The sequence below is a fragment of the Sphaeramia orbicularis genome, chromosome 19 (assembly GCF_902148855.1).
Source record: "Sphaeramia orbicularis chromosome 19, fSphaOr1.1, whole genome shotgun sequence".
Lineage (NCBI taxonomy): Eukaryota > Metazoa > Chordata > Actinopteri > Kurtiformes > Apogonidae > Sphaeramia > Sphaeramia orbicularis.
The window spans coordinates 38,520,547-38,592,635 of NC_043975.1; the positions used below are offsets into that span (position 1 = coordinate 38,520,547).

The 72,089-nt window shown below is 38.4% G+C and overlaps 2 protein-coding genes and 1 long non-coding RNA gene across 3 annotated transcripts in view; 2 read left to right on the forward strand and 1 right to left on the reverse strand.

The window, feature by feature from the left end:
• The window catches only part of LOC115439431 (protein shisa-9A-like), a 78,306-nt gene extending 78,255 nt beyond the window's left edge, over positions 1–51 (forward strand). The window contains exon 6 of the mRNA XM_030163268.1: positions 1–51. This exon is cut by the window's left edge and continues 256 nt beyond it. Coding sequence (XP_030019128.1) covers positions 1–51 — 51 coding nt within the window.
• Positions 52–12,970: 12,919 nt separating this feature from the next.
• LOC115410461 (protein shisa-9B-like) lies at positions 12,971–54,144 on the forward strand. The gene is made up of 3 exons (XM_030122116.1): positions 12,971–13,017; positions 40,362–40,535; positions 51,294–54,144. Exons 2-3 carry the CDS (start codon positions 40,403–40,405, stop codon positions 52,187–52,189), a joined length of 1,029 nt encoding a protein of 342 aa, XP_029977976.1. The 5' UTR covers positions 12,971–13,017; positions 40,362–40,402; the 3' UTR covers positions 52,190–54,144.
• Positions 54,145–71,735: 17,591 nt separating this feature from the next.
• Positions 71,736–72,089, reverse strand: part of LOC115410238 (uncharacterized) — a 14,443-nt gene continuing 14,089 nt past the window's right edge. The window contains exon 3 of the long non-coding RNA XR_003934075.1: positions 71,736–71,746. This is a non-coding gene — a long non-coding RNA (uncharacterized LOC115410238). The remainder of the gene's footprint in view (positions 71,747–72,089) is intronic.

Here is a 72,089-nt window from a genome sequence, read left to right on the forward strand (position 1 = left end):
TCCCGCCTGCGGGCTTCAATATGGCTTGGCTTGCTCACCACCCTGCCCTGAGGAGGTAGGGACACATTGGCAGACTTCCCGCTACTCGTCACCCTCCCACCCTCATACATACATATGGACAAACACACAAACACTGAAACACACACAAACTCATGGACAGGCTTACAGCCCCCGCTCCCACCAACCCTCATCCTGCTGGGTGCTGGCCCATGGATAGGGGACATGTGGCTGGGCGAAATGCGTCACGATGCTGGGCTCTCACTCCACAGATCTTGTGCCTGTGTCCCTGCCTGCAAATTACCAGCTTGGAACAACTCACAAAAACAGAGAAGGAGTTTTGTTTTCCGCCCTTCTGATTGCAGCAAGCGCCCTGCTCTCGGCTGCTCTCGGCTGCTCTCGGCTGCTCTCGGCTGCTCTCGGCTGCTCTCGGCTGCTCTCGGCTGCTCTCGGCTGCTCTCGGCTTCTGGAAACTGTTGCTTTTTCTGTTGGCATTCCTCGATTCTTATGGCAAATAGCTGCTTCTCTTTTTGTTATTGTGGTTTTTAAATTAGATTTTCCCATTTTCCCAACATAGAAGTTTGTTCTGTCTCTATCTGTAGCTATTTACACTATGTGTATGCTAAACATGTAGTCTCGCATAGGCAGACCTGTCTTCACACTTGGTTAGTACCGTGCCATCACTATCAATTTGGAATAGGAAAAAAACTCTTTTGGTTATTTGGCTAGTTTGTATTTCTTCAAATGAATCACTCTCATCTTGGGCGTTACTAAATGCAGGAAGCAGTGACAGTGTCTTTGCAAAACTGTCTCAGGGGAGAGGTTGTTTTGATGAAACATTTGCACATGAGAAAGTGAGCCAAAGTATGAAAATGACTCAATTCCCACTAAAGAAAATGCCAAAAAAAAAAAGACGTGCCTTTGTCAAAATTTGCAATTTTTGTTTAGTTTCTACCTCTGAGGTTGTTAGCACTTTTTCACATTGTGAGGGGAGCTTTCTTGGTGAAAGATAAGGGGTAACGGGTGGGAAGAGAATACAGACTTAAATAGTTGCCCATTGGCCAGATATTCCAGCTGAATACATTCTTTGCGTGAAACTAGTATACATGAAAAAGATGCTGACTAAAAAGGTTTTTGTTTTTATTAATCATTTATTTTGGGCTGTTTAAAGTCCCCAACTGAACAGCAGATGCTCTTGGATGGATTTACAACAGGAGATCAAACTGAATTCTTTAGGAGCATTTTTCAGTGAAGCTTGGGTGCTATCTTTGTGTATTTTATGCACATATATAACCTGACAGTGTTAGTGAAAACCCTGCACAGCCAGAATCACCTGTGTGTCAAAGCAGAGACTCAAGGACAGCACAGAGATTGAATACTTAACATCATCAGTCAGACTTTGAGGGTCATTTCTTCTGATCTTCTAAATATTTATGATAAAACCATTGATGGGGCAGTTGGTTTGGGCTCTATAGGTAAAGAGACCTTTTTCTCAGCTGGCAGTCTGTTTTATTTAGTCCTAAAACACACAGGTGTAATTGACATTTAGGACAATGGTTGTGTTCCACTTGTGCATCAGTTTCAGGGTCTTGGTTCTTGTAGACGATAACTTAAATGGAGCAGAACCATGGTTAATCTTATCAGTTATACATAGGGCTTTTCTTGCTGGAACAAGCAAAACTATTTAGAGTGAAAAACATCTATTGTTTGTTCTTGTTTGTGCTGCTAAAGCTCAAAATCAACTGTATGTACATTACATCTCCAATCTGAATCAAAATCAAGAATTTAATTTGGCATTGCTAATGAGGTTACATGGCACAGGATAGAATGTGTGAACCAAAAATCATTAGAGCTACGGACGAAGCAATAAAAGAATCATCTGAGTTAGGAAAACTGAATGTGAAAATACACTTTTTGTTATTAATAATTCCTATTGAAGCGCATTTGAGAAGCGATAATAATATTCATAAAACAGTATGTGCAGCTGTTAGAGTAAAAGAGTACAGGCCTTTTGGGAAATTCTTTATGTCACTGTTTTGGTTTCTAAAAAATGCCTCAGTTGTCCCTAGATATGCAATATAAATGCATTTAGACAATTTCTCAACAAACTCTTAATGGTACTCAGGACCTGTTGATTTATGCTAAATGTGTGCATGGTTTTCTTGCCCTTTCATTGGCTCCTGTGTTTAGCCTCATGCATCCAGTATATGCAAATGCACCATTTCAGTTCATTCTCATCACATCACAGGCAGCAGGCCCGTACTGTGTCTGTGCACAAAGCAACTTAATGAGGTTCATAATCCCAATGGGCATTACCTTATTGGAAAATCAGAGAGCTCATTAATATGGGTTGCCGCCCAGTAATGTACAGTATAATATGGTGCACTTGCCCTGTGATGACACATTCAACTTCTACTCCGGGATGTTATCATGTGGAGAAGTCCTTCATTCACATTTAATGCTCCCTCGAGGGTCTATAATCATACAACTCTATACGTCTTGCACACATGATAACCATCTCCAATCATTCAAGAAAAGCACTTTTTGCTGCTAAGGAGAGATGGCAGTTCCATGGAGTGGGCTGAGTAGACGGATAGGAAGTGGAGGGGAAAAGAGACAGATATGTGGTGGTACCTTCAGATGTCACTGTCAGCTTCAGCAGCAGGCAGCGATTGAATCAGTCCCCCTCAGGAATCAAGGGAAATGGAAGCAGAAGGGGCTCTGAAGCTACCTTTATTTCTGATATTCTGCTAGAGACGGAGAGCAGTCATACTTACCAAGACAGAAAGATAGGGACCCAAAGAGACAAATAAAGAGGGGGGGACAAAAATGTAGACGACAGAATAGGAAAGGAAGGAAAGATTGTGGTTAAAAAAAAACAGACAGAGGAGTGACCGATAAGAGGGAATCTATACAGACCACTGATCCTCCAGATATTAAAGTGTGGAGGTGCATAACAGAGGATTCAGACGATGCTCTGCACTGCGTTTCCACTCCTAAAAAAAGGGCGTCATTCCTCTGTTGCATCAATGAGGCTTCGGCACTTTGACATTCATTTAGTCCTGAATCGTTTGGAAGCACCTTTGTATGTGCACAGTCCTCTGTTTGCAGCAGCATCTGCAAGTCTGTTACATGTCAAGTTCGAATAAACAGTATTGATGCGAATGTGGCAGGTGCATCGGTCTTGCATAGTTTACTCGCAGAAGATTAGGGGACATTGATTTTACCTTTCTGCTTGTAAAACAGATTTGACAGTGAGAAAGCTGTGGATTGGTAGATAGGGAAGCAGAGGATGATAGCAGCGAGGATGATGTTTGGTTATATGTACATGAATGGAACTGATGTGACCACACATGCATTGCAAATGAAGTAGAGGTGCTAGTAGAGATAAACTAGCTGTGAACTATTAACATTATCACTTTGGGGGAAAATAGTGTCTCTGGTTGGAGTCTGGTAAATGTGAGCCATCTGAGAATGACATCTTAGACTTTGGAATTAGAATTTTACAGACTAAAAATCAATAAAAAATAATCAGTTGATTAATGGACAGTGAATGAATTACAATTGAACTGGTTAAAATGTAATTAATGAATTAGGTTTAATTAAATTAAATATTGATTAAAAGTAACTTTAGCCTATTTTATGAAGTCACAGTTGCTTTTACCACGTGTTAATTCACCCCAGTCTCAGGTTTTTTTTTAGTGTCTATTCACATTATTGCACTGGAAAACAGTCAGAGCTGATATCAAGTCTTTGCCTCTAATCTTGTAAATAGAAAAGTGACTTTTTCAAACAGCTACATATGATACAAGTGGAGGAGAAAATTGCAGGTGTCATTGTCTAAATGAGCCATGTGTCATCATGAGCTGATCCCAACCATAACTTAATATATAATTTACAACTCATCCTGTATGTAGATTTTGTACAATGCGGAAGTCAAATCACTGGTAAAGGAGTATTTATTAACTGTAGTAATTCTACTTTTATTGTGTTACAGAATCTAAGTACCTTTTCCACTTCTACATAATTTAAGTCAACAAAAGTCTAATGCAAAATTCAGTAAAAGAGAGATGTTAGAGAAATTCATAGTTTTTTTTTTTGTATATTTGCATTCTGAGCTAAAAACTTTGGGAATCCAAAAGTTTCACAAGTTTCTAAATTATTTACTTTCAGTTATTTTATGCTACTAATGTTTTACTTATACCTGGCTTGAAACAATGCACAGGCCTTTGTAAATTAGAAAATTATTTAAGAAGTGTGGCTATGCAAAGTCTTCCTCCTTTAAATTTTTCATTATTTCAGGAATTTTATAGGTCAAAATCCAATTCAAGTAATGTTTAAGCAGCACAGGCTCAAGTAAAATAAATGTCATCCTTTTGCTACATATCTGTGTCAAGTAGTGTAGTACTATTTTGCATGCATGGGCTTGAGCGTGAGCGCTTTATTCAAAGCTCAGTGTTTCTGCTCTCCACATTATTTCAGCATCCTATCAGATTTCATCCCACCATATCTGACTCATTTAGTCTAGCTGCTGTGTTTGTATTGATTTTAATCTGCACCCTCAATACATTCCCTCTGTCACCCGTTTCCTTTCCGCCCATCACATCCTCTTTCTCTCTGCCAGTTGTAGACATTGTTTCGTTCAGATCTGCGTCATCCATAGATCAACAGTTTAAAGCTTTAAATGATGTGTAATTCATTCAACACAGAACTGTCCATTCAACACATTAGATTCATGTGTGACTATCTAACCTGACCTGTGATATCTGCCAGCTGGAACATAGCTACACACCTATGCAACTCACACCATCTCAGTCTCTTTATTGGATGTGAAAATACACTACATTGTCATTTCTTAGCTAAAACATCTCCCTGGCCACGTACAGCATTGAGCATATTTCGGTATTAAAATATCTGCTTTTCCTGATGATGTAACTATGAGGATTAATTAAAGCGGATCAACATTTTTGGAGAATATGCTTATTTGTCAGTCAAATATTGAGATACAAGAAGCAAAAATACTAAGAGCACGGGGAGGTAGCAGATCTACCCATGTTATCATCCTGAAATCAGCCACGTAATGCCACCCTGAGTACGTCAAACAGATCCATTTGCCATTTGACCATTTCACATATGATGATAAAGAACTGAGAAAGTTGATGAAGTTGAACCAAAGTTACGAGTCTTAAACAAACTGAGAAAGACAAAGTTTGGTGCTTGCTGATGTTAGCTTGTTAGCCCACTGCATCCACCCAACCAGTTCTTTATGGTTCAGCTCAAACAGAATAAGGAAACAAAAGAGCACCATTTGAAGCGATGCACTACTGTAAAAGGATCAGTAGCTCAAACAGTATTTATTAATTATTTATTAATTTGTGAAAATTTAAGACACTTTATATTCCAATCTACTGCACCACCCCTGCCTTACAGCATAGTAAACTGAGTTGAACTTTAACAAAAACCGAATTAAGTGAAATTCCATGAATGTGTTCTTGGTGCATTTGGGGGTTTCTGATTCTAAAATGTTTGTAGAAATTATATAATGAACATTTAACTCCCATGAGTGAATGTGACTATTCCCATAAAGAGCACGAAATAGCTTAAACTGTAGGTTCAGTGTGTAAGACTTAAGGGCATTTATGGGGATGTAACTGCAGAAATGGGATATGATATTTCTAATCATGTTTTCAATCATGTGTAACACAAAAATGAGAACTATTGTGCCTTTTGTTACCTTAAGATGAGCTGTTTGTACTGACAGATGAAGCGTTTGCCGATGAAGCTACTGCCTCTTCATCTAATGGAAAAAAGATAAACTTGTAGACTATTTTTCCAAAATCATGCTCAGGATATTGCCATTAAATTAGTCTTTATGGATCATTAAAGCTAACTTTAACTGCTTTTAATCAACTAAAGTAAATAGCCTTTTGTATGTGGATGTTAAACGAGTGACTTGTTTGTCTTTCATTCCATCTACATTTTAGCACAGCAATTAAATTTGCAAACTGATGTCTTGGAAAGCAATCTCCATTTGTCATAAAGCATGACAGCAGAAATCCATGGAAGTAGCAAATAAGGCAGAGTGCCCAGCAAAGGCTGCCAGCATTCTTAGTAATAATTACTTTGATTATGTTTGTCTGTTAATGGTTTATTGATGTAAAAAAAAAAAATGCAGTATCTTTAACAAGACAGTTTGCCAGAAATTGAATGATTTGCAGCTTTTATGCAAGCCAGTGTTTGGTAGGGAGATTATCCTCATTATCTTCAGAAACATGTGTTTATATTGCACATCTGCGACCAGCTAGACATGTATCAGTATCAGTTCTGTGGAGAAAATCAATGTAACCACTATAGCTGCAACCGTCCCGAAGTGAGGGCTTTATTATCAAATGGTAGACTTATTAAATTTACAGCACATATAAAATTTTATAGAATACTATTGGTTTGAATATCAAAATACAGTCAAGAAACTGCAGCACTACTACCTTCGCCTACCACCGCTCAGGCCAGAACCCTCATTACCTGACTCCTAAATTATGTATTGTTTGCATCGCCAACTGCATCTCCAGCGCCACGTTCACACTCCTACACTGTCTACCCATCTGTGTGAAACATACTACTCTGCACCTGATGGAATTCCATGACCGCTTCATCCCCCAAGCATGGCCATTGCTGCAGCATTTGTTAGAGCAGTGTGCTATTTATTTTCCAGGATGATTTGCTAACAGCAGGTATAGGGCGCACAGGTTTACAGAGATATAAGCAAGGGAGAGAGAAAGGATGAAGGGACCAAGTCAGAGAGCGATGGTTGCTAAACTCTGTTTTTATGGAGGATAATTTTCTTCCCCAGAAGGCAGTGATTGGCATTAATTACCTAACAGGTGCTAACAGCGATGAATCTCATAATTAACCAGTTTAGATTTTGTTCATTTGGGAAGACACAGGGATGAAACAGTGGGTGCAGAAATGTGTGTATGCCGTGTGTGTGTGTGTGTGTGTGTGTGTGCGCGTGCACATGCAAATGAGAAAATGAGTAAGGCATAAGGTTTGGGAACTACAACTACTACTGTGCATATATCATCCATATACAGTTAGTATGCATGCAAATGTGTCTGTGTTTGTGTGTAATCTGTGCATTCATTCTGTTCAGGGGTAGACACTGAGATCTGTCACAGTGAGGTCTTTCACTATATATATATATATATATATATATATATATATATATATATATATATATATATATATATATATATATACATATATATACAGGGTGGGAAGCAAAATCTACAATGAACATTTAGTTTTTTTCTCAGCAGGCACTACGTCAGTTGTTTTGAAACCAAACATATATTGATGTCATAATCATACCTAACACTATTATCCATACCTTTTCAAAAACTTTTGCCCATATGAGTAATCAGGAAAGCAAACGTCAAAGAGTGTGTGATTTGCTGAATGCACTCATCACATCAAAGGAGATTTCAAAAATAGTTGGAGTGTCCATAAAGACTGTTTATAATGGAAAGAAGAGAATGACTATGAGCAAAACTATTACGAGAAAGTCTGGAAGATACTATTAAAGAAGAATGGGAGAAGTTGTCACACGAATATTTGAGGAACACTTGCGCAACTTTCAGGAAGCGTGTGAAGGCAGTTATTGAGAAAGAAGGAGGACACATAGAATAAAAACATTTTGTATATGTAAATTTTCTTGTGGCAAATAAATTCTCATGACTTTTAATCAACTAATCGGTCATACACTGTCTTTCAATCCCTTTCAATCAAAATATTGTAAATTTTGCTTCCCCACCCTGTATATATATATATATATATGTGTGTATGTGTGTGTGTGTGTGTGTGTGTGTGTGGTGTGTGTGTGTGTGTGTGTGTTGTAAATCATTAACACCAGAATACAGCAGTGTTACTGAACTGCATAAATAAATGTCTTTACACACTGAGGGTGTGACACAAAAGTGTGAAATACTGGCCCACTAATATTTTACATCAAAACTATTCACACCAGTGATGATGAAAGTTTGTAAAAAATTGCAACACTTGCTCAGTGAAAGACTTGAATATATTTGCATTAGACTGTTTAAGAGAAACAATAATGGATTCAACTTCTAGTGTAGTATGCAGTCTCTGCAATATGAGTCTGATCCAGAGTCCTCTGTCCAGTGGCCTGATTAAAAGACACACAGGCTGTACTCCATTCAAAGACTGCAGTCCATTCATATGACATTCATGTTACAAAAACTTCTAACTATCCTGATGGTCTAGCTGTTTGGTGGTGTTGCGCCACACATTTTTTTTACTTACCAGCAATGTCTTTACCATTTGTGTGTCTCATATTAAATAATAATTGTTGTTGATACCTGACATCTGTTTCACACAAATGACTGGTTGGTGCCTTTATTCCTTTCCTTATTCCAAAAGCTGAAACATTTTGCCTTGTAATATTCACATTCTGCATGGAAGCACTTATACTATGTAGTCTGACTTAAGAAGCAGAGACACAAGATTCCATTCTATAGATGTAAATATGTCCCAGTCTTGGAATCTATGAAGGGAAACTAGAGTCTGATCTGTTTGGATTCTTGTGCATGTGTGCAATCAGTCATGATCTTCAACATCTTATCCATAGACTAGCAAATTATGACAACACTTGATAAGATCTAATATTTACTAAGTGTTAATTTTGTGAGACAAGTGACAGTTTGAGGTGTTGCAACAGGAGAGGTCCATTAACAGCAGCTTCACAGTCTGTCATGAAGCCAGACCACGGGCACATATTTTTAATCTCTTTTCTGTTTATTTTGTCAAAACCAAAGGACAAAATCACCATAGTCTTTGAACACATCACTAACATCTCATGTCATGGCCAAGAAATCCACAAGGCAAACTGTTATAAACATTATGAGAACATCTGATGACATCACAGAACTGACGCAAGTGGTTCATAGTGTTACAGGGAATTGGAGCATTTGGTAACTAGCGGCAGGTTAGCCATTACATTTCCAACTTCACTGAAAACAGAGTCAATGACAAATGTTCCATTTTTAGTCATCTAGCATCTTTCCCATCCCTTAATCACGAGCATGCAAATGTCTAACTAAGTATCTAACCATTCACCTTCAACTGTGATGCTACATGCACTTTAATACTGTGAGCTGCAAGTCTGAATACATGTTTTGAGTAATAAAACATTCAGATTATGATTAAATGGCAGTAAATTATTACTAAATCTCAGATGAAGCTGACAGGAGACAAGGACATTTATTTAACAATTAGAGCTGAGATTTAATAAATGGCATGTGGGATCACTACATAGCCAGACCAATGACACTTTATTATGTGTTTGCACCCTAATAAATAACCCACCAATAGGACATTAGTAACTCCTTTATGAGGGTCCCTTTATTGTTACATGGTACCAGTTTACTTAAGAAAAAGTGTGGTAAAATTAGATCAGTAAATCAGTTTTCCATCTAATACAAACATTTAAAAGCAGTTATGTTTATCATAGTTTTCCCCAATACTCAACAGGTACAGCAAATCAGTTCAATAATCTCATTACTGTGAATTTCAATGTAGAGTTGTGACTCCACTGCCACTAGAAATACACAACAAGAACATGGAAAATATTTGGAAGAAGCTTTGTCCTGCTCAGTTATGTTGCTACAAACAGTTGAAATTACATAGTTCTCAGTGGGTATCGGTGGCTCTAATGTGTTCCAGGAAAGCTACGCCCACATAATCACAATGTCAACACAAGCTGGGGGACCAAACTGAATTACTCCATGCATGATGCAAGAAAAATCTTACATTTGTCTGTATAACCAGTCCAGTTCTGAGTCAAGTTTCTTTTTCTTTTTTTTTCTTTTTTTTTTTTTTACTGCAGCCAAATTGAGACAATGATAATGTCGGGCAGGTTAATTTAGACTTTGAATTTCAGAGGCTTACGCCATTCTTTGTGGAACTTGAGATGCTAGAGCCAGTACTCCAACAGCTAATCAACCCACATCAAAAATCACAGACTGTCTCCTAACATTTAATCACCCATCGACTTGCTAAAAATACTCATATACCAGACTTACATCCAAAATCATGCAGCGTATGACTTGTTTGAACGTGTCAAAAGCATAAGTTTATTATGCATGATTCTTCTCTTGAATATAATCTGCCTTTCTAACCCTAAAACGTGCATTATTGCATTATATCAACATTTCTTAATATATGTAAGTATATTCATATTAAAGTATAGTACTACAGCCAGTACTATGTCTTTCCTCGACAGGCAGGAGGTGGCTGTGCAGGATGGTGGCTACGCAAAATCCAGGGCTGGTTTGGGTGTAAAATCCACACTAAATGATGCATTTCAAACCCTACTTTCCAGAATACCTCAAATCTACTGCAGCCCTACTATATTTATATATACAGTTGCGGAAAAAAATATTAGACCATCAAAAGTCATCAAAAACAATGGTTATGTAATCAAGTACTAACTCCTGTGTGTATCATGTGACTAAAACAGACAGAAAAGAAAACATGGAATGCCTAAAACCACTGTTTTTGGCACTACAATACCATAGATATTGATGTAAGAACTGAAGTGATTTTGTTTATTCTCAAGAAAACTACTGAAAATGGACAGATATCACCTCTGAAATTAAACTCTTATGAGCTATTTTTGGTGTTATCATTATATTTGTCCAAACAAATGTACCTTTAGTTGTACCAGGCATTAAAATGAACAAGAAATTGAAGAAAAAAAGGGTGGTCTAATAATTTTTTCCACAACTGTATATCAATGATTGTTTGAGACTACAAAAAATATCTTTTGTCTTCTCAGATCTATTCACACTACATGGCTATTTCTCTTTGCACAAAATCCAAATAAATTAAAAAAGCTATATATAAGCAGCACTTCTTAACTTTCCAGTAGACACTAACCTGTTTTTTTTGTAAAAATGATTCTCCAAACTGTTAATCAATTATCAAGATAGTTGGGGATTTATTTTAAATAGAGGCACATTATTGATTCAGAACCATTGAGATTATGTAAATGGGTGCTTCTTTGAAACTGGTGCCTAAAAACAGGACAGAGGGGCTAAACTCTGAGAAACTATTTTTCAGATAAAATACATTTTTATATTATACTTTATACAAATATCTGCATGTAACATGGTAAAAACAACACAAAAATTATGTGCTACTATTTTTTCAAATATCTTTTTATTCTCTTGCAGGTGCATTTTGGGAATCGAGCTAATTATGCAAGGCAAAGTGTTTGACAAAAATGATTGCTGTTGCAAAATCACTCCAGATTTATTTGTGTTTAAATGGGCAGGTTCCGCATGTATTGCCAGTGGACACAATAGGTTACACATGAAACCTGGAATGAGACTGAGATTAAAAAAAAATGAAAAACCTGCATGTCTGGATTAGAAAAACCACTAGGATCGTCAAATTTAACACAGTGTCTTTATTTATAGCACTATATAAGACCATTTACAGCCATGGGTTCCAGATCAAATGCAGTGACACCTAGGTCCTGTTTTTGGTCCCAGTAGTTTATTAAAAAATCATTAATTTGTGGATGGCTCAGAGGAAGAGTATAATTTTTTTGCATTTATCTGAGGTCATTATTAGGTACATCCTGGGGGGAATATGTCTAAATTTCTCTTTTATTATTGGGTCTAAAAAGCTGGTACCAAAATGAACCCACTTTCATAGAAGCACCCATATATGTGGAACATTTTATTCTTTCCGTTGGGTTGTAACTCAGCACAGTACATGTGTGTCCCCTCTATGCTTTTGGCTCAGGGCTGTAGGTTAGGTTTTGAGGGCTACTGGCAGTGCATACATACCTAGCGGCATAGGGTGGTGGGGTCGTCCATATGGGGATTTCCTTATGACCCGCTTCTTACCCCCATGCTGTTACACACAAGCCTTTTCTCGCCTGCCTGCCTTCTTTCTCCACTCTGCAGCATCCATCAAGCAGAAGGAGGTGTCTTTGTCTGCTTGCACTGGTTCCTTCACACTCCCTGTTGCCAAGACACGGAGTAGCACAGAAAACGAACAGTTACGCTGCCACTCTGCAGGACAATTGCCTTGCACGGACACATGAACGCTACGCCATAATATTCTGATGATACAGATTCATGTGGCTCAAACAACAGTGCACAGAGGAACAAATGAAGTCAAATGGAAAGCAGCTCCTGACTGTTGCACAAATGGGTGCATGATTTGCAAACATACGAGAATGATAACGCGTTTGCACATGCACTCAGTGAGCACATAGTGATACTCACATGCATCAGTGCATACGTGCAACCAATTCTGTTGTTCTTTGCACAATTTCTTTGGAGCCACTGTCTTTCTCACAGGCACATTCACACACTCAACACAATGACGCACACTCACGCTGTACACACTCAGTTTTCCTGCTTACAAATGGAGGGAGGCAGCTGGTCTTTCTTCACTAACCTACTTTTTTCTTTTCCCTCTCCTTTTTTGTTCGCTCGCATCTTTAACTCTCAAAGGGAGTATGGATGTCTTGCTTGAGTCGATTCCTGCAGCACCGACCATCAATAAGCACCCCGTTTAGTTTATATTGCTAATAAAAGAATGTCACTGAGGCATCTTTGGAGATGAATAGACAGGTCCTGGGGTGGATTGTGGGCTAGCAGGCTAATCTGTCCCTCTTAGTGCAGATATCCCTCTGGGCCACTCTGAAGTTCCTGAAATAATATTCCTTCTCTTCGAAATTCTACATCTTTCATGACAAGGAGAAAAAGCAGGGTAAAGGTATCAGATGTCCTTGTGGATATTTGTGTGTTTTGTGTATAGTGGTGCAGTGAAAGTGTGCTGACCTGCTCCCTCCCTCTCTCTTTAAGCTAAGGCAGAGAGAAGCAGACAGATAAATACTCTTCTGCTTTTGACAACAGATGGACTGAGGGAGCAGAGGATAGAGAGAGAAGAGGGGGAGGCACAGAGAAAGAGACGACAGATAAACAGGTACACAAATAAACAGGCAAACGGATAAGTGTGTGTTGCCTACCATGTGCTTCTATCAGACAGGCATATGGCAGCGACGCAGAGACAGAGCTAGAGGAGAGAAGAGCTCACTCCAAACACCTCTCAATCTGACTGTGTGATAGCCTTTCTCCCTCCTTAGTGTTCTGTTCCTGCATAAAAGCACGAGCCACATCTACAATAAAGCACCCAGTCACATTCAGTTTAGGCTAATTATACTTTCGCAGCCCCCCCCCACACACACTGAAAACAGATCTAAGCGACACATTCTGATTCTGGAAACCAGCAGCCTTGGGGAAGAGAAAAAACCTTCAGTCAGATTACCCCCAGTGAGCGAACAGAAGGCAAAATCTGTGTGTTTTTAGCAAAAGGAGGAGACGAGGATGAGTTGGATTAGACACCTCACAGATGGAGCGATGTGCACGATGTGATTCTGTCTGTCCAGCACCGATGTGTTTTGATGTATTGGCTATTGGACTGGAGAGACACAAGGGATACTTGTAGAGCTCTGTTTGCACATGGTTTTAAAAGGTGTCTTTGGGTGATCAGATCAGAAGGACAGCAAACAACCAGTACGGCGCATAATGATCTGATGAATCAAACCACTTGCTGAGGTGTTCTGAGAAGCATTTGACCCAAGTGTTAACCTCCAGGGCTAAAACGTAAAGTGTTTAACCTGCATTTCTTTGAATATTTACTTAACCCATAAAGACCCAAACTTCCACCGATGACCAAACCATCTACTGATTTAAAACTGTTTAATATCTGTTGACCCGCTAATCCTATCAATACGTGTAAATAAATGGTGTAAAATACAGTTTGTCATCTTTTCATGGTCATCAGATATGACCCATTTGGACGTTCAGAGGCTCCGTAGTGAACATGGAAACACTGTCATCTTCTACAACATTGATTCACCAGTAAAACCTATGGAGTTTGATCAATAAATGGAGACACTTGGGTTATGTTCAGTTAATGATATATTTTGCTGAGAGTCACTTCTTCTTCAGTTTTCTCTGTTTCTGATACAATAACCCTCGACTTTCTCTGAGCTTTGTGAACATCTACATGATCAGTGAATTAAATATAGGAAAATACCTGATTTATACTTATAAATAAACAAATACAGAGCATCATATTAGAATAAATGATGATAAATCAGTTAAGAAAGGTAAAATTCATTTGGGAACTGGCACAAAAGTGACACTGGGTCTTTATGGGTAAAGGAGGAGTGTACCTATATTCCCCCTCAACAAAATATTCATCTCTGTGATAACATTATATTACACTGAGCTGCATTCATCAGAGACAAGGCCACACAATGGATAAGAAAATTGAAAAACAAAGAATTGAATCCAATAATAATTACTCACATTTATATCTCAAATATGAAATATGAAAATGAATAGAATTGCAAGAAATATTTTAGACACAGCACCTTTAAACTTTATTATACTGTATATTGTGTTGTATATTTTTAATTAAACATAATATATTGGTACTGGGGAACATAGGGCTGACCAAACTTAGGGCTGGCTCCACAAATGAGTCAATCCCCATAGTTTACACCCAACTTTACAACAGAAATAAACGTGTCTACTGCCTGCTCAAAAAAAACCAATTTTGATCTCTAGAGCTAATTTCCCAGTTCATGACAACTGTACGGGGGTGAATCTTTACATAACTCAACTCGTTTCAATTATCACGAACAAGGCTTGAAATTCTGCATAATGGGAGGCATGACTGCTTTGAGTGACAGGTGGGTGGGTGCCATCTGTCTGTGTCTGCCATGTGGGCTTTGATTGACAGCTAGCTTTGGTGCTCAGTTGGACTTTCAGAGCTTCTGTTTATGAATAACCCCCCCCCCCATAGTTGTGTTTCAGGAGCTACACTAACCAGATTGTCAGTGGGGTCTGCGATGAAGTTTAACAGTTCTTAATTACAATGTGTCAGTGAACATTTACTTCGATCAGCTAATGCTAGCAATTCATTCATTCATAATGTATTATATTGCTAATTAATACAGCAAGCACTCATTACTGTGTTTATGCATTATGCCAAAGTGACATTATTGCTATGAAGAACAACTGCATGTGTTTTTCTAATGGCTGAAATTAGTCGGTGGTGTTAGCATGGTAGTCAATGTGAGTTTTATTTACAGTAAATTGAAGACCCTGGTGCTAAAAGTACTGAAGTCACATTTTTGGACAATTCAAGTTGAGCATACAAACATGTTGTATTTGTTTAGTCCACCCTATAATAAACTTTCCCCGCCCCCCCGAAGGGGAGGCAAGGGATATAGTTTTTGGTTTGTTTGTTTGTTTGTTACCACTCTAGAAGCAAAACTATTGGCTCATTTCATACCAAACTGGGTTTATAGATTGCCAATGACCCAGAATAGAACTGATAACATTTTGGGCAAAGTAGGTCAAAGTTCCAATTTTTTTTATGAATTTTTTTTCCCATTTACTTATAATGGGCGAACATTTCCAATGCCTATAAACACGTCAAATTTGTTTCAATTTGCTTCAAACTTGGCCACATTATAGAGGCAACTGATATGCTGACAATCAGCACAGGCATAGACATGATGACGTCAGCTGGATCGATGCCAAAATAAGCTACAATATATGCGAGGTGCGGTGTTTTGTTGTGCCTGGCAACAGTTGTTAATAGACTTTTTCTGTGACTTAAGTACTTTTAGCACCAGGGTCTTCAGTTAGTGTCAAATTCTTCCCATCATCACCCTCTTGTTGAGACAGAAGCCAAAGTCCCTCTCCTTCCACTATGCATCATGTGACCAAACTTTGGAAAATATACAGCAATCAGTGGCAAACAACAGATAACTTTTTGATCCTCTTTGGAATTGTGTCCACTATTTACACATATGATGTGCATCAAATTAAAAGATCATTTCATGAGCAACAAAACTAGCGGTTTGTGGCAAATATTGTAGAGGAAACACCTAGTTGCATGTGAACACTAAAAATGGCCACTACCTGGCACCTGCAGTCTTCAACAGTTAGGTGAAAAAGTATTGAAAGAGACAAAAATGACACAAACCCAGTCATGTTGATGCTGCAGAGATATCTTCAGCGACTCTGAATATAGCATGAAAGCAACATCCCGTCAAAATCATCTCCATGATGCTGTGATGTGTAACCTTTCTATTTACAGATTTTGACTTTCTTAAATAAATTATCTTCTCACCGTGCCTTCCTCCAACGATCCAAAGACATGCATCTTAATAGGTCAACTAGTCAATCGGTGTCACCCATATGTGTAAATGTGAGAATGAATAGGGATCGTCTGGACGTCAGCTCTAAAATGAACTGGTAACATGTCCATGTTGTACCCACCTTCACCCACTGAGGCATCCACGTGACCATCTCAAGGACTAAGCAGTTCAGAAAATGAATGAATGAATGAATGAATGAATGAATATGTAAATGATGGCAGAACAGGATCCTAAAATGTCTAGTTTATTGCTTGTGCCTACCAATACAATTTTTTTTTCAAACAAAGGTCACATGAGACCCAACCTGAAGGGATGGAACATCAGGAATTTATTCCAAAAAAGAGTGGTCATAGAAGTGGTCTACCATCTACAAACCAATGGATGACATCACAGAGGCTTTGTCTATCACTTATTATAGTCTATAATTTGATTGACAAGTCTTGAGTTCTAGACAGTTCTTTTTTTTTAATTCAAACATTACAGGGAGAGTAAGTAGTGTATATGTGTGGTTTGTGTAAAAGGAGGTTTTATGTATGAATATGATCAGGTGGATCTACATTTTTCCTAACAGGAATAGTGCCAATGTAATATTTAAAAGCCAGTATATTCGGTGGTAGGTTTAAGGCTCTATGGCTTTTACCACTACTACAGTTATATCACTATTGGATGACATGTTTGTGGCATTTAAACCTATTAATGACTTCAAGGCTTTATAAGATGTTGTAATAATCACTTGTAGTGTCACTTATGTTTAAATGAGCAAAAACACATTTAAAATCAATAAACAGGGGGCGTAAATATCAGAATTGAAAGACTGCAAGACAAACAAATGGCATCTGCTGCCGATGATAGTATCACATTATCGAGCTGTTGTGAAAGTACTTAACAAGGGGCTATTTGTACTGTCCTCTCCATAGTCCCAGACATGCACCTCGAGGCTTTTCTTTGTTCCTCAAACAAAAAAGCCTGTTAATTGCAGTCTGGGATTGATTAGATTGTTCAGTTGCTGTGTGAACTGCACACAGCTTAAGCCCCCTCGCATTTAACTCCCCTGGTTCACCTGAATTCAGCATTATTGTTGTGAATTTCTCATCCCGCTGCTGCTGGCCACCCGACTGTGGAGGGATCAGCGAGGGAAAATCTGCCTCCTGCCCCGTCTGTGTCTTTGAAGGCCAAGAAAAGCCCCTCACAGCTGTGCTCCAGCACCTAAACCTGCCAGGGATTGAGCCAGGGGCCAGGTGAAGCAGATTACAGCTTTTAAACATAAAGCTTCTCTTCGGCAGAGCCAGAGGAGCAAAAGGCAGGCAGCGAGGAAAGACTCTGAGGTTACATTTAATTAAAGACTATCAGCGATGAGAATCCTGCCTTCAGCCTGTCTGCTTTGTGTTAATAGAGGCAGCTGAATTAAGAATTAAGAATTAAGATGATATCATATTAGGCTCATTTAATCATCAGATATCTGCCAGTTATGTCACAGTTAAGGTTAGGGTTGGTTAATATGATGGCTGTTTTTCTCAGGCAAATGAACATAAACTCCTTGAAATTAACCCATAAAGACCCAAACATCTACTGTCGACCAAAGCATCTACTGGTCTCTAAACTGTTTTTAATAACTGTTCATCCTACCATATCTTATCAATGCATGTAAAAAAAAAAAAGGTGTAAAATACAGTTTGTCATTATTTCATGGTCATCAGACATGATCCATTTGGATGATCAGAGGCGCCATAGTGAACGTAGGAAACACCGTCATCTTCTACAACATTGATTCACCAGTAAACCCATGGAGTTTGATAAATGACAGTGGATGGAGAAACTTGTTTTATTTTCAGTTAATGACAGACTTTACTGAACATGTCACTTTTTATTCACTTTTTTCTGTTTTGTTATAATCTTTAAATTTGCTCTGAGATTTGATGAACATGTGCATGATCAGTGAATTAATATAAGAAAATAGATGAGTTTATTGAAAAAGCAAAATGCAGAGGATAATTTTGTAATAAAATGGTAATAATCATTTAGGAAAGGTTAAATAGAGAGAAAAATGTATTTGGGAACTGATGCAAAAGTCACACTGGGTCTCTATAGATTAAATGAGATATTGGAACTAAACTTTACCTTGATCTTATGTAAATATTAGTGCAGTGATGAATGACCCTTTCTTGACTACATATGTGTTATTTTGTAAAACCAGTGCTAATGTAAAAATTTGCATTTTCTCTCAGATCTTTCACACTCTGAATCAAAACTAGATCATTTGTGCAACAAATAAATTATCCCCTAATAAATTATGTAATACTTTGTGTGTTAGCTGATTACTGTTGTGTTACTCAAGACTTTGACATCTTTTTCACAGATGTAGTTTACCATAAATTCTGTAAAGCCCTGTGAGATGACGTGTGATACTGGGCTTCTACCAGTAAAATTGAACTGAACTGATAAAAGAGCTCTGTTAATGCTCCATGTTGTTAGGGCAGGCTAGAACATGCAAATGAAGGAGAAGGATTCGTCTCTAATAATGACCTTTTTCTTTTTTTTTCTGCTTAATATCAATATGAAGATATTGCAATATAGAAAATATTGTGGGTGGAACACATGATTGTAGTGCTCTGAATGTAAGAGAATATATGAGAACTTTTTACATTCAGTTAATCCGGTTAAAATTCACAGACATTTTTGTAAACACATAAATTGCGTTATTTCTACATTTGCTGTTATTGCAGTATTCTAAGTTTGTTGGTGTGTTGATTGATCTGTTAGTAGAGTTATGATCTCCCAAAGAGACTGTAATGTTGTAATGTTGCTTTTCTTCTGAATCAAATGGTCATAGAGGACAAACCCACTGAAGTCCACATAAGCTCAAAGGGCCACTATGGCCTATCTACATGTGCCTAAATGAAGGTTATGTAGGAGTCTGTTTGTGCTGGTAGCTGGTTTTAAGGTATTGTTAGCTGACTTCCTTACTGAGCTAACTTAAGTCTCTGACAAGAGTCTGTATTATGATTTTTTTTTAATTTCCGGTGTGATTTGTTACTGTGCTGGAATTGTCTTCTGCTGATCTACACCAGCTGCAGTGTGTAACAATAGATTATCTTAGAATGCAGTCAGCTAATGTCAACAAGTGCTCCCGTCGCAACCCAAACAAGTCTACATAAGTGCATGAAAAATCTTGCATCAAAAGTTATTCTCTCTTAAAATCAGTATTTTCAGTGTAATGGCCTAATAATGTCTATAAGCCATTTTTGCTGCCAGGTTTTGCCAAGATGTAGTTAATAACACATGTAGCCAGCATCAGATGAACACGCTATCAGGGACTAAAATAAATGACCGTAATTCTGGGAAGTAAATATTTGTTTCAAAGTTAAACCAAGCATCATATTTATGCTATTATAGGTAATTGTAAATGACCTGTTCTATTCACACCAGCTCTATCAGTTATTACACAGATTTCATAACTGACACGTGGCATTTCCAGGGAAATTGATTTGGACATTTGCATTCCTTCATACAGCTCCATGTAACTCTCAGAGAATTTCAGGGTAGCATTGCTTGCACGAATGGAGCTTCATATTCTCTAATTAACAACAGGCATCCTTCAGTTTTAATCACACGTCTTGCTTTAGTTTTGTCTCCACAAATACCGTAACTACCTGACAAGCTCTCAGAACTGTTGGAGAGCGGTGTCCTGCTTGTCTCTCTTTGGTGGTATCTGGGTCGGCACTGCTGACATGTTGTCAGTGGTGTCAGCCCCCTGTAGAGACACACATCATTATCATCATCCTCTCCCACTGCTACCCTCCCCTATCTGCCTGTCTCTGTCGGCCTTGCATTGTCTCTAGCAGTGTGTTGTCTACAGCTCATGGACCAGTAGTCCCGCTGCTGACTCACAACGCTATAGAAAAAAAAAAGGGGGGGCGGGGGGGGGTTAAGGAATATCCAGCCAAAGACAAAGACAGAAGGAAACACAAAGGACAAAATTACTTTTATATCTGCTCCCCTCCTTATTACAATGAGGCCATGACTTTAAAATGGGGCATTTTTCAATGAGACAGAAGATCATTGAGACAAACAATAGGCCCAGATGTTATTGCAGATGCTCTGTTTCCTTGAGTGGTGCTTCATCATCATGATGAATAAGGGCTCGTCTTTTGTCAATCATGTGCTTTAGTGGAGCAGGTATTTATTCTTGTGTTTTCTGTGTCTGCCTGTCTCCCTCTCTGTGGCCTGCTGACTGATGAGCCCTGTCACAGGGAGGAACACCCAGTCTGTAGCCACCGGAGACGACTGCCCAAGGCTTTAGCAAATAGCAACCGGTGACATAAACCTGAATTCTAATCATCTGAAATGTGAGGGAAAGGTCTGCTTACAGTTACTTAAAGTCAAACTCAACCCTAATAGTGACTGTAACATTTGCAAAGTATACTCAAAAATGCAGACCTGGTAATTATTAACATTTATATATCTTACGCTTATAAAATTTGATGATTGATGATGTATACCATTTAAGTTTTAAAAACCATAAAGGTATAAGATTTAGTGGGATTCATTTGCAGAAATGGAGTGTCATAGTTGTAACCTGACCCAGTATCAGTGTCATTAAATCTTACAGCATGCACCTTTTAAGGGGTTCAAAATAATGAGACAAATATAAATTAAGACCCTAGAAGTTATGAATTCATGCCAATTTCATTTAAAGTTTCAGTGTGTAATATTTTCAGGGGTTTAAGGGATCTACTTACAGAAATGGGATCTAACAGTCATGATGTGTATGTTTTCATTACTCCTTAACTGCTTGAAAATATGACTTCGTATGAAGCTTTTTTTTATATATACATAGAGGAAGTGTGTTGCTGTTTCCAGAGTTTCCTCTTTTCACATACTCATTTTTTTTCCATTTTATAACACATGGTATCAAGGTGCATCACTGTCACCTACTATGTTTGAATGAGGAGATGAGTTGATACCTGGGGAGTGCTGTTATATCGACCTGACATGGATTTCAGTCGGTATTTGTTGATATCAGCCAATATCTGTATCACCAAACAACATGTCTCATTGCCAGTGACAGTGGCATTTATGTGACATTTATATTTATGTGTTATCTTAAAGATTTTTCATAAATTTATGTGTTTGAACCTGTGTTCAATCAAAGATGATGTGATGAAGAACTGAAAGACTTAGTAAAATGGTAATTATTTGTACATATTTTAAGATTTTGTTGTTAAGGGGGAGATAAATAACAAAAACAAAATAAAGAAACAGAGCATAACATTGATATTGGCTATATTATTTGGGTAAAGTCCAAAATGTCATCATATCCCCGTAATTGAGTTTGGGGGATATAAGAGTTTTACCCCGAACGCTGCCACAACTGGATCTGTCGGATATCCTTGGTGTGAACGCGCTAACTAAGACAGATTTGGTTGGATTTCTTATCCCTTGAAAACCAACATAGGAGACCCCTAGTGGAAGAACCCTATCGATTTCAGCTTCTCTATGAGTATGATAAGTCATCCAAATGGGGGTGCTTTAGTTGAAAATCAGTTTTTTGGTCATATATCAACCAATAATAGGTCGGTTGAGATCAAATTTGGTTCAAATTGATCATCTTACAAATGTCCATTTTCTCGCTACCATCCAGAGTTCATATGGCGTCATTTTCATTCACTAGATGGAGTTTTGTGGGGAAAAATTGGTTCTCTGACAATTATTCTGCCACTATCAGGTCGATGTAGCTCAAATTGAGTTCATATCAATTGTGTAACAATTATCGTGGATAGATTTATATATAGCAGAGGATTGGGAGGATTTCAGGGATATACCTTTGCTGCTGGCCCCTGACAGCATAAGGCTTGTTTTAAATATGATATTGGCCAACAATTTTATCATTGGTGTATCCCTATTTCATTAACCCTTTCATGCATAATGGTCACTCCAGTGGACAGTTATTCTGCAACTGTTCTCTTGTATATTCATGGGTTTTGTTGTTTTAATTCCATATCAGCCGACACAGTGGATGCTCATGCATCATCCCATACACTGTAGTTCATACCGTTAGTGTAACTTTGCTGTTCTTCATAAACCTGATCTGCAATAACATATTTGAGTGGAAATCAGTTGCTTTTTATTATTATTATTATTATTATTATTAGACTGTAATTAACAATATGTTTTGGGGTTTTTTTTATACAAAAAGGGTTTTTTTGCAAATTATCTGTTAAAATGTGAGAAAACATCTGATTAGCTGCATTAAAAATGTTTTTCTTTCATAGTTTTCACACATTATACCAGTAAATATGTTTCTTTACTTCAAATATTAAACGCATGGTTTTCAGCGGAGTGGACATTTTTGCAAGTCCATGAAAAATAGGTTCACAAATTTTTTTAATTGCATTGTTTTTTTAATGCCTAGAGGAAGAAAAACAGGAAAAAAAAGAATCTTGATTAAGGCTCTCATAATTCATGCACGAAAGGTTAAACTAAACTGCTACTGACTGAACTTGTGCTGTCCCCTGCATTGATGACAGTGGGGAGGTATATAGTTGGATGCATGGTGAAACTTCCCACTAAATGCCACTAAATATCAGAGGTTGAATCATTATTAATTAAAATATTTTCAGTGTAGTCATTTGAAGTCAAACTACAATGTCTCCATCAATTTAAGTTATTATTGTACCACAAACCAGATTAGATTAGATTAGACAGAACTTGCAGAGCCCTCAGGAAATTAAGGAAATTAACCATAATGTTTCCTTGTTTAAAATACAATCATTTGGTACCTAAACCTAACCAAGGATGGCACTTTGTTTGTTCCTATGTTGGAGTTAAGTAAAGTTGGAAATCAAGTATTTTGTGCCTTGATGGTCACTATATCTTCACAGGTATAAATCTAAGGCTCAGATATATGCTCCCCTGTCATCTGTTAACCGATACTTGTCTCTGCTGTACAAACAATGAGAGCAGAGATTAATGTGGTGTACTACCTGGTGTTCTCCCACACATCTTTCAGCATTCAGTGATGCACAAGACTTATGATTTTAAGTGTTTCTTAAACAGGTCTTGTTTTCTGTCAGTGTTATTTTGCATTTCATTTGCACAAACGCCCTTCATGTGCGAGCTGCTTCCATCCACTGAAAGCCATGAGGTGGATTCCCTTTAGCTTACAAGGAGGAAGCTGGTGGGAGTGACACATTATAATGCTGGTACGAATGGTGTCCAGGTTCGGAGCTGGATCCAAAAATCAAAGAAAACTTGTCAATTATAAAGTAGAAGCACTGTGAAAAGGTTAGGGAGTCCCGTTATGGTCTGAGATATTTCCTGAGCGTTTTAAAGAATCTGAGTGATATCTTACAATAAATTCACTGACAAGGTAACAATGTCCCGTGAGACCCGAATCAATGCATTGTCCTCAGACGAGACAATGCAGGAAGGAACCAGTGGTTGAATTCTGCTGCAAATGCTCCATTGTGAATAGGAGAGGTGAAAAAGGAACAATAGCAATCGATAGCACTTCAAAATGAGAAAGGTATGACGGAAAGCTCTAATCACGAAAAGGGTGCATCAGAAGTCATTGTGCTCTGAAAGACTCAGGGAGGAACAATTAAGGGTAGATAAGCTATTCTGCTATCATTCCCTGCCGCTATTTCCCATGAAAGACTTTTTCAATAATACAGTTTCTCTGCGCTGCACCTCCTATCTGTTTAATGGTCAGCCCTCATGAGAATACCTCCGAGATATGGGATCTTTTTGGAATACAGTTGACTGCACACCTTTCTCTCTCTAGCACATTTTCTGTATTCTCTCGAGCATTTCACCACATTCTCTCTGTTGCACACCCCCTTCTGCGATCGCTCCCGCTATCTCTTCCTAAATGGGAGTTTACTGATGTGCTAATGAGCGAAGACAAAGCTAGCAGCATATGGTGATGATAATGAGATGAACAATGTTTGGAAAACAAGGCCATATATAAGGCTGTGGATCTGACACATTGCTTTGGAACACTGTCGTGCACCCAAACTCATACAAAAGCCTTACGGCTAAGCCACATGAGATATATTATTCATGTCCGTGCACGCCCATGTCTTTAAGGCACTGTTTCCAGGCAAACAGATAAATGGCTGCACCACAGAAATTCATTTAATATGCACATACTCTAAGATTCCTTCTAGTTTTTCTATCTGGCTTTAACGCCCACTTCAGTTGGTCCAGATTTTTAAACTGTTCAGTTTGATGAGACCCAAATTTGCAGGTGTGAAACCTTCCTTAAAACAAAGAGTGGCTCTGTGATCTGACCAAAGAGTTGATCTCGGTCCAGGTGAGACTCAATCACCTTTTGGCTCATTTACAGGGTGAAAAGGGACTTTTTGGGTGGTCAGACCAATTAATGGGAGGCAACAAAAGAAAAACAATAGAAGGTGGAAGAAGACAGGTAGAGATGGAGCACATTTTGGTGACAATGGCAGGACATGGTAGTTAACTTCCAACTTTGCAATGTGAAAGGCAAACCATTTCTATTTGTGTAAACCAAATGTATTCAACAAAAAAAACATGACCCTCAGTTTGAACTTTCAGATCAGAAACATCCATAAAATGTGACTAAACAGCAACAGCACACAGTAGATGATGCCACTGTAAGCAAGCGTTGAATTGTTGGATCATCATCACATTAGCAATATTGTTCTTTGAAATGAGAGCAAAAAACACAATATTATTGTCACTGTGAAATAATATTCCATGACCTTTTTGTAAACATAACCAATACTGAAAATAATTATTTAAAAAATGGAAATTTGAAGCCTGTGTTTGCCCCATTCACATCCCACATCAAGATTTTACTTAATTATTAAAAAAAAAATAAAAATTCTGTGCTTATGCTGTGGGTGTAAATAGCTAAAAAGCTGCTGTGAGGTTTTTCTCACTGTGGAAAACCCCAATATTTTAATATGCAAATACAACATACTATAGCTGTAAAGTTCACTACTTCATGACTTTTGAAGGACCTCTAAAAGCTGCACTCTCATATGGTTTGCACTCATTCAGGCTGCAGGCATCAGGGTCAAATACTTTCTGTGTGTGAGCTCTTTGGCCCTTACACTTCAAACCTGCCTCCCACTGCTGACAGAGCCAGCAGGTTCCGAGCACTCGGACATCTGTTCTCCTCCCGCTGACTGTCTCTGTCAAATTCAAGCACACTTTGTTTAAACACCACTGCTTTCCCCAAACTTTAGGTCAGCACCCAAAACACATTCTACATATTGTAAATAATACATTGCCATCATATCATTGTCAGTGGAATTGTTTATTTCTTGTGTCTGTTAGTTGGTGAGTATTGTGTTGCAGGCTATAGCTAACATTACATGTTCTGACAACTGCACTGTACACTGGACTAGCATTTCAAAACAAAATGTATTCTAGATTTAATTAAATTCATCTTTGATTGAAAATTGATTTTACTAGTGATGAACCAGAAGATTCAGACAATTTCTTACTATAAGTTCCAAATGAAATATAAGCTACACTTCATTGATTTAAAAAAGAAAGAAAGAAAATAACAGCTCCACAAATCGTTTCCTCAAAAGCTTCGAATATTTTACATTTCCCTTCTGTCTGATCTAATTGGCAAGCTGTACTTAAGGAACTGGCTAGCCAACTTGAAGTAAACATAAAAATAGGACCAATGGCCCTGTAGCTTACCGGCCAAATTAAAAGCTTTGGGAAATGTATCCAGATGCCATTTATTATCACCCAGTTATGTGTATTTATTATATTACAGAAATAGCCCATGTTTTGGTCATATTCCAATCTGATCTGTAAAAAATTCAAATTCCAACTTGATATCATTGATACTTACTGATTTATTGTATCAATCCACTTCCTATCTCTTATAATGGGAAAATTTTTCAAAGTCGCACCAAATCCCGAATCAGATCCGGATCCAAATAATTTCACTAACTTTTGTTGACATCATCATATAGAAGCTGTTTTCCAAGTTTGAAGTCAATCAGAATTGTAGTTTCAGAGAAGAAGATGATTGAAATTTTTGTAATGGGCGACAGACGACAGACGACAGACGACGACAACAGACGACAGACGCCGCTGCCGGATGCCACATGACAACAATAGCTTACGGCCTGTCGGCCGGTAAGCTAACGAATGATAACTTTTAATCTTTCACTTAGCAATGATGTTATGACTAAAAATGCAAGTTTTAGTCTTGAGGTATAAACACATCTCAGGGTTGGGGTCTTAAAAGGAGCCCAAGCTCTGATCTATCTGAATGGAGCCTACGGGTGAAGTTGCTGACTTCACTGAATAAACAACTATTGATTTCCTGAAAAGTGCTGGTTTTATAACAATTAGATGACCTCTGTGATGATCTTCAACATCTTATCTATTGACCAACACATGAAAATGGCATCTGAGAAGATCTAATATAAATAAATAATCATACTGTGAGACAAGTGACAGTCTGAGGTGTTGCAACAGTCAAGGTCCATTTACGGCAGGAATCCACTAAGAAATCTAACAAATATACTCTGCTGAAGAACAAGGCTAGCTGTTGTAAACATTAGGAGAACATTCAGGGATATCAGGAAACTGATCTGATTGGCTCGTAGTGTTACACATGATTGGAATATGAGGCAATTAGTCACAGATTAGGTTTACGTTTTCGAAATAGTGAACCAAGTGGGATTGGAATATTTTGTCAAAAGTATCTTTAACTCAGTTTGCTAGCAAGTGTTAGCTGCTATTAGCTTGCCATTTGATTTTCCTTTTTATTTCAGTTGATTTTCTTTAATTCCCCCAAACTGCCATAAATTACCAAATAGTGATGATAGGAAGTAACATTTGACACATGGATAAAACAAATTGTATTTCTGGCCTCAATTAACATTGTCTTCATAACATAAGAGTGAAAATGTAGATGCTATAGCAATTCGTGGTTTATTTTTGTTTAGTTTAGGTGCAGAGAAAAAGCAAATTTTCTTTTTAAAGTCTTGATATGCTGGATAATGCAAGAATCTGATGTAAGTTTTACCCTAAAGTTCTCCAAATCGGAGCCACACAGAGGTGGATTTACACCCAGACTCCTGGCGAAATTCCTGTGAGCTCAGCAGTCACACACTCAAACAGTGATGTCTGTCCTCGGCTCTGTGATCCTCGCTGTCCCTGTCTCCGTGCTGCAGGAGAGAGATACGGACCGGCGGGATGAGGTCAAGACAGATGCAACGCTTCTTATGCACTGTAAATAGACAGCAAGGGCGAAGAAAGAAGGAGCTCAACTCCCGCCTCACACAGGCTCACACATAACCTGCTTACCATTTTCACTGTGACTAAATATGCATATGCAGAGAAACAGAGAAGACCCCACACCACACACACACACACACACACACACACACACACACACACACACACACACACACACACACACACACACACACACACACACACACACACACACACACACACACCACACACACACTATGATGTGTGAATGCTGTCATGGAAGGGTGAGGGATCTGAGCCAGTCAAGACTGTTCACATTTGCATATTAAATACAGAAGCCCCTTTGTCTCAGTCTTTTGGAAGTCTTTCGGAAATGCTTTGTCATGTGAATGTTCTGAAGTACCATCACAAAGATGTTTTCTGTCACTCCCGATTTCATACAGGTTTACGCAGGTTGGCACCGACTTTTGTGTCAACATCAATTTGATGTCAAAGTGCTCCTCTTGCTCATATCCCAAAATTACTCCAAAAATTCCTTTTTGCTAAACTAGAGCAAGTCTTTCAATAAAACATGCATGCTTTTTTGACAATGCCTGACAAAGCTGTTAGGATGTGACCTAGTACAAGCAGACACGTGAAGATAAGTGGAGGGAGACAGGGAGATGAACAGACAGGCCGACAGAGCAGCAGGCATAGCATAGCATAGGTTGCATAACAATGACTTTTCAGTACAGTACAGCCGGCCTGCCTGTTGATATGTGGGCGCGGGTGACTGTGGGACAATGCAAGCTCGCCGTGTGCTGCAGAGCAAATACTACACCAGAGAATACTGTTGCCATGACAAGAGAAAAGGAAGAGGGAGATGGAGAGGGTTGAGTAATGACAGAGAGGCAGTTTTGCAGCTGAAGAAAAAGAAGAGGGTTTATCCATTTGCAGATTGAGCCGACAGAAAGAGAGAGAATAATAGATGAGTCAGCTGCTTACAATTTTCAGCGGAGAATTAAACAAGCAGTGAAATTACACTGTACAGCCAGTAGCAATGGAGTCAGGCCAAGCATGAGATAAGCACTCCTACATACATGTGCTTTGGCTCTCTTGATGTTTCCCTCTATGTGTTTTTTTTCTGTCTTCATTTTCTCACTCGATAACCATACAGTACACATCACCTCAGCACAGTGTATCTTCTCGTCTGGGACATGAGAAGAAGCGCAGACAACGTTTCTTCCCCCAGGAGTACAGCCTCACTGCTTCCACACTGGATGTCTGGCTTCCCACAAAGAAGGCTTTGAAATCGTCCCATGACTCTGCCTCTGCAGCGTTGTGTACACATGTGTTGTGCAGTGTTGATTGTTACCTGGTGGCCATAAGCTCGTCACCCACAGGCTGTCTCATAAGTACAGTCACACTTACTGTAATCCTGACACTCCTGCGCCATGCCCCTGCAGTGTCAAGTCACAGGAATGTCTTTTTCTTCAATATTAAAAGTAAATTGTGGCATATGTTTCAAACCATACAATCCCTTAAGCTGACTTCTGTGACAATCTAATATGAATAAATATTCACCTTCACTCTGCTTATGACTGATGCAACACAGTGAAGACTGATAGCCAATTTAGAGCCACGTACAACTTTAGTATGACCAGGCATGTTCATGTGTGGTTCATGACTTTAGATGGCAGATGATCTTTGAAAAAAAAAGAGGAAGAAGAAGAAAAATTGGAGCTGTTTGCATTGTGGGTCAATAGGTTCACCAGATCAATAAATTTCTTCCTGTTGTTACAGGTTATTGGAACAGCTACAGACAAACTCTGCTTGTGATAATGTGGACATGAGGGAAGCTAGAGATCAATGTATTTGTCATCTTTTTCATATGTATGCATGGTTTAAACTATTACAAACTGCTCTGTCATTACATTCATACAAAGGCCTTCATACAAAAGGATAAATAAACCCTCTCAACTGATAAGTGAAATGTTGATAAATCAGCTTCTGGAGCTAGGATCCCTTGAAAATGTAAGTGATATTGGATGCTTTAGATTCTTTAGCAGCAGTTTAAACTGAACTCAGCGTTCTACTATCTCAAACTTCATCTGGTAAATTATAAAGTCTCCTTTTAGCAAAAGCGATTCAGAGCGTTTGGGCGGCTGTATTCAGCATTAGGTTTATTTTAATTTTCCATGCTAATGTAAGAAAATCCAGAAATTAGATGACTCCGGGTTCACTGATTCCAAATGTATCAGGTTTGTTCCATTTCACATCCAGCTGAATGACTGCCAGGAGATTTCTAAAGGTCACTTCATTATGATTTTATGCAGACCGCTGTGAGCTCAATGAGATGGACGGGCTGGGCCAACTGACTAAAAGATCACAGAATGATATATGTGAGGATTCATAAGCTGAATCAATTTTTCTTATTAGTTAGTTAGCTATTTTCCTCTGGTTTTTTTCTGGTTTGTAGAGACTCACACAGTGAATGACGGTACTATAATGATCATACTAAAAATACAGCATTCTGCCTATTTTTGGACTGTATTATTTTGACTGGAAAAAAACTAACACATTTACTCACCAGTGTCATAAACAATAACTTTGTTTCCATAATATGACACACAAATTACATTATAAAAGCTGCAAAAAGAACTTTTGAATTATGCATGTTTCCATAAATGGGCTTGGAGTGAATAAACTATGCTGTTTCATATTGTCAGAAGTGGTGTTATATGCTGTAGTTCACAAAACCAGAGCATTCTGTCGCAGGTTGAACAGACTTAAGGCCCATTTATGCTTGCTTTAAAGTCAATTATGGTTACTTTGTGTATGTAAACAAGTACAGTACATCAATTTCAAACATTGTCAAGTGTCACTGCCTTTATACTTCCAATGTGTCCAGTGTGTTGGAATGAGCGTTTGTCAATCAGTCCATCAGAGGGCACCACTCTGAATTAACATACTGGCCAAATACCAGGAAGAAGAACAAAGTTTTTTGGGAGGAGAAGAAGAAGAAAAAGAGGATAACAAACATGGTGATGACAGAGGTATTACTAATATTGATATGGTGAAGGGTAGTTTTCATAAATATGTTGGTAGTTTTTCACCAAGTCCCACAGTCGCTCTGTTCTGGAAATTATTCTCTTCATATCTCAACACTGCCCTCACAGTCCCCAGCGGTACTGCTTTGTATTCTCCATTTGGGTTAACATCCACAATATCCCAGGGAACAGATAGATTTACACAAGTAATGAACGCAGAGGACGGACAGACCGTTCCATCTGTATACGTTTGCATTTTTAACGTGGAGCATGAATGGGCCTTCAAATGAAAGTCTAGCAACATTAACACTATAAAACAACCCATAATGCATTGCTCTATTTACAAGGATTACATTGGTACACTGGTGATTTGAAATGAATGTTCTTATTAATAGCAAATGATTTGACACTTTAATTTTCAAGGTATCCTAGTTCTTTATCAAAATTTTACTTATCACTTGAGAGTTGCTTTATTCTTTTACATAAAGGTCTTTATATGAATGTAATGACTGAGCAGTTCATAACAATCTGAACCATGCATACATATGAAAAAGATGATGGATACAATTACCTCAAATTTCCCTCATGTCCACATTATCACAAGCAGAGTTTTTCTGTAGCTGTTCCAATAGCATCTATTCCTCTAACAGCAGGAAGAAATCTGTTGATCTGGTGAACCTCTTGACCTACACTGCATACAGCTACAACAAGTAACCACTGGCAAAAAATGCTGGCACAAGGTGTTTATAGTTAGCCTGAGCCTATGTAGTTCTCTCATTTCAGATATGGATATATATTTACAATTTTTCTTTTTTTTTTTTAGAGAAAATTTATATTTTTTCTCTACTAAAACCAAGTCATATGAACTGTAGGAAGGACTGCTTTTGTATGGACTACTAGAGGCAATAGTGATGTTTCATGCTCAAAAGATGCGGCTCTAAGAGCCAGTGCTTTTTTAGTGAATCAGAAGAGACGATTCTCATCGAGTGAGAGCTGGTTGCCCATTTTTTTTGTCCTTTTGCTGCTCACCTCTCACTCTCAGTGGCTCATCTCTGCTCACGGTGAAGCTTTGTTTCTATTGGGCAGCATGGTGGACATGGGGCCAAGATGAGATTGTAGCTTGACGAACCCCTCATCCAACTGTGGCTGGTGTCAGACTAAGGCCTCAGTCGTCCCATGTCTGGTGAAGGTGATGGAGGGTAGACTGTATAGTCTGGGAACATCTGTTCCTTCTGAGAGAATCATCTGGAAAACAGGGCAGATACTCACAGACAAAAGGAATTGTATCAGCCCATTCAAGCTGAGACATCCGAACTTTCTCAATGCCAACCTGTACCGAAGACATTCATATCATTTAGTTACTGAGTTTGGTTCTGTTTCTGTGATAGAACAAGTGGACAAAATTAGACAATTATAAAGCTTCTCATAAAACCACTGAAGGGTTTATCAAGACACAAACCCTTCATATTTGCCAATTTAGGTTAAAATATGAGACTACAAATAATACTAAATTAAGAGCCGTTTGGAAGCCAAACTAGTGATGGTACTCTTTTGGTACAGCTCCCGAAGAAGAGCCAGCTCTCTGAAAAGAGTCAAACTTCTCATCATTAAGAGGCAGCTCAGTGGCACAGTTTTTAGCCTTGTCACCTTGATGAACCAAGACCTTTCTGCATGTTCTCCCCATAGCATGTGGGTTTCATTGCAGTTCTCCAGTCTTTTCCATCCTGTAGCTTGAACTTTAAGAGATAGATGTTTGACAGACTATAAATATTAAGCTTCAAAAGTGTGAAACTGGGGTGTGTAGTGTTCACTTAACTGGGTACTGGCTTTTCCCTGCTCCAGGGTATTGCCCTTCGGCCGCTGTATTCTATACCCTCCTAACTTTCTGCGATGTAGGGTTGTCACTTGAAGAGGTTGTGGGAATATATCCACAGACTCCCACTGCCTCCCTTCGTCATGGTGATAGATGACCTGCTGACAGCTGTCACTCACCCTGCTGAATGAGTTCATAGTGTCATGGTGTCATCAGGCTGCTTTGTTTGCTTTCAGTCTCAACCACCACCTGCATGATCTTTTGTACTTTGATTAAATTTGTACTTTGTGTGTGAGCGAAGCCTCTGACAGAGGACAGAGGTTTTGGAGAACACAAGGGAATAGGGAGAACAATTCATCTCTTAAGGTGGCATGAAATGAGCCATTTGACGCAAGTTACTACATCATCTTTGTCATCAATGTCAAGCTGCAAACCGTGTCAGAAGATGCAATAAACAACTTCAATTAACCTACAGATGATAAGATTGTTTTCCACTTAAACAATAAAAGAGGGTGATGTGACTCACAGAGAGCAGCATTATTTCTCCTAATGGTTCTCAAGTACAAGCAATGGAAAAGAAAATAAAGCTTCTCAAAGGATTTAGTAATGCATGTTTTACCGACTGAATCACTTTAAAACCTTTGTGCAGATGTGGTAAATGTTCTACCAAAAATAGAGTACAGCAGGGTATGAATCACTGTCCTTGTTTATCATACTGAGGTGATGAACTGTTTTTGTTTGTTTTTTTTCATTTATTGCTTTAAAATCTGTCTCTTCTGTGCATTTAAAAATGCATTGGATGAAGAGATGATGCTAATCTACTGTAGGGGTGTCAAAGTCATTTTAGTTCAAGGCCCATATTCAGTCCAATATGATGTTAAGTGGGCTGGACAAGTATAATAATAACAATTTTTAAAAAAAGTAAAATCCCATTATGAAGATGTTTACATCTACAAAGTTACGTTTAAAATCTGAATAACCTGAAATGTTTTAAGAAAAATAAGTGCAATTTTAACAATATTATGCCTCAGTTTATTATTTACATTACAACTTACAGATCACAGTGGATCTACAAATACACAAATGATTTAGTAACAGGCAGAATATTATTAAAATTGCACTTATTTCTCTTAAGACATTGTAGGTTGTTTATATTTGTTCAGGTTATTAACATTTTTTGTGATAGTTTATAAATGTAAACATTTTCATGTAACTTTACTTTTTTACACTAAAACAAAGAGAAAAAAATGGGGTTGTTCTTATTTATAGGTTATTTTGATAGTGTTCTACTGGTTTGACCCACCTGAGATCAAATTGGTTTGTATGTGGAACCTGAACTAAAATGCTTTGCACATCACTGATAGTTAATATCTTTTGCATGATTTTTGCATTTCACAAATTCATCCCACGGGCAAAATTGGACCCTTTGGTGGGCCAGTTCTGACACCTGAGATCCACTGTAACTACAGTATATTTATGTTTCTGTACCTTTAAATGCGGGGTTTTTTTTTGTTTTTGTTTTTTTACATAAAATCAAAACATTTCCAGCCAGACATAAACTTCTGGCCCAGTGAGACTCTAATTTGATATGCAGCTTGTCGCCCCTCTCAGCAGTCATCCACCAACTTGGCAGAACAGTTCAACAAAAGCATTTAAAATCAGCTTTTATACGTTTCTACAATTCTATAGGTTTTACCACCATTTCCATGTTCTACAGGGTTCTAACAAGACAGTTTCTTGTTAATGCACTTGCAGCAAACCAGATTATGGCTTGTGCGGTTATAGGATATTGAATTTTGCAATTGTACTCTTAAACCAGAGAAAATCCATCATGAAATGAGAAAATTGGTGCCCTCAGACCATCTGTTTTGGCCTCCTGTGGAAAAAAATAAAGTGGACTGGTTTTTCATCACGACTGAAGTAGATGTTACAAAAGACATTTTATTAAATGCACAAAAAGGAGACAGCATTTTCTGCATCAACGTGACGTGATGTCATAAGCTGCTCTGCCTCCTCTTTTTAGCTGTCTGCAGCTTATTCCTCCCTTCATTGTTCTTTACAGGTTCATCTTTTCTGCAGTGCATCGTAGACAAACTGAGTGGCATTTATGTCAGATATTAATGCTAATATAAAATGTTTCATCAGAACCTGGTATTTTCTAGTTGTCAAAATCCCAGTTTGCAACTTTGCCAAGCTGTTTTTTTGTTTGCTTAATTTTTTTTTTTTTTTTTGACTGTTGTTAAGACATGCTGAATAAACCAGAGCCATGACTGACTCGGAGTTGCTTTGCATGCATCATCTATATGAAGTTACACCACACGTCTTTTCTTATTCGCCAATCACCACAGGACATTTCATCACTCCGGGGAATCCTGTCACTTATCACCCCTTCTACATGGCCTCACACTGCCTCTCGCTGTGATGCTGTTTTTCATTATCTCCGCTCTCTCCTTTACATTGTCACTCACTGTGTTAGTGTGTGTGTGTGTGTGTGTGTGTGTGTGTGTGTGTGTGTGTGTGTGTGTGTGTGTGTGTGAGAGTGTGTGTGCAGAGGGAGTCAGTACCAGGGCTAAGTGATTAATTAGTAACAACACAACTTGCTTTACCTTGACAGTTCAGCTGTGCAGGTTTAAGGCCTTTGAGTTGAGCTCATAGCTCAACAGCGTACGGCTGAGATGAAAAGCAGGGGGAAACTGGAGGACAAAATCAGTACTGTTAGGCTATGGCGATGCAAGAACATAAGACCATCTGGGCAGTTTGAGTGTGTGGCTAAGAATGTTTTCGCACTTGAATGTTCAAACCAAGGTCCATTTTCCAATGCAGTTAGTATTGCTTCACACTGTAATTTTTAGAACAGACTAAACTACATGATACACCTACATGTACGTCCTACCATCATCTACATATTCTGCACTTTCCCTTTTCTAATAGACAAGTGCACTTCAGACAGCAGAAATGCTATTAATTCATCTTTTTTTAACCTCTTCAGTCTTTCTTCATCTTTGTTTACCGGTGTTGGGAGGCTTGTCTAACTTCCCATTGATCTGAAAGTTTGAACTGTCATATAAAAGTACCTCTAAATAACCTAATCCATAGTTCAGTTTGATCTGGTTTGATGCTAGGGTTCACTGGAAGTTTCACACTTTAGGATTCAAGATTCAAAGCGTTTTATCGTCATGTGCACTGTAAAGAAACAGGTTTCTCTCTACAATGAAAATCTTGCTTTGCTGTCCACAATGAATGCAAAGAGAATCTAAGATGTTCAAAAATAGAAATAGAATAATTTAACTAGGGAATTAAAACAAACTAAACAAAGTGGCATTTAAGAATGGCATGCAAAAGAGAATGAGTATAAAATTATATGTAAAAAAAAAAAAATTCACTCTTATTAGTAAGAGAAAAATATAAATTTACATAAATATCTGAGTAATTGGTGTACCATGTGCAAAGCTGCCAGAGATAAATAAGATGTTAAATATGCAAGACTGTCAGAGATGAACAGTATATGTGCAACTGCAAATCGGTTTGGATCAAAATCCAAAACAAATGAGAGACGTGTTTTAAGAACGTACCAGACATCTGTATTGTTTACCTAGCTATAACTGTCTTTACTTCCATCGTGACTGCAGACTCTTCAAATATAAATGAGGGTGGTGATTGTAGGTTATTTGCTACAGTTCCATTTCTATTATTGACAAAACAACAAAAACATATAAAAAAAAAAAGTCTCCTTTCTGTTTCTGGAGGACTTGATGGGGTTGGTGTCACCTCATAACCACATACACAGAAAAATTAAACTACTGAGACGTGGTTTCACCAGGGGACAAACTGATAATATCCCTCCGCTTCTGTATGTCAGGTGAGCTTCATTCTATATATACTGAGTAAACCCCACACTTATGCTATGATCTGACAAACTAGTCACAGACGACACCATCAGCCAGTGAGACTAAAGTTCACGCTGATCCAACTTACTACAACATATTAGGGAAGCGGTTTCAGCTCGTAAGGAATCTTTGGTCTGAACAGGGTTCAAAGAAGTGGGACAAAATAAGAGGAAAAGCATGTAGATGGGACAAGTGTAAGTTGAAATGCTCTATTTTCTGCCTAAATGATTTTCTGTCTTGCTCCCACTGTTTCATCCACCTCCTTTTACTCTGTTTCTCATTTCCTCGTCTTCTCCTCAACTTCTTTCATTCTCCTCAAATTATTAAGTGGCAGTATTGGGGCTTTTAAGAATGTGTATTCACTTAGCGAAGATACATTTGCGTTCAGGAACAGGAGTTTGCAATTATCTGTCAGGCTTGGTGCGGTGAGAAGAACAAGGCTGAAGAGTGTCCTCTGAATTCCCACACATATTTTAACATTCGGCTGTGCTTTAAAGTCAGACTGTGCAGTTCTAGACTTTCCTGCCACTCTCGTATACACTCTCTGCTGAAGTTAACGCAGCCCATCCTTCTATCAGTACATTTGTGGATGTGTTTCCCTGACTTTCAGTTTTGCATCTTCCAGAGGAGGTGCAGCTTTAGGCATTGTTATGTAACGTAAGTGTGGAGGAAATGCTTGTAAGGATTCACTCAGTGACCAATCAATTATTGCTACAGCTGAGAGGCAACTATTAAAATATACTGGAGACTGTTTTCCTGCTCAGTAACAAAACATTGTACACACTGGAGCTCTAAGTCATCAGTATACAAGTTAAAAACCACTGATACTTCCAGTTGTATGCACGTGGTTATGCTGCAGAGTAAAGTCTCACACTCACCATCTATTAAAATTTAATCACTGCTTATTTAATTAGTGGAACACATCATTTAGCTTCTAGGCTACTAATTATTACAAGACATCTGTTGGTAGCTAACACCATAGGCATGTGGTAGAATAGAGTGTACTTCCCAAAGCCTCTGGAAGTTTGGCTTCAAGTAGTGAAAATGCATGTGATATCAAAGTTCAGTGGTTTATTAAAGCAGCGTATGACTTTCATCACAAATTTTTCTTCAAATATGTAAAACCCGAGTAACAGCCCATTTATCACTAATCCATTAGTCTTTCTATGCTAACACATCTAAATCATTTCCCTCACGGTAAACAACTTCGAAGAGTACTCCTATCATACATGTACTGTAAAGAGTGAGCGGTGAGTGCCCGGCCATACCCTGTATGCTTGTATAAGCCTACACAATGATATATTCCGAAAATACCATGAAACTGATGTCTAAGTATTGTTTTTCACGATCACACACCCTGTACTATAACAATGACAACTGACTTACGGGGACCCCTGAGGACACGGGTTAATTTCTTGTCTCTATGTGTTTGTTGCTGTTACTGCTGCAGTTGCATGGAATTCCCATTCCCACAATGCACTTCGCAAACAAAATTTCCAAAAAGGCCCAAGCGAAGTTTCAGTTTGGAATGTAAACAAACTGACTGTTTGTGATGGATGTGATAGAGTGTGAATGTGTGAGTGAATGAATAATGGATTCATTGTACGCGCTATGAGTATGCATCATTGGAAAAGGGCTATATAAATCTAATCCATTATTATTATTATTATTATTATTATTATTATTATTATTATTATTATTATTATTATTATTATTATTATTATTATAAACAGCTGACTAGAACGATGTAGCCATAAAAGTGTATGCTTTAGCAATTTTAATGTACCGTAAATGTAATTTGTACCTTTATTGTAAATTCAACAGTGCTATTCTGCCCATTCATTTCCTGAAATGTAAGGGGAAGTACAGCTTCCCTGGCTGTCTCAAAGCAATCGCCGTTATTCAACAGATATTAAATAGTTTACATCCATAGATGGTTTTGGTCACCAGTGGATGTTTGGGTTTTTATGGGTTAATATATGTCTAATGGGTTCCATTTTTCCTGTGGTTCAGAGGACAGTCTTTAAAAGCTGTACCACTCACATATTAGATGAAATTGTGTCAGGTACAAAGGCTCAACGTGTACATACTGTAACCTGCCTTATGCCCACTGTTCGATGTTCACTGTGTTTGCTGGTCATTTCGGAGACTCTTTGGATGTTCTGTGTATTTATCTGAGCCCAGTTTGTAACACAGTACCTGCCACCAGGATTTAGGATGTACCTATAAAGTACTGCTGATAGAAGGACACTATCTCTTTGTTATCTGTAACAATAAATAAGTATTACTGATTCAGTTCAAGATTTAGGCTGTTAACCCATTCACTAGGAAAAGTGTTATTTCTGTGAACCACAAATACAGATACGCAGGTTCACATTTTATATCAACATTTAAAAGATACATGAAAATCAGCGTCATAGTGCCAACAGTTTATGACACTCTTTAACATTGCCCTTCAGAAATTAAGTTCAAATGGCACTTTCATGCATTGATAACAACAATGTATAAATTCATATTTTAACATATGATCTTTTGTAAACCCAAACATGCTTTCATTTATTAAACCATACAATCTCCTGGGATTAAGATACAAATTCAAATTGTGGATTTTGTGCCATTCACCCTAACCATATGCCCGCCTCAACAGATTCTTTAACGGGGGGTGATGGGGTGGGTGAGATGTTAAATTGTGTGTTTTTTTTTGTTTGTTTTCTTTCCTTCCTCTTTTCTCACTCTATCAATGCTGTTTTCTCTTCTTTTTATTTCTGAATGTGCATTTGTTATGTTGATTTTAAAAGTGAAGCATAATGTACAAATCAGGGGATCTCAAATCTGTACTATGATAATGCTTTGCAATGAAAAAATATCTGAAACACAGATTCATTGATGATGAATTATGTCAAGGTGGTCTGGAGACATGGATGTCTGATTTGTCATGTGGTTATGAGAAATCTGGACATTTCAGTGATTTAAAATAAAGCAATGATCCCCAGCAGGCTGTGGTTTATGGTGATTTTACAACAACTAAGGGGTGTTTTTAAAACCCCCATAACTGTTGTAAAATACCTATAAACCATGGCCTATGCAGTTTATTGCTTTTATAAGACTGTTATTATATATAACTATCAAGGTTATATAAAATAAAAACACAGTAAAAAAAAAAATGCAGTAATGTATTAATAAATAAAATTCTACCACCAAGTGATGCAGCATTTATTGGAAAGATTTCTAAGAATCACACCAATTATCAATATTTATCTGGGCAAACACCGCATTGTGCATAATTCTGGAGTGATCAATTAGGTTAGCACTTCTCTTCACCTACCGAGGCTGTTTGACTCTGAAAAGGTGGGTTTTGAATGCACACCGCCAAAAGGGAGGATGTTGCTCAAGCTTCTTGTATCATTTGAACTTGAGCGAGAGTTACCTTGCAGGGATATTTACATTTGTACCCATTTGCAATACATTATTGCTTACATTATTCCTCTTCCCTCTAGGCAGCAGCTATCAGTTTGTGTACATGGGCCACTCAGTTCATTAAACGGTTGCAGCTTCCTCCCTTTTTTGCTAATATAATCCACCGTCTTCCTTAATCCTGTCCATCTCTTCCCTTGAGCATTTTAAATTTATATGGTTGGTGTAATATTACTGATGGAATGTTCTGTGTAAGTGTGGGATTATAGAATATTTCACTGCGGTTTTGAACACAACTTAGTCATTCAGAATCAAGAGTCAGAACTATCTGTTTTAGAATCTGCATTTCAGGATCACACACATATAAGTGTAGTGGAATGGACTGTGAAATAAATGTTAAATGTCATGTAATGAACTGCAGATGCTACATATCAGCGCAGTCCCCTCTGGATTCAGTTCCAAAGTGTATTAGGCAGCTTGACATGTAATAGGCAGCAGCTGCAGATGATGGCACAAGTCCAGCAGGTGATGTACAGACATGGATGTATGTGGATGTTTCTGAGTTCTCAGAACTGTGGAGGGCATTCTGCACCAGTAAAGTCATGTAAAAAAAAAAAAAAAAAAAAGACACAGGTGAGGGGTTCCTTATTGAGCTGCACTATGCACCCCCCTAGACCTGACTCTAACCTTCCTGCTGTGTGTCCTTGTGTCCACAGAAGGAGGCCAGATCAATAACAACGTGGGACCGGCCTTGAACATGGGCCAGCAGCACCCTTACCCTGCACTCAGCCAGCTGGCTCACGTCTACGAGCAGCAGCAGCAACAACAACAGCAGCAGCAGCAACAGCAAAACAAGGATCTCAACAAGTACGCTTCCCTAAAGGCCGTGGGTGAGTGTCTGTCAATGCCTTTTATTATCTTTGTAGCATTTACAGTTTGAGATAGGCAGCAAAGTCCATGTAGCTGCTGCATAGTGTTTGTGTTTTTTTTAAAGGATGCCTCATCGTTGCAATGGATCTTGGGCTTTCCCGGATCTTTGTTATTGGTTAAGTCACTGTCTGATGCATCCTGACTTGGCAGAATAAAATGACAACAGGAGCTGTTTTTGATTTATCGATCATTCTTTTATACAACAACTTTTGGGTCCCTATGATTTACTGACTCATATTTGCTCTAAAGTGAGCCACATATCTGTAACAAATGACTTGCATTATCTAGTCAGGTATTCCTCAGAACCTGAAATGGTCAAAAATTCAAAATATTCATTTATTATATGATAGTTTTGGCTAAAATGCCTCAAATCAAAGATTTAAATCAGGTGAAACTACAATCATTGCTTAACATTTTCTTTTTTCACTGTCCTTGAAGTCTGTTAGTATGTACTTCATTTACTTCAGTTTTCTGCAAGTGGCATAAATGTTGGCGGTGCAAACAACTTTCACATCTTAAGTTTGTTGAATTGTTATGCTGTTTGTTACACTCTTGAAGTTTTACTGTTAGGGGATTATAATCCATGTTTTTGTTTTACATATACATATAAAAAATTATAATTGGCATATTTATAAAAGGTGTATTTATCTGTCATTTGGTAAATGTCCTTCTACAGCTAATTTGTCTCTAACTTTACATATTGTTGTAAAATGTGTACATTTAAATTCTGCTTTTAATCATAATACTACTGACAAACTCCACAACAGACCAGCAATTATTCAAGCTATTTGCCATCATTCCTATATTTTCCGATGACCCCATCATATGATGTGCATTTCTCGTGTGTATGAATGTTTACACATTATTTTTGAAACTTTGCTACATTTCTTGTGTCGACAAAATAGTTGTAAAATGAAAACACCCTGGTGTAGATGTAGCTGGGATGGATCAATGTGGAGCCTAACAAGCTGGAATTTCTAATAGGATTTAATGAAACATTAATGTTTTCGATCTATTGCCTGTCCATCTGTCATAATTCATAATGATAATTTATTGAATGTGTTTGACAAATACACCGTTGCCCATGAGGTCAAAATAAAATATTTTTATATCTTCTTAGGAAATGATGTGACAATGTGATTTATTCTTGAGTGTAACAAGGACTCACTATATAATTATTACACCTGGTCAAAAGTGATTGCTGATGTGTATAAATTGGAATAAAAAGTGAAGAAAGAATGTGTCAAAATTATTGAACAAAATTATTCCAACTTAATGGCCAACCGTGTATGTATTCCACATAGTTTAACATGTCACTATTCTCTTTAAATTATGAGGCTAAAATGTTACCCCCACTCATGACTCAGCTGCTGTTTTGCTGTACATTTTGGTTTGTTTTCCAGGGGTTCACAGGATCGACTTGACTTAACTATAGCACTCTTGCAACCAAGATATGACAGATGTTATTGATTGCGCTCCCAAAGTGGACCTGCTGGAAGACACAAAACAGCTTGCTTATCAAGCTGTTTTGACAGCTTAATGCATGCCACTGAATTCAATGAGCTCAGTGCACCTGATTTGCATTTGCCTCACTGTCTTCATGTGTTATTGGCAGAAACATCACTATTTCATAACCTGAATTCATTTGAGATTGACTTGTGAATTTCTCAGTGCGAGTCCCTCAGCTTGTTTATGCTGGACAGGTAGGCCTACACTGCCCTCACATGATTTGGTATTCAGCTCACTCACACCAGATATTATCCACAAACACATCATAGATCTGTACAAACAGTTACATGATGCTATTTGCCTGCCCTTTTATCAGAAAAAATAATCAGCATAACTTGTGTTTTTAAAGGCCTCTTCAGCATCCCAAGCAGCAGAAGGTAACATATTTGACTTGGATGGAAAATGTAAATCAACTTCCTGTTATGAATGTAAATGTCCTTCCTTATATCACACTGCATTTGAAGGGCCCTGATTCATCCCCCAGACGTGTGATAATAATAGATTAACATGCTTGTTTATGCTGAATAGTGATTTATGCCCTGGAAACATGAAGACTGGTGATTTTTTTTCCTGTTGTGTAATCACAGTAGTGGTTTATATAACTGCCAGAAAATTTAAGCAAAGATAAATGGTAATGATAAGTGGACCTGGATACACAAAAACACCTACTGGTGATTAACGCTGTCATTCTGAGTCCCTAGCATCTGTATTGTCTGCTGAGCATATTTTTATAATTTCCCAGATAAGTAGACAAATATAGACATGAGACAATAGCGAGGTATTTTCAGCACAGATACAACGCTGTTTGATTGCACAAAAGAGGCAGGAAGTATCTTTATGTCTCTCCCTGAAGACTGAAGAACAAAGACTCTCGGGATTTTGCACCGCTATCCAAAAATGAGAGAAGGAACTCAGGAGAGGGAGACAGAGAAGAGACAGCATTACCAAATTTTCTCACTGTTAGGAGCTTCATTTGATCCGAGTTCAGCCACAAGACACGCTGGAATTTGACTAAGTGGATGCAACTGCGGTGTTTCTCGACTGGAAAACGTTACACTATGATGTTAGGCTACAATTTCCTTTCATCTCCCAGACATTAAACCAACAGATGGATAGAACACATGCTCTGGGGAAATGTAGAAAAAGCTAGTGGTGAAAATAGATGAGGCAGGTTGAGGGAGAAAAAGGACAACACCAATGCAGTGGCAAACGAAAATCTTGCCACGTACGTTTCTGTAACCTACTGATACGTACAGTAGAATCTCAAAGTTATATATATTTTTTTAACCAGAAGTACATTTCTTCATTTCAGATATGTGTAATGTAAATGTAATTTATCACTGAAGGACTCACTACTCAACAGAACTGGTTGTGGTGAGTGGTGGATTTATAAAATCCAGGATTTTACCCGGCCTAAGTCCTATTCACACACGACTAGTATAACCTGGGGACCTCCAGTGGTTTGAAAATTAACCCTTAATGCCAGTGTTTCATATAATGCAGTCACACAGGATAAGCAAAGTCATATTTCCTGACATTATTCCTCAGTTCTGATGTCAGTGGCAGGTTCACTGCTTGACATCAGCTAAAAGACAGAAAAAAACCTTTTGTACTGCAGATGTCATCTCATCATCTTTTGAGATGTTGCTTCTGAAGGATTTAGGTTTGCTCTTTCAGTGAATACCTATGCTATATATTTATTTATTTCAATATTTTAAGACTTTTATTTATCATCACCAGCACAGCCTCCATCATCCTTGACCCAGAAACAGGCTGAATAAATGCACAGAGGAAACAAAAAATGCTACAAGTCCCACCAAACCACAGAGACGTTACTCATATTTTATAATCACAGGACCTCTGTGTTTGTGGAAATAAACTTAATTATTGTCAGTCTCATTTTTACATTATAAATCACAGAAATAGTACAGATTCAATAATTATTCCTAATTACCAGAGGTCAGGGGTGATTGCTTTGAAACAGCAAAGTAAGATGAACTTTCCCTAACACTTCAGGAAATTAATGGGCAGAATTGCACTGTTGAATTTACAATAAAGATATGAATTACATTTACACTAAAATTGCGTAAGCATGCACTTAATTTTATGGCTATGTCATTCTGGTCAGCTGTCTATTATTTGTTTTCCAGCACAAATTCCTCGATATATTCTCGTATCAGTAGCCCACACTGTTGAATTCCCCATTGATATCGAGCGTTTCTGAGACACATTTGAAAAACAAGAGAAGCAGATAAAGTTCCTGTGTAAATTCTACTCGGCTGTAAATGTGTGCATAATCATCAGTTTTATTACTTATTACTATTATTATTATTATTTTTATATTGTTTTGTCTTTTACACAGTCTTTATGTATGCACATTTTTTCTAGCACTAATCTAATCTAATCTAATTTTATCTAATCTAATCCAATCTAAAGAAATTGTAGTGAAATGAAAAATCCTATTTTTATGTGTTTTATCACATGACAATATGAACTACTGTGTTTCCTTTTCCTTAGACTGAGCCTGATGAGGGTAGAATGGTGTTTGGGCAGTTTCAATTGTAACTCCACCACTAGATATCATAAATATCATACAATGAATTTTACAGACATCTTGATATACTGTTTGATTTTTTAAATATACATATACATATTGATAATGTTTGCATCTTTAGTTTACAGGAACATCTAATGGAAGCATTAATTTCTTGTGACTTGATAAAAAAAAAAAAAAAAAAGTTGTAGTATGATGTGAACAATGAGCCAAATCCCCCTTAATCTGACACACTGATCTTTTGAAATACACCTTTTGCACTCAAAATTTTAACAAAAGTTTAGTTTATGTTGCTGTTCTGAAGCACTTTTACTCCTCTGCTAGTGGAGTTTTATATTGGACAAGTCCTGAAAGCAGTGAAGGTCTGGAGGGCATAATATTTAAAGTCTAAAAAGGGTATGCGCTGGTAAATGGCTGAAAGTCAAGTGAAGTGTACACACACTCCGGTTAATGGGATAGAATGTGCACAACTCCCATTTACAATGTAGAACATTTTCTACATTTCTCTCTCTCTCCAAAGGTCGAGCTGGTTCCCGGGCTCCGATATATTGTAAAAAATTACATTTAAACCTTTTAACACGTCTGTCACTTTCTCTCCGTTCTGCAGTTGAACTCATTTTGTCCTCTCTGTATCTTTATACAGTATTTTAAAAGTCCTTCAACATTTGAAGAGTTTTCTTTCCTCCAGTTTGCTCTTCTGACCTTTAATGTCAGTTTTCCACTCCCTCATCCTCCTCCTTCGGGTTACTCCCTCTCTTCATCTCGCTTTCATTTTCTCTCACCTTTTCTCCCCCTCCCACCATTCTGCATTTCCCATTTTCACTTTCTCATCCTCCCATACTGCCGCCTTTATCATCCGCTTCCTGCCCTCACCTCTGCATTTTCCCTTTTTTTTTGGCTCTTTTTCTTCTTTTGTCCTTCCTCCTCTGGCTCTCTCTCTCTCTCTCTCTCTCTCTCTCTCTCTCTCTCTCTCTCTCTCTCTCTCTCTCTCTCTCTCTCTCTCTCCTTCAACCCATAATGCTCCATATTTCTCCTTAAAGAATCATTGGGCTGCTAATCTCGATCCTCCCTCATAGCAGCTCATATCTGATTCCATTTCTGTAATTGAAGGTTGGCCTCCTCCCCCAGGCTCACACTTGACTGACAGATTTCCATTCCACAAGTGGTATTCAAAGAGGCTCCTATGAAATGATTGGAAAACTGTCCAGAGATATACACAGCATGAGTCCTGGAATCCAGGAAGCAAATGGCCATTACTGAGAGGAAATGATGGAAATGTCATGCAGAAAATGTGTGCACATGGAGTAAAGGAGGGGAAAGGGATAAATAGCAACAAACAAAATGCCAGCGGTGGCACTTTGTGAAGTCACCTTTGTGCAATTTCTGCTAATCTTGAGCAACATTAATGGACTTTTTTTTTCTCTTCTCCTTCGCCATACAGTGTGCAGTTTACACAGCTTGTTTACCCCATGAGAACTAAAACTGTACATCTAAAAAAGCCACTGTCTCCTCCCTCCCTCCCTCCAGCCTTTTCTTCCCACTTTTCTTTAATTGCCTCTGCCACTTTCCCAATGGTCTCCCATCCAGCTGATAAGCCACACTTCTGTCAATCAATAGCCATCTCCACTGTCCCTCTGTGCATCTATATAAGGTCACTTTATCGAATTTTAACCACAGCCAAGGAACAAACCAACTAATAATAAAGGTCCCTGGATACGGACCTGTAGCTGTGACCCTCAAGGAGGATCCTGCCTGTCCTCTACGAGTACAAAAACCACCAATTATGGGCCGTATCTCATGCACTTATGCCCCACAGATCAACAACTGCCATAAACCCCAAGGAGGCAGCCACATTCCTGCAGTACAACTTAACAAGTTAGCTTTCAAGGATGGTCTGGAGCACAGGTGTCGCACATATCAAAGCCTGCCAAAGTGTCCAATTCGGCCTGTGGGAGGAATTTGTGAAATGCAAAAATTACACTGAGGATATTATCATCATTTTAGCCCAGGTTCCACATTCAGCCTAATCCAATCTCAAGTGTGTGAGATCAGTAAAATAATATCATAATAACATATAAATACTGACAATGACAAGTTCTTCTCTTTGTTTTAGTGTAAAAAAAAAAAAAAAAATTACATAAAAATGTTTACATTTACAAACTATCCTTTCACAAAAAATAAGAATAACAATTTGCAATGTCTTAAGAGAAGTAAGTGCAATTTAACAATAGTCTGTCTGTTACTAAATGTTTTGTGTATTTGTAGACCCACTGTGATATCTAAGTTGTAATCAGTGGTGTAGTCCAGGGTATACGGCGGTATACAGAGTACACCCACTTATTTTTCACTCATTATTGGGTATACCCACTTCTAAATCACCCTAATGTGCACCGTTCTGTTGTATCTGAGCCAAATTTCCCATTTCTTCCCCTAGGATGGTGAAGCCATGACCCGCCCTACTCTGCCTCTAATTGGCTGGTACTCACTGCTGTCAGTGATTAGATTGGTTAACTTTAGCATGAGGACTGATGAGCCAATCAGAGGCACAGTAGCGTGGGTCACTCCAAGGAAAATATTGCTAACTAGTGCTGGCCACCTCTGGAATCTGATTGGACACCTCAGGTGCCAGTACCACCCCAGTTGACTGCATGTCTCATTGAAAGATGAGTGATTATTGGAAATATGAACACAAAAGGCTGAATAAACGTCTTTCAAATGAGTGACACATATTGAGAGAACCTACTTTCATGGAATACATAAATTTGAGGTAAGTTTTAGGGTGGTTTCCAAATGAGCCACTGTTTTAAACTACTGGTCATACGACTGCACATTTAGAGGAGAAGAGATGGTGTCACCAATAGTTCAACTATGCGAGTAGACTAATGTTATGAAAGGCTAATGTTATAAAAGGCTAATGTTATGAAAGGTAAACTTAATAAAAGGCTAACATTATCCTATGTTTCCCTCATGTTGAATACATTTACATTCATGCAGCTGCTTGTGTGACCAGTAAAACCTACAAACTGCTCTGGATCAAGTTATGATAATTTCATAATAGTGGAGTAAATACCACTAATGGATTTTTTGGTGAACTAAATAGAGTAGTCTTACATGTCACTGATTCTAAAACAGCATTTTTCTGGACTACTTAAAAAAAAAAAAAAAAAAAGGCAAAAATTCAGAGAATATCCACTTCTCCATGGACCACACCACTGGTTGTAATGAATGTGTGAAAATGATAAACTGAGGCCTAATATTATTAAAATTACACTTATTTTTCTTAAGAAATTTCAGGTTGTTCATGCTATTCACTTTTTTTTTTTTAAGGATAGTTTGTAGATGTAAACATTTTCTTTAATATCCTAACTGTAATTTAAACTTTTTCACTCAGAGTGGAATTGACATTGTTTATAGGTCATTATAGTATTATTTTATTGGTCTGGCCCACTTGGGATCACATTGGGCTGGATGTGGCCCCTGAACTAAAATGAGCCTGACAACCCTAGTCCAGAGAGTAAATCCTGACCGTTCATGAAATCTAACTTGTTAAATTGTACTGCTGGGGCTGGAAGTTTTAAACTTTTGTTCTGTTTTTGATGAATTTAGTTCCTGTCCTGCATCGTCCTACTCACATTCATACAGTTTGTCATTGCACAGCTGCTCTATACAAATCTTAGAGGTGTGCAATGTCCTCACTGTTTGTGTCACTGAATACAACCACCACAAACTCCATCTGTTGCTCAAATCCCTCTTAACAAAACATCTTTATCCATATGAAATTATTTAAAAAAAAAAAAAAAAAAAAAGAAAAGAAAACCTAAGTTTTTTGATTAGAATGTAGATTGCAACCATATATCCTCACACTGCAGCTGTGATTTAATCTTCCAGAATCCTCTTTACATGCAAATGAGTCTGAGACACAAATAGAAATTTTCAGGCTTCTTTGTTTATTAGGCTGGCACAACAAGAAGCGATACTCTTAAAATACTCGTGACTGTGAGATGTTAAATTCTGCAGTGTGTTTGATACACAAATCACAAGCAGCAATTTGCATTTTCTGTAAGAGCACATGTTATGGACGGATGTTCACTTTGGCCAGTGTTACTGGATATTTAGCAGAGGAGCAGGTACAGATTACAGCTAACATTGTGGGTCATCACTGAATATCTTCATATTATCTGTCCTCCTGCTAAAGAATCCAGCCCCTCATTTTTAATGAAAGTAAAGAACAAACCTGTCCCCTGAACACAGAACTAAGGCAATTTCTGAGTAGGACAGGGATCTGCCTAGAGATTATCTGTGGTATTATTACTTAAACTACTGGACTAGAAAAAGTTATTGTTCAAAACACTGTACAAATTGTGAAAAAGTTAGTTGAATTTCCTCACAGGTTAGCATTTTAAATGTTTATGTCTTTGTTTCTGTGTGGCCAGTGCAATGGTGAAATGGGTGGCACTTCTACTATTGAGTTTGCCTGTTTTCCTGTGGATCCTCCTGTTTCTCCCACCATAAAAACAGCTACATGTAGGTGAATTCTCCTGTCTGGGCCCTTCACCACTTGCTGATGAAGATCTGGAGCTGATCCACAAGCACCTTTAATGGCACTGTTCCTCATGTGCAAAGTGCTAATGCTACCCGCTAATGCTAGGTGCATTGTGTATTGTGATCAGTAAAATGCAGAGACTGAGTTTCCCTACATGGATAATACAGTGGGTTAACTTTTAATCATTTAGATGGTAACTATTATGTTTCTTGCTAACATTAGTTGTCAGCATCAGAACCCAATTGTAGCATTATCTTTCTAGCCATGGCTCACATTCAGTCTATTTTGTTTCTTAAGTTTGACTATGAAGGTTTAAGAACAAAAAAAACAAGATTTTACATGCTACAGAAATGTTTTATTTGTTTGGGTATGTTTGGGTCCTGGAGAAATATTGCTTTTTTTTTTTCTGCAGACCTCTGGTCTAAGTACACTGCATAAATACACATTGGTGCTTTGGAGTTCTCCTGGACCCTGATAAGTTGGTATTTTTACCATATGGGCAAACCATCATATCAATCAATGGGAACACACATTATTTAATTGAAAGAATAAAACATAGACAATCAAACACCTCTGTGTTCTGTAGGATTATGGTTAAATAAAACCATCACCTTGGTGGCAGAGAGCTGGCTAATACAAAATAGTCTGTGAAACTAGAATAATCTTAGTGAAGTCTTCATGTTATTGATGATGGGGCTCTTCAGAAAAGCTGGGTCTGATTCCTTCCTGATGCATAATGTTAATCTCAGTGGGAAACTGGCCTTTCACAGTCAGAGGCATGCAAAGCCCACACTGAGGAACAGCGGTGTTTTCCATTTCTACTCACGTACGCCGCTGGATATGTGCACTGTTGAGCCGACTGCCATCGGATTGATTCACCTGTCGCCTGAGCAAGTTTGATCCCCAGGGGCGGTCTAGCAGCAGCTCGGCGGGTGAGACGGCGCTCTTCCTCCCTCCCTCAACCCCCCACCCGCTACTTCCCTGCTATCCCTTCATGCAGCCGTTCGCTCGTTTCTCTCGCCCGTTCACAGAGCGATAAAGTAGATTTATAGTTACAGCGGCAAAGCAAACTCACTGAGTGTGTTAACTTTATCTTCAAGGACGTGGAGGCAACAAGGCCTAAAGAGTAATGACTCGATTGTGAGCGACGGCAAAAAAGGTCACATTTCTCTGTGATAACAGAAACTGTGACTTAGTGACAGTGACTGACAGAGAGCGAGGCATTGAACCTGACTCTTCAGAGAGAAAAGAAACAAACAAGCATGTTAAGAAATCTAGAGAAACACAGAGGTGCTGCAACACAAAGGCACATTAAAATAGGGCACGTGTCCCCTTAAACCCTATAAACTCATTTCTCTTGTGACGTTTTAATAAAGGTTTTTTTTTCAACCTTCATGTCTTCATCCCTACCTTCTTGAGAACTAGCCACATTGAAACCACAGCAATCTTGATTTTAAACAGATGTCTCGATCAGATCTTACTTCTCTTTTTTATCATAGTGGCTCCAGAAATAAGATGTTTTTTTTGGCTTCATATGGGAGGAAGAGGCGAGGTGGATGAGACAATCTGGGCTCTCCTTTTGATTTTACTCCTCCAGAGGCACGACAGGTCTCTGTATGCAGGCGTTTACAGTAGCCCTCACAGCCAGGTTGGTCACTTGGATGAGAACAGGCTGACTAACAAAGTTAAAATATAAGACGAGTTTGTTATGTGACCTTTTCAGAATGTGGGAGTAAAAAAGGGACAGGATGGTTTCTATCCAAACTTTTGCTGGTGTACATGCTTTTGTTTCTCAGTTTGTTTTTCAACTATTTGCATTTCTGTTTTATGAGTCACATGTTTCCTTCCTCTGTGTCCAAACAGATGATGTGATGATATTGTTTCTCCACAACTGACTTTGAGCTGCCTAAATTACAAATAACACTGAAGTAACTACTTGCTGTTACTCAACTGTTACACAACTTAAATTTTTTTCTCCGCTACATCCTAGAGGAAAATTTTACACTTTTTACTTCAAATATTTTGGATTTATTCCTACAATTTAGCCACGCACTGCAGCAGCTCTCTTATATTACCTAAACATGTTTATTATTTTTCTGTTTGTTCTCTCAGCTGCCAAATACAACGGTGAACTCTACAACAAGCGACGGCTGATGGTGGAGCTACCGACGAAAGGTGGCCTTCCTCTGCAGCCAATGGGCAACTCCAGACCCTCCATGGGCAACATAACGTCGATGACTCCCCCAATGACCACAAACCCCATGGCTTCTAACCCCATGACCTCCAACCCCATAAACCCCACCATCACCCAGATGACCCCAATGACATCTATGACGCCGATGACATCTATGACACCCATGACCTCAATGACGCCCATGACCTCCCTCACCCCTATGACCTCCATGACTCCTATGACCTCCATGACCCCAATGACCTCACTGGGTCCACTGACTCCAGAGCCAGTGGCTACCTATATCACTGAGATGCCCAGCATTTCCTCCGTCTCCACCCTCCCAACAGAACGGCACATAGCGGGCACTGGGGGAAGTGGACTGAAGCCCAACGGCCAGAAACCCAAAAGCAGCCACGGCCACGCTGCCCACGGCTCTCATAGTGCACACACTCATGCTCATAGCCACAGTAGCAAGCCACCAGGACTGGGGGCGACCTCCCTGGCGCACATGGCAGGGACCATGCCAGGTGGCACGTCCCTGGGCATCTCTAGGGCCGCTGATATGGCCATTGGCTCCACCTCGGCTACAATGGGCCGCCCATTGGCATACAGTTCCAACACCATTGCAGCAGGGCATGCAATGGGGCTGGGGCTGAAGGGCTGGGATGGGACCGAGACAGTGGGCCGGCGGAAGACCTACGGGCACAAGAGGCCTCAGTGTACCGTGCTGGAGCCGAACCAGCTTCACGGAACGAGAGGGCAGAGCCACAGCCAACACTTCCTTCCCACACAGCCCTACTTTGTGACCAACAGCAAGACAGAGGTGACTGTGTGAGTGAGGATGTGAAGGAGAAAAAAGAGGGGAAGGATGCATGTGGAGTGGTGGCATAAGTAATCTCTGAGTGGAGACACCAATTCCTGCAGTGGTTGAGGGTGCAGGTTTATTTGTGTTGTGTGAAGGCTTGTTGGTACTGAGGAGTGACTGTCACAATTTTGTGGTGGGACAGTGTCACCATGTCTGAGTGGTCCTTGTGTCACAAACAGAACGTTCACAAATTAAATCACTGAATAGACCTTTGTTGTCGAGTACAAGGTGGTGGCATCTGTAATCAAAACAGAGTATACAGAGCAGGGGCGTCTGTACACATGTGGTGATATTAGAGTGTTGTCTCACAGCTAATATCTACTCAGTAAAGATAACAATACCTGTGCATTACAGTGCGACAACACACAGCTAATAAAAATGGGAAACTGCTGATAAAAATGGATTTTATGAACCAAACCCGAGAAGCAATATAAGGGAATAAGAGCAAAGCACTGAAGTATCGTGGGAAAGGAGAAACACAGCCAGTTTACCCACAAACGAAAGCTCATCTGCCCATCAAAGGCTTGAATGGCTGGGAAGAAAAATCATTCCCTTGATGATTCACCCGCAAATCTTTTGAGGGCTTTGAAACAGACACACGATGAGGGCGCTGGGCTTTGGACTGCAGAGATGCAGGTCTTTGTACTGTGCTATTCAGAAGCGCCTTCATAAACTCTGCAGCTGAAGGTCGCTCTTTTCCACATGGCCCCAGCAAAAGAGAATGGAGGCTGTCGCACTGGCATTGTTCTGTTCTGATCTAGTCGTGTGTGCTGACAGCTGACCCAGAGGAGGTTATATGGAGGCAGGGAGGCAGCATCTGGATGATGCTGCAGCAGCTAGCAGAGGCTCCTTGGAGCGTCACACTCGTACACAGACAAACATGCAGACACCTGTTCTCATGCAAAAACACAGAAACACAACACACTGATATGGGTTCTGGAATAATGATCTACAAACTTAGAATTTAGAAAATAGCTGAAAATCTGTGTAAATTGTTTTTGGACAGGTCAGGGTTTCCCCCCAAATTTGTAAGAGTTAAGTAGAATTACAGCCAATCAATCAATCAATCAATCAGTCACTCAATCAATAACCTCCTTATAGGGCTGGGTTGTATAACGATCTCAAAACATTATTGCAACTAAAAACATTTGGCCATTAACAATAGGATTTTAATATTTTTTCTTGATACAGGTACAGACAAAAAACAAAAGGCAACACCCACAAAGCACTAGTGGCAGATTAGTTTTGTGTAGTTAAATCTTCACATAGTGGGGAAAAAAACTAACCAAACAAACTAACAAACAAAAAAACTCTGCAGAGAATTTGATAACAGACAGCATTCATGATGCATTCAGGGCCCCTTGTAAAAAAAGAAAATTCCTCATTTTGAACAGCACAGACAAAACATTGCAATCATGTACCCCCTGTGCATTTATAAATCTATACTAATGTGACCACACAGTAAAGACAGTTATATTTAAAATCCTGTGTTTAGCAAATGAAGCATCTTCCTTTGGCTTTCATGCATTCCTAGGACACTATGATAGATTGAGATCAATATGGGGAAAAATATTGTGATCATGTTTTGCTATATTGTCCAGCCCTACTGATATATTCAACAACAGTCATTATTGCCTAAAAATTATTGGAAACACTTTAAGGTGTAAAAAAATGATTTCATTTTATTTTTCCCACTATCAATAAGTGACTTTTGTTGTAGGAGCTAATATAGTTGTATATTACATCAGATTAAGGCTGACACATTAAGAACATATAAGTATGTAAGGACAGCCAGAGCACTGTTAAGTCCAAAATTATTCTTGGTGGACCAAATGTAAAATAACATTTCTCCTATACAGTGATACTTCTGCATTAGAGATTCTTCTGCTATTGTCGTAAACAAGAAGCGACTGTAAAAAAAAAAAGAAAAAAAAGAAAAAAAAAAAGGATATAACAGGAAAAAAACAATTTTTTTCAGGTGAGAGACACTGCCATGGGATGGTCTTGATTGCCTTGCTTGTTTCATTCAGCATCAAGCTTGAATATCCTTACTATCTCAGTTAACTGATTCAAAATCCCAAGAAATAGACCATGCTTCGAAGGGTTTTCTGAGCCTATTTGCTTGTTTTCTGACGCTGTGAGAGTTATTAACAGCCGCTGTAAGTGGTATCATTTTGACCTTTTTAACTGAAGTGCTGCTTCCGCCTCTAAGACCCTTTTAACACTAGTAATTAAGATGCATTTTGAGTGATCGGGCTGCAACAAGACAGGGCTTAGCCATATTAAATGAGAAAAGGGGGGAAGTGCATCCAGAACAAAATGAAAATGGATTATGACGTGGCTTCTTGAAGCACCTGAGGAAGCACTTGGCCTCAAAACCTAGAGAATAAATGTAAGTCATGTGCACAGATTCACATCCTGACTAAGAACAAGCAAACACTAGGCAGGTGGTTCATACTGCACAACGCTTTGGCTACACTGAACATGTAAAATATGCAGATCATTTGTCTGGGGAACATTTATGTTCTTATCTTGTGGATCCTTTTTTTGACAGTGTTTGTGAAGGGCAAAGCAAACAAGCACCAACAAGCTAGTACTAGCAAAGTAAATCCTGTTAAAGAGGGGGAATTTAAATAAGTGCTGATCGATTATTTTTGTGCCTACTTTTTTCATTTCTTCTCATTCATTCGTTCTAATTTCTCTAGTCATTTTGTCACAACACAGGTGACAAGAAAGAATAACAAGGCTAAACTCTTTCAACCAACATGCGGTTAAGCTAATATTAAGCTAGTCATTGCTTATATTTTGGTAGTTTACTTCGAAACACAAAGTAAACTACACTTTGTGACCCATATTTGTGTTAAAAAATTTGTGCATACCTACTGCAAAAAAATAAAATAAATAAGAGTATTGTCTTTTTTGTTTTTTGTTTTTTTTTCAATGCAGATCTTCATGAAAAATCTTCATCACCTTCACACTACTTGCTTTCTCATTAGCATTGATCACATACGATGTTAAATGAATGTGAAGCGAACCTTTTGAAATGTCACTTAAAAGAAATTACAAATTAGGTAATTAAATTTTCTTTAACAAGTGAAAAGTGCTTAAATTGTATTGTGCTGGGTTTTCAGAGAATGGCACAATGGCCTATATTAGACATGACTGGAAGAAACAGTAGAAGAAGTAGAACACTGTTTTTCTTAGGAAGATGTCAAACATTTGTCAGCTGATCAGTCACAAGTTTAACATTTACTACATTTACTACATCAGAATTTATTCAACATAGGCTTTTCAGTTTTCATTCCTGCTCCTCAAAAAGATATCATTAAACATGCGTAACCATTTTTTTTTTCAATGAAATTAAGGTTTGAAGTCAATGTAAGGTTTTTTAATGAGAAACTTAAAAATTTGTATAAAATATATTAATTGGAATGCACATAATATTGATAGTAAAAGCATAATGCAGTGTAATGCGCTCTACATATATTACATGTTCAGTGTAGCCGGGGGTGATTATAACAGACAGATATGGGTAAAGAATTAGCTTTAAAATGAAAAAGTGAAGAGGGTGTTGACTGTCAATCTAAATAATCTACATCAAATCAAGTGGCAGTAGATTGTTAGTATGCTGGCCACATACACATTTTATCATAAAAATCTCCAGCAGCGGTACATAGTACATCCAAACAATATGTAGATCTTAAGTGCAATGGGGGGCCCAAGGCTGCAGCTCCTAAATCAAACACTGGAAGAAACAACCGAACCATATGAGTATGAGATAAGGTGTCTTTAGGGGGGTGTATTTTCATCTCATGCTGTGGAACCCCCGCTGTCTAGAGGTTCAGACAGCTGGAAACCTGCCCCCTGACTGAAGGCAGGTTTAAGAAGGTTTAAGAAGTCGTCAAAGCATTAAAATGTGTCACCCACACACCAAAAACACACAGGAATCACACATGCACGTATGCACATACACGGACCACGTTACAGGGTGGACTCTGCTTCCTTTCTGCTCCCACAGTGCAGAGCGGCAGGCATCATCGCAGCAGAGACAGAGTCTGTACTGTTGTACATGAAAGACTGTGAAACTCCAGACCTTGGCCCTTTGTAGCGAACACTGATATTATGCTTTTTATATATATAAATATACATAGCCTTTCTCTCTGAAAAGCATTCTTTTTGTCCTTTCTTCTTCACTTCTTTTTACCTTTTTCTTCTTTGCTCCCCTCTTGTCTGAATGAAGGACCTTTGGAACAGAGATAATCTAAGAGTTGGGGCTGTGATGATTCTTTTCTATCAGAGAGGAAAAGTCATGATGAGACCGTGAATAACAAATATTCACCCCCACCTTGAAAGGCATGAGTAGTTTACCCATGTGCATTGTTCTAGCAGGAAATATAAGTGATTATGTGTGCCAAAAAATGTTTGTACCATTGTGTGTCCTCTTGAACACTGCACACATTTTCTTATTTTTCCAACTTATTGTGTGTGTGCGTGTGTGTGTGTGTGAATCCAACAACTGCCATTTAAAGAGTCTCTGAAAGAGTCAAAGCTCAAACAAACAACCCAAACAAAGTAAATCATACATAAATTGAGTTCACAATCCTATAAACCTGTTTGGGTTCATTGAAAATCCTTTGCAAATTTGATTGTTTTTTTCCTCCCCCCTGTATATTATATTTCTGCTTTTTCTGTCAGCTGGTGGTTTCGCCTATGACAGAGTTGAGAAGCAGGTCAATGTTTGCTCAGGATGTGCATTATTGGACCCAATTGACTTAATCCAGCAAGGCGGAAATGTGGAAATATGAACCCTCCTTGCCACCGTGTACTGCTCCATCCTTAAACCCCCCATTCAGCTCTGCAGAGCAGCCACTGGAACAATTGGTGAGCAGAGCAGAGGAAAACACTTGGTAAACAAAAACCACCTCCCCATCCCTCACCATAACAGCCAACATGAACCTGATAGAAAAGAGGGTATTGGCTGTGCCGACTGGGCCACAGTTGATAGGGTCAGGCCACAGATGAGTGGGTTTAGGATGCAGTCATGTCTGACATTTTTCATCACACGAGTCAGTCAGACAAAAAATGCCAATGTAGAGACAAAAGGACACTGGTAAATAGGAGGCTCCAAATAGTCAGTTGAGTAACAGAGACAGGAGGAGTCGTCTGTCATCTATTACTATTAAAATCAACTGAAATGGCTTCCAAAATAGTGTAAGAATTAAACAGCACTGGGTGTAAAGAAACATAAATCAAATTCACCTCATTCGATAACCTGCCATCAGTTTGTATATCGTATCATCTTAATATCATATCAATAAATTAATAAAATGTTGATATTGATTTTGTTATATATGCATAGTTTCACCTATTAGCTGATAATACATGCTGTAAAATTCATATTAAACTTTTAAACTGGAATAACTGAATTTGAGGAAAAATAATGCCAAAAGTCTCTCCCAGCCAGTTTTTAAACAGTTTGATGTTCACTTCTACTGATTCTTTGAATTCAATCTTCAGTGATAAATATGTTTATTTATATTTTTATGTAACATACATGTTGTATTCAACAGTTACCTTTTAATAGGAAAGTCTGAGGTTTATTAGAAATGGATGCATTTTCAGTGTTAAAAGTTTTGAAGCGGGGCAGAAATGATATCAGCTGATTAATCGCGAATAGTTTTTTTGTTTTTTTCTTCTCCAAAATTGTGTTAAAATTATAAGGCTATAGAAAGCTACTTTGGTTCTTTCTCTATAAGTAAGCACTTATTGGCACTTGGGCACTTGTTAGTCATGTTAAATGAAACTTACATTAGTGTAACTGCTTTTGGGTCAATCCTTCATGTAAACCTGGATATCTTTAATGGGACCAGACCCAAATATTCAAATATTAGGATATTTGTATGGTGGGTGGATGTGTTCTTTTCAGTTTTAAGAGTCAGATATTCACTAGTAATAATACAGTGGCAAGCAATAAGTTACTGTTACCAAACCCTAAAACTCTGGGAACTTTTGGCATCTTTCCCAAGCTAGGTCTTATACCCCAGACTTGAGAAATAGTAATGTTAGAAAACAACTGTCAATAAAACTTCCCTCAAGCCACTGGTCATTCTGCAGTACTGGCATTTTACCAAAAACCAGCACCCACTGCCAGATAAAATACAAACTCTGGATGACCACAGAATGTGGACCCCACTGATCCAGACCATTCAGGTCCTGACTGCCCTGCAGCAGCAGCAGCAGCAGCAGCAGCAGCACCACTGCCCACTAGAGCCATAGTTTTTCTTCACAAATATCTCTTTTTTTCTTCCAGGCTAAATAGAATTGAATTTAAAGTGGTGGTACCTTCGGCCTAATTATAAGTCAGAGGGTGCAGTGGTTAACTGGCGCATTGGTCAGGAATAGAGGGAAGTGGGCTAGTTTCCTTCAGCTAACATAAGCTGGTGTAACACAGTGTAACAGCACTAACATAAGAGACATAGCCACCTGATGGTGTTATGCATCAATGGTTGAATTCAACTCTCTCTTATTACAGACTCTAAAAATCTTATACAGAGATTAAAGTCCCATCCTTCTGACTGTGTTCCATGGAACAGAAAAAAATGTATTGCCATTGTTTAAACATACGATATTTGTCAGTTTAAAAGATAATATTACAATTCAAGACAGTTGCAGTTTATGGTAAAAGTGTTGCAGTATCAGACTGTGAAAATATGTAAATGTAAAGACTCCTCGAAAGTCATAGACATGTCATCATTGTAACTGTCTCTCTCCAGAATCTGTGGTGAATCGCTGAAGATGTCTCTGCAGTTTCAACATGACCAGACTGTAGTAATTTTAACTGTCTTTAAATAATTCTCCACCTTGCTCTCAAACAACAAGGTGAAAAATACTCAGGTAAAGGCTGACAGAGATGCAGTCTACTGAGACATTTCGCACAAAATGAGATGTTACTTTACTGTCTTTTCTTGACTTTTAAAATGATATTTAAGTAGAGAAACATCACATGTTCATATTTTTTCCCAAGTTTGCTCCCATGATGCATAGCAGATGGGTGGATCTTTGTGTCTCTATAATTTCTATTGATGCTAGAGAGGTATTCCTTCTTGTCTGTCTACTTCCTGTCTATTATTATGTTCACCTCCTTATCAAACTAGTAAAACACTAAGACAAACAGCAGGATAAGTATCCATTTCTGTAAATTTTAATGTAATTTACTAATGTATGGAATATATACATATATTAGGGATACTAATGTCAGCTGATATCAGTACAAGCATGAGCTGTCATTGATCAGCTGTGAGTATGAATTATCTCTTAAGATACATTAAAAGTTCTTTTTTTTCATAATACTGATTTTGCAAACATTAGATTCAAAAAATTACAACATATTTCCTTCCTTTTCTTATTCTAGTACATTAAATCACACTCCTGTGCTGTGATGGAATCCAACCCCTCTCACAGATGTCTAAATCAACCAGGATTGGTTGCCACTGAAGACCTGGTTCATTCACTTGTTTGTTTGGTTTTTTTTTTACCCAAAAAGCACTGCTATCTGTGCCCCAGACTGAATCAACTGGAAACACATCCATGCAGTATTCCTGAATCTCTTGATAGAAAAAAATAAAATGGGTTGAATAAATGAGTTTGCAAATGGGTTTGAGGACTGGAATGAGAGAGTCTCACAACAATAGTCAATTGTGGCAGCTACAAAAGAGAGACTTTGACTGGAATGAGCCTCGCACAAAGGCAAACACCTTACAAACTCAAATACCTACCCACTCACAAAAGGCACAGGGTAATAGCATTGGCAAAGCTCAGTATTAGAAAACCTACACTCCAAAACATCCACTGAGAGATATAAAGAGGCAGGTGAGGTAGAAGCAGAGATGTGAATGAAAATGAGGATTGTGACCCAAGTTAATACAGGAGGAAAAAAATGCTTATATTACAGAAATTGTGCTGAAATCAAACTCAACCGGGAGAAAACTGAGCAGAGAGAATACGTATGAGAAACATTCAATAAGAGGCAGAACAGAAGCTGTACTGGGACCAGTGGCCTGGGGGGGGGGGGGTCTCACTGTGGTCTTTAATTACCAAAACCTCAAGGAACATGAAGGCCTCGATGCTGGCAAATGGGACCAAATCCACTGCGACTCGCCAAAATAGAAAAGAGCCCTAATGTCAACACTTGATGGGGAGGAAACAGGAAGGTCTGAATAATTGATGGAGTAAAATGTTGGCAGCACGCGGCACGAGTGGTAAAAGCTCCATTTGCTGTAAATCAGAGATGGCTGTTGACTCACACACATACAAACAAAGACTCATCTGTGCAGTGAAATCATGTGTGATACAGTATTGTTAACCAGACGTGTAGTCTCTCAGCTATGTATCGATCACTAATTCAACACCTTGAAGAATTCCTGGGAACGATCACTGATTCCTCCGGACAGACATCATGTATACATCCGCTTCTGTTAGGGTTTTCATTTTCTGTATTCCACATGTATCCAAGCTGAAAATGTGAAGCACGGATTGATCTTGATGTCAGTATTAAGGTAACAGGGCTGGGTTTTGACAGTGCAGTTGTCTGTAAATATTCATTACTCAGTGGGAAGGTAGTAAAGAAAGTGTTTTTTTCTTTTTCCGTATTTACCACAGATAAAATGCAGTATACTCTTTTCATTAAAGAAAAGAAAGAGCAGCATTCTCATGATCAGAGAGCAGAATATGTACAGTACATTGGGGACGGTACTAAAGGGCTCAAAAATGTTACATTTGTACCAGATTTTCTTTCCTTCCACTCTTTTCTTTGTAATCCTTCACTTTTACATTACTGGTCTTGACAGCATTGTACACATAACAGCCTATACAGAGCAGTAGCTGTACGATCAAAGAAAAAAATAACCAGTATATCATTACAGTATATTATCAAAGGGTTTCTTGTCAGCTATGTTTACGACTTTGTAAAGCATCGATCTTTATGCGCAATGTTACTTATGTCTACTTATGCACACAGGGACAGCGGCGCCGCTTGTTGTCCAGTAACGCTCAACATCTGTTATAAGGGTTTGCTCCTTTGGTGTGCTTTATATGTTGAATTTTTATCATGAACCTATATTAAATATACGAAAGAAATATATATAGAAATACTGGAAGGATATCAATCACAGTGGAAGTGAAAACAGTAGAGGTTATTGACCTCTGCCATGGTCCAGAGCCAAGGGATTTCCATTACCTTTCAAGAATCAATAAGCTATTTGCGATATGACTACTATCCATTAGAGACCATATCCTTTTATAAAATAACTCATTGATTAACTCATTTTGGTGTTAATCATGCATTACATACAACGTTATACAAGATCCAATTTTCTATTTTTGATGTCCAGACCAGTTTGTGGTATTTATGCATATGTGTATATGGATACATATGGCCCCAACACTGCATTTATGCGTGACTAGTAAAGCATATTTTCTATGGTAGAGCCCATCTCCCACTATTGTTTGCACAGTAGCTTATTATAATATGCACCGTGATGCCCCCATTGTCCTTTTACTGTTTACTGACTTTATAATTTGTGAAATTAAGTTATGAAAAAGCTGTATTTTGGTACTACTCAAATATTGTTAGAAAAAGAGATATAGCAGACGTTTTGTCCAGGAAATATATTACCATGGTGTTGCTATGAATTTGTCTGTTTTCCTTATTTTGGGGGAGGGATGACAGGGATATTTTTGTTCCCTTTAGTTGTTGATTTGCAATCTGACAGTATATCTCCATTGTTCTATATACAACTTTCTTACGTGGCAATAAAAGATGACTTCTGTAAAAAAAAAAAAAAAAAAAAGACGGCCTCTTGTCTTTCTTTAGTGTCTGTTCATTCACTTTAGTTTTTCTCTACTTTTATCCTCATTGACAGTACAGTCTTCTATTTTCCTTTTCTTATCTCCCATCATACTTTTGTCTCCTCTTTTTCCCCTTGGTCTTCGACTTGCCGGAAAATATTTGATCTTAAATAGACTGTCTGAATCACTGACGCTAACTTTGGAAACGCATTTATATATAGTAGCAAAGTAAATGATCATGATCAGTGTTGATCACGCATCAACAGCAGCTGCTTCCTGCTTTGTGCAAAACTTCACAAATGTTAGATCAGCAAATGTCATGAAGCTATTTTCTTCCCATTAAAGTTTTGATAAATGGGTTGATGGGTTTTTTTTATCATGAGCAGTTTGTAAAGTAGGACAATGTGTACAAAGTGACAGTTACGTTGGAACATAAGGGAGCCTGAAACCAAGATTTTACAAACTATGAAAAAGATTTCCTAGAACAATCCGACCAATATTGACTCTTAACATGCATAAAATATAAATTTTTTTGCCCATATTCAGAAAAAGACAAAAATGTTCACAATGTTAATCAAAATGCACCCCCCCACACACACCTTTTTTTTTTTTTTTTTGCTTGGAAACAGCTTTTCAGATTCAGCTTTTTAATATTTACTCACATCCATAAACCTGTTTATATCCTCCTTCATAACATTAGGTTTGTCTCTCCTGACCAGAAACAGACTTTTTATCTGGAGCATGATTCTGTACCAGAGGCGATCTTTGTCTCCACAAAAGTAAAAAGGTAAGGTAAAGATAAAACCTGCCATTTGAGACATATTACTTTTGCAAAAAAAAGAAAAAAAAGCATAAAATTGAATAATACCATCTTGTCCCACATGCCTGAACCAGAAAATGCTTAACTCCGTAAAAAGGCTTAATTCACAATTCAAAATTCCCTATGGCTTAACAAGCCATGTTTTTATTAATATCATCATCATATATTTACTTTTTAATATAAATGATAAAAATGCAACATGTGTGAGGGTGTCAGTGTGCTTTATTTGTTCAAAAATTAAACAAAAATTATTTCATGATGATAATGAAGTTACATTGTCGATGACTGGAGAAACAAATTCACAATGAATATATTACAGGAGGTTGCATCTTGAATTGGGTTGAGCAGAAAAGTCACACAATTTAGGCATTTTAAACACGTGTCTCCCATATCTATGTGGACTGTGATGGTCCTTTAGTCCAGACCTGACCTGACTGTAATACAAATACACTCCTGATCAAAATTTTACGACCAGTTGAAAAATTGCATGAATTTACATTTTGCACTGTCGGATCTTAAAAAGGTTCCAAATAGAGTTTCAAAATTCAAAAAAGAAGAAATGGGAGTGAAAAAAAAATATTGACTAAGCAATTTATAGAAAACAACAATTAAACTGAAATAAGCTGTCCATCAGCTGATCAAAAGTTTAAGACCACAGCCTTTAAAAGCCAAAATCTGTGCAAAAATGTTGATTCAGTGTCATTGTCTGTCTGGTATTCACACTGCCATGACCTCCTGATGGCATAGGCAGAAAAGCTTTCTCTCTTTGAACATGGTCAGATTGTTGAGCTACATATGCAAGGCCTCTCGCAGCTTGCCATCACTGCTGAGGTTGAACGCAGTCAGAAGTCATGTCATGACAAGTCATGACACACAGTCATTTTGAATTTCTTAAAAGATCCTGAGGGTTATGGAACAAAAAAGTCAAGCGGTAGACCCAAAAATTTTTTACCGACACTGAACCAGAGGATCTGATTGGCTGTCTGTCAAGACACGGAATGATCCTCGACCCAAATTAAGACCTTTAAGAAGGCTTTAAGAACAAAAACCATCGTCAAAGGCCTCGTCTCCTTCAACGCCACAAAACTGCCCATTTGGACTTTGCAAGAGAGCACCAAACATGGGACACTGAAATACTGGATATTTTGTCTGATGAAAAAATATTAAACCTTGACGGTCCTGGCGTCTTCCAGTGTTACTGGCATGACAAGGAGATCCTACTGGAGATGTTTTTTAGACAGCACAGTGGAGGGGGCACCATCATGATCTGGGGTGCTTTTTCCTTCAGTAGGACATTGGAGCTTCAGGTTGTGCAGGGGCGTCAAACAGTGGCTGGCTATGTGGAGATGTTGCAGGGGATATCACTCATGACTAAGGGCCCTCGTCTGTGTGGTAATGACTGGGTTTAAAGGGTTAGTATATGCAAGGTGGGCCTTGCCTATGCTTTGCAACAATCCAACCAAAGAGAGAAAGCTTTTCTGCCTTTGCCATCAGGAGGTCACGACAGTGTGAATACCTGACAAAAAATTACATTGAATCCACATTTTTGCACAAATTTTGGCTTTTAAAGGTTGTGGTCTTAAACTTGTGATCGGCTAATGAACAACCTATTTCAGTTTGTTTTCAATAAATTGCTTACTCAAATGTTTTGTCTCACTCCCATTTCTTCTTTTTGCATTTTGAAACTCTACTTAGAACCTTCTTAAGATCCAGCAGTGCAAAATGTAAATTCATGATAATTTTCAACTGGTCTTAAAATTTTGATCAGGAGTGTTTCATCTTGTCCTCCAGGTTGAGTATCTGTCACCTGTCAGAGAGAAGCTGTGAAGGTCTGTCCTCAGTTCTTAGATTCCAGTTCTCTAGTCTGACACATTTGGACCTCAGTAACATCAACCTGAAGGATTCAGGACTGAAGATACTGTCAAATGGACTAAGGAGTCCAGACTGTAAACTGGAGACTCTCAGGTTTGGATTGTTCAACCAGTGTGAAAGATGATTAAAACTACAATGTACATGTAGTGGATCAGTCTAACCTGATTTTCAGACCAGATGTTCAGTGTCTGTTCCTTTATTTAAATGAAACAAACAGTAATTAAACTGTATGAAGATGTATTTTAATCAAATGAGAATAAATATACAGATATTATACAAAGGACAGTAAAGTGTCTAAAGTCTGAGGGTTGGACTGTAGTCAAACTGGTTTGTCTGTTAAAACACAGGAACCCAAGAACCACTGAGCCTTTATTTGGAGGTGGCAAAGGATGTTCATTTAGACACTTTAGGTTTTTTGTACCAATATCTGTACATTTGTGTATTTATTTGGTCAAAGTAAATTTTAATACAGTTAAATTTCTCTGAGAAACAATGAAAGATCAAGTATTCACACTTTGGACAGGGACTGGTCTAATATTAGTCTCTGTTCAGATCTTGTCCTGAACCGAGCCAATAAAACAGAAAGTGGCTCCAGGGAAATCCATCCAGAGAATAATTGTGTCCAACAGGTGACGCTACTTATTTTCCCTCCTCAGATGATGTGTGATGTTTTGTGTTGCAGACTGTCAGGATGTCTGATCACAGTAGAAGGATGTTCTTCTCTAGTCTCAGCCCTAAGGTCCAATCCCTCCCATCTCGGACATCTAGGCCTGAGCTCTAACTATCCAGGAGACTCAGGACAGGAGCTGACTGCTCTACTGGAGGATCCACACTGGACACTCTTAGGAATGGACTGAGCTGCTACACATACAGATAATGTGCGATAGAACAGTTAGAGCTGACAGGAACTCTGTCAGAGCTGTTTACACATCCTTACTGAAGTTACAGACCACAGTCAAAGATACAGACGTTTAATAAGGGACTGACAGAAATCATTGACTGGATGTGAACAGAAAAGCTTGAGTGGATCAGAGTGATGTAATGTTCAGATTTAATGCTGCTCTGACCCTACTCCTTTCAGGTTGGAACCTGGTGGAGCCCGATGGTTGAAACGAGGTCTGAGAAAGTGTAAGTGGGATTTCCATTAGATTAAATATTAAACACAACTTGAACGTACAGTGAGAGCTGGTACCACACTGTAAAACATCAGTTGTCAGTGAAGACAGTGAGCTGACAGCTGGTTGGTCAGGACATGTATCTGTAACAAACAGCCCATTTGTTACTAAGAAGTATAAACAAGCACCATCACCTTTTCACTTGGACATTTTAACTTCCATATTTAGCACTTTTGATAGCACACAGCACTTTAAACAAACATCTTTGTACATACCAAAATAATTGCACACAAATGATTTTAAAAGTGGTTTATCGATTATTTATTGTCTTTCCTTTTCTTGTTTAGATCCGGTGGCACTGTAGCATTTTAATTGATGGCTGCTTGACCCTGGAGACAAAGGGAGATATAAATTAGACTCCAAACTCACTCTGTGCAATATAGATGTGCAATATCTAAGTTTAGCTTTGTTTAGTGTTTGTGTGTGTGTTAGTGTCTTAAAGTGTTTCGTGAATGGTAATTTTAGTGTGTTTGTCCTTACCTTGTCCTTGTGTCCAGGTCTGTCAGCTAAGAGAGTCCCTGCAGAAACGACGGCCCTTAAAAAAGTTCCGGGCTGGACCAAGGCAGGCAAATGTGTAGGGGAGCCAGGGTTAATGTTTTATTGGTTTATGGGTTTCTATTTGTCTTTGGTGTTCTGTCACTTGTGGTTCTGCTGCTGGAGAAGACACGGCTCCTCTGACCTCCATTTGCACTTTGTTTGTAAATATGGATTACTGAAAACGTTAAAAATGATGGACCACGCCATTTCCTGCTTCTGTCTGTCATCCTTCTGCTTCTCACTTACCTCCAACCGCAAAACAGCAAGTATACGTCACAGTATCACATGGACACAAATAGGGACGAGTCCTCAGAACCTCAGACCATTGGCCAGTCACACCTCCTCTGTCTTTATGGATCTTTCTAGTGTCATTCTTGTGTCACTGTCTGATAAAGGTGGAAGATGAACAAAAAATAAAGTAAAAAACACAGCTGAGTCAATCAGGATGAAAGTTTGTCACAGTAACAAGTTAAACCCAAAAAGCAAATCACTTCTGTAAATATTTATTATCCATTATATAAAGGCTGTAAAATCATGGGTTTTATGGCCAATTAGGATAAGGAAAGATTCATTTTAAAAAATCTGTGCAAAGGTCATCACTAATAAAGTTTGTTTTTGATCAGGAAGGTTTTTGACAGTGAACTTGGAGACAAAGACTGAACAGAACCAGTGGAATAAAATGTCAGTAAATCCCAGTTCCTGTCTATCTGTCCTTGACTACTGCCTACATGAAATTATACAGAAAAACCACATCCACTACTCAGATCTCAGAGCTTCTCTTAAATAAAACTCACAAAGACACATTTCAGACGAGACCTTTATTTGTCTCCATCATGAATTTAGACATAACCATCAGAATTCAATCCTGTGGAGATTTAAAGTGCTGTGATGCTGCTACCCAACTGTGATCTGCATTGGAACACATATTATCTATGTGATCACATGATTAGCATTTATTTACACACATATTTCTGTGAAAGATTTTCATGATAACATCATGACTTCTTTGTTAGGTCTTTGAATGAACCACTAGGACTTGAACTATCAGTGCTTGTGCTTAATGAAACACAAACTGAACCAAAATTAACCCCAAAAAATAAATAAATACTTAAATACAGGGAGAACAGCTAAGTTACAAAAGACGTCCTTTAAATATTCAACAAAATCAGCATTTTCGTAATTTTAGAATTTTTGTTCAGTCTTCTGATTATTTGAGTTTGTTTTGTTTTTGCAAATTTCGCTGATTAATTTTATATCTTCTTTTATTAGTTTTCTTAATTTTGTATTTAGTTTTGTTGTTTGTTCATCTTCATTCATTGACTGACTGATGATTTATTTGATTCATTAGTGTCTTCAGTTTTTATTCATTTTGTTGAGTATTAGTGTGTGTAATGTGATACCAAGCGAGGTTTCCAAACTGTAGTTTAATATTCCAACCAATAAGGTGTCTTTCTTTGTGACTGCACAGCTAGCAACTAGCTTACAGCTATAAAACACACACATCACCAATACAACATATGGTCATTTGTGTCACAGTAACAATGTGTGAACCAGAGCTAGAATTACAAACAAGCAATTCTGAAAACAAGAAAGTGGAACATGTGGAGGAGGTTCAGTCAGATCTTGATCATCAGTACAGATTTGAGGAAGAACCTCAGCTGATGTGTTCAAATGGTCTAACTGGTCACTGTTACTGGGAAGTTAAGTGGAGTGGATGGGTTTATACATCCGTGAATTAAAGAGGAATCAGAAGGAAAGGAGAGAGTGATGACAGTTGGTTTGGAGAAAATGATCAGTCCTGGAGTCTGGACTGTGATGATGGTGGTTACTGTGTCTATCGTAATAAAAAATACACACTCCTCCCTCAGTCCTCCTCCTCCCCCTCCTCCTCTAGTAGAGTATCAGTGTATGTGGTCTGTCCTACTGGATCTGTGTCCTTCTACAGAGTCTCCTCTGACAAACTGTTCCACATCTACACCTTCAACAAAACATTCACTGAACCACTTTTTGGAGGATTTAGACTCGAGTCACCGGGATCCTCAGTGTCTCTGTGTGATGTGTAGATGTGTTGTATAGTTGTGTAATTGTGTTGTACAGTGTGTAGTCCTCAATCAGCACACCTGGGCTCCGGCGTGAAAGGCCTCCTGGGAAATGGAGTCCGCACCACAGCTGCAGAGACTTGTTGCAAAAATCTGACATCAGTTACAGTTTTTCACCAAAAAAAGACATTAGATGCTTTAAAAGTCAAACAGAGCTAAGTTTTGTCATATATGACAGAATTGATCTGGTAATGCAAAGTTTTACCCCAAATTCCTCCATTTTAAGCTCTAAACCTACACTATTAACCAGGGACGAGCATAGGATTATAGAGGGGCAAGGGCTCAAAGTCAGAAAAGGGCAGTATGTGTGTGCCAGTTTTTTTTTCAGAGCTTAATAACACAATACGTCGCTTAATGTAAAATTAATAAAGTAGCCATAGATAGCTAACAGCCAGTGGCGGCTGCTTGTCCTTCAGACAGGGGAAGCTCATTGTCGGCATACATAGAAAAAAATTGTCAAGTTATTTAAACATAAATTCTGCCCTCCATTCCTTTTTAAGAAAATATTCAGTGACCTTATCGTACCAAGTAGGCATCTTTTCCAGGGACTGGACCAGCGTCCTCTTATTGGCCAGCAGGGCTGGGCTGCTTAGATTGCCTTGGCCCATTGTGTTGTGAGTGTAAGACTTCAGCCTTTTAAACAAGAGATGTTCCTTTCACTCCGACCTAGCCGACAGTTTGATTGATTTAACTATCTACAAAACAAAATTAAACTCAAACAAGAAATGCTTAAATTATGGAACTGAAACAAGAAAACACTGAAATTATGTTAAATTGAAACAAGGAAGTACAATGAGTGTGTTTTATTTACAGTGCGAGAAATGAACGAGTAATTTCGTAGTGGTTTCTCTCTCGATTTCACAGCAGAATGCGCGACGGTATTAAACTGAACTGTATCAGTGAAGGAGTAGATCTCAAAATAGCTGTCAATCAAACGGGATTCAGCCTTTCGACTGATCATCCAATCAGCATGTGGGATTCTGGCGTCCAGCCCAGCTGAGCTCCGCCCACAGCTCCATTCACCCCCAGAGACGCCCGGCGTCCGGGGGCGGGACAACATCGTGGCATTTATCCAATTACCATCCAGTTTTGAGGCAATGAAAAAGACTGTTCCACTCACTGCCACTGAAGCCCATAGACGCCCGGCGTCTACGGACAAATGCACTGAGCAGAGATCGAATGAGAAAACAGCGCAATGGGAATGTATAAGAAGTGAACAACATCGAGTCCACTGATTTGTGATAAAGCTGATTCTGAACGAACTCGTCTTTGAGATGAACGTGTTCTAACACATTTGTAGTCAATGAAATGTCAACACAACCGTACATATTTAACCATTTAATTTTCGTAATTTTAGGGGAAGCCGGGCTTCCCTTGCAGTCTATGAGAAATCACCACTGCTAACAGCATAGCTGTGTATCCTGTGTAGCTGTGAGTGATATGCAATTGCTGTTTCTTTTATGTCAACAAATTTTTGTCAAAAACCTACCCTTGGCTGCTTCCTGGCGCTCCTTCCCCTTCCTTTTCTGTATTCTTTCATTTTAGGCATTGTGCCACCGGCATAATTTAGTCAGTAGGCCAACCGTGTTTTGTGTTAGTTGTTGTGGGAGGTCTTGGTGACTACGAATTTGCAAGTGGATTACAACAATGAGGTTTAAAAATATCAAACTTTGCAATGTTCTACCTTTTTAAAGTGAATATTGATGCACCACGACTAAATAAACATGAGCGCACAGCATCAGCTTTGCTAGCGGCCGTTATCTTTCTCCCTCCTAGATCGCTCTAAGTAAGAAGCTCTGTGATTGGTCCGAATACATCGCAACCAATTAGAGCGCGCATTTGAACTCATTGCAAATATGGTGTCCGATGTAAACAAATACTGTATTTGCCATGTAGCCGACAGCAAACATGAGCCCATTCTGTCATTTTCTGAAGTATCATGGGTCACTTTAACTACATTGAGAAATGGAAAACCCCTGATGGCAGAGAGCAGGAGGTAGCGAGACAATTCATTTTTAACCCTGCAGCAGTAGAAACCTATGGCTGCCATCATAAGAGCTACCAGCAGTTTACAGACAGTCGGTGTATTGGATTAGCGGAGAAACAGAAAAAAAAAAGGTTTGTAAAAATGTATAACAAGAAGTTCTGTGTTGCAAAACTAATATGACATATCCATTGGTGTAAAAATATGGGTTATAAGATTCGAAGCCTGACAATGTATCACAAAGAGGCTATGATATATGAGATATAATTATTCCAGTGGCTAATAGGAAAATATGGACATGTCAGCTGCTCTCTCCAGCACCTATAGGCCTACTCCGTTTCCACTCTTATCTGTTGTGAACAGTATAGTCTTACATTCATCCCAAAAGTCACATAAAAAGTTACTAGTTTTTAGTGCCCCCACCCCCTCTTCCTGAGAAATCACCCTATTGCCCAATATTATTTTCCCCCCATAGTTAGGCCACACATATTTGATAACATGGTTTACGGAAAATTGAAAATCCAAATATATATATATATATATATATATATATATATATACACATATATAAATGGAAATCACAAATTTTTTCCATCCTTGTCTATTTTTGTGGAAAGAAGGTTAAATAAATAAAATTCAAAAGTGTGGCTTATTTTAGTGCCGCTGTATCCTACTCAGAATGTGCCAGGAAAAAATAATGTTGTTTATTTCAGCCAACTTCATGCATAAAGTTTTACCCCAAAACAAATAAAAAAATATAGTAGGGCACTGACCTATGGGGAACCAAGATATAGTAGTTTAAAAAATAAAATGAACTTCACTGAGTCTGAGTCTGGGCCTAGGTCTGGGTCTGGGTTTGAGTCTGAGTCTAGGTCTGATTTTGGGTCTGGGTGTGAGTCCGGATCCGGGTCTGAATCTGACTCTGTGTCTGGTAGAGCATGTGAAAACAGGTTGATTTTCTCAAATTTTGTTGCCACGGCAACGGGCCATGTCCACCTACTATTAGTAGAACATTGCACTTTTGGATTTAGTATCCCATCTACTATGAAAATCAGCAGAGTCCCAATAATCACCAACACCAGCTTTTTTCATGGTCGGCCCATTGACTAATTAACATGAATCCAATTTAAGTGCAGATGATAATATTTCAAACTCATACAACCTACATCTTATATCCCCAGAATGCTGAAATTACTGACTATATTATTAATTAACCATTCATTCCATTATTATTATTATTATTATTATTATTATTATTATTATTATTATTATTATTTCATTAGCCTACAGTAGTACTAAGTAGTAGTAGTGGTTCATCATGACTACTTCCAGCAAGTAAGCATTCATGCAACTACTACTACACTACTACTGAAGCAACCCTAAAGTAATCATGCCCACAGGACTGCAGTCAACATGTCGATCTCACTGATTCATTGTTGACGTAGTATAGCTAACATAGCCTGAGACATCTATTAACTAGACAATAAGCCAGAACAATTTCTCGACTTCCCGAAACCTAGTCATAACTTCTAAACTA

What these genes read in the sequence shown, in the direction of transcription:
- LOC115410461 (XM_030122116.1), top strand. Translation starts at nt 40,403, where the DNA reads ATGGGCCAGCAGCACCCTTACCCTGCACTCAGCCAGCTGGCTCACGTC. An exon ending in CGCTTCCCTAAAGGCCGTGG is followed by an intron (nt 40,536 to 51,293) that starts GTGAGTGTCTGT and finishes TTGTTCTCTCAG; the next exon opens with CTGCCAAATACAACGGTGAA.